Consider the following 72,089-nt stretch of genomic DNA (forward strand, 5'->3'; position numbering starts at 1 on the left):
GCGAGGAAGAAAATCTAATTAGATAAGGTGCCAGACAAGAGGTTATTACACAAAATTAGGGCTCATGGGATTGGGGGTAATATATTAGCATGGATTGAGGATTGGTTAATGGACAGAAAACAGAGATTAGAATAAACGGGACTTTTCGACTTGGCAGGCTGTAACTAGCGGGGTACCGCAAGGATCAGTGCTTGGGCCTCAGCTATTTACAATTTATATTAATGACTTAGATGAAGGGACTGAGTGTAACATATCCAACTTTGCTGATGATACAAAGTTAAGTGGGAAAGTAATCGGTGAGGAAGTCGCAAAGAGGCTGCAGAGAGATATGGACAGGTTGACCTTGTGGGCAAGAACATGACTAATAGAATACAATATGGGGAAGTATGAAGTTATCCATCTCCGACTCTTCCCTTCCCTTCCTCGACTTCTCTGTCTCCATCTCTGGGGATAGGCTATTGACAAACATTCACTACAAGCCCACTGACTCCCACAGCTACCTGGACTACACTTCCTCCCACCTCGCTTCCTGTAAGGACTCTATTCCATTCTCCCAGTTTCTCCATCTCCGCTGCATCTGCTCTGATGATGCCACCTTCCATACTAATGCTTCCGACATGTCTTCCTTATTCCTCAACCGAGGATTCCCCTCTACTGTGGTTGACATAGCCCGTGACTGTGTCCGTTCTATTTCCCGCACTTCTGCTCTCACCCCTTCCCCTCCCTCCTGGAACCACGATAGGGTTCCCCTTGTCCTCACCTTTCACCCCACCAGCCTTCACATTCAACAGATCATCCTCCACCATTTCCGCCACCTCCAGCGTGATCCCAACACCAAACACATCTTCCCCTCACCTCCTCTTTCAACATTCCAAAGGGACTGCTCCCTCCGTGACACCCTGGTCCACTCCTCTATCATCCCCAACACCACTTCCCCTTCACCCGGCACCTTCCCGTGCAAGCGCAGAAGATGCAACACATGCCCTTTTACCTCCACCCTTCCCACTGTCCAGGGCCCCAAACACTCCTTCCAGGTGCAACAGCAATTTACTTGTACTTCTTGCAATTTAGTATACTGTATTCGCTGCTCACGATGCGGTCTCCTCTACATTGGGGAGACCAAACGCAGATTGGGTGACCGCTTTGCAGTACACCTCCGTTCAGTCTGTAAGGGTGACCCCGAGCTTCCAGTCGCCTGTCACTTTAATTCTCCGCTCCACTCCCACTCAGACTTCACCGTCCTCGGCCTCTTGCACTGTTCCAATGAAGCTCAATGTAAGCTTGAGGAACAGCACCTCATCTTTCGATAAGGCACTTTACAGCCCTCTGGACTCAACATCGAGTTCAACAATTTCAGACCAGAACCTCGGCCCCATCCTTTTTTTCCATTTTTTTTCTCTCTCCCACATGGCAGCTGTCTTTCATTCTGCCAGTGCCATTTACACTTCATCTAGAGCCATCTTTTGTTTCTTAACTTGTCCCATTACCACCTTCTTTTGCCTTGCACCATCTCTTAACCTATCTTAATGTCTCTTAATCTCTCCTGCCTTCCAGCCTATCACAGACCTTCCCTTTTGTTCTTTCCTCCCCTCCCCCCTTTCCCTGCCACTACACTTGCTTAAAATCTGTTACATCTCCAGCTTTTCCAGTTCTGACAAAGGGTCATCGACCTGAAATGTTTCTCTCTGTTTCTCTCTCCACAGATGCTGCCTGACCTGCTGAGTATTTCCAGCATTTTCTGTTTTTATTTCAGATTTCCAGCATCCGCAGTATTTTGTTTTTGTGTGAAGTTATCCACTTTGGTAGGAAGAACAAAAAAGCAGAGTATTTTTTGAATGGTGAGGCTGGGAAATGTTTGCACTCAGAGGGACCTGGGTGTCCTTGTACATGAATCACAGAAAGTTAACAGGCAGGTACAGCAAGCAATTAAGAAAGCAAATAGTATGTTAGCTTTTGTTACAAAGGGATTAGAGAATAAGAGTAAATAAGTCTTACTACAATTATACCGGGCATTGGTGAGGCCACACCTGGAGTACTATGTACAGTTCTGGTCTCCTTACCTAAGGAAAGACATACTTGCCTTAGAGGGAGTGCAGCGAAGGTTCATTAGACTGGTTCCTGGGATAAGGAGATTGCCCTAGGAGGAGGCATTGAGTAGACTAGGCCTATATTCCCTAGAGTTTAGAAGAATGAGAGGTGATCTAATTAAAACATATAGGCCTAGAAATTCAGTATAGCCACTTTTGGGGCGGTAAAGTCGGGCGGCCGCTGAAGTTTGCGCCCGGCGCAAAGTCGAGGCCACTTCGCCGATATTCAGTAGCATCGCCCTAAGAGGTTGCTGCTGCGCTAAAACTGGCGATGCACGACTATCTTTAGGCGCTAAGCCGGCGGTGCTGAGTGATACCGCCGAGGCTGGGCGCAGCGCAGGTGCGGTGATTTTTTGATTGACGGCAGACACGCTGGCGCCGGCCAGCTCTTAAAGGGGGAAGGGTCGATTTGTTTGCCTGCAATGCCCTGGACACTGCAGCCCTCCAACTAGGCCTGAGCACTGCTGCTGCAACTCTTTACCGCCCAGAACGATGCAGAAGGCCCGGGAGAGAGCGCAGCGCTTTAGCGAAGGTGACCTGGGGCTGCTGGTTAGCTCAGTGGAGCGAAGACGCCATGTTTTGTTTCCTGACAGTGGCAAGAAGCCGCTGGCCAGCGTCTACCGCAAAGCCTGGAGGGAGGTCTCCAACAGGGTGACATCCAACAGCGTGGTTGCCAGGAATCCTGTACAATGCAGGAAGAAGTTCAACGACCTCACTCGGATTGTCAGGGTGAGTACCCTTTCCAGTGTCCTCCTCATCCTTGCATGTGCACCTCACATTATGGACAAAGGGACCTGAAAGCCCTAATGGCCAGCCCTCATCCAGCAGCTATGGGACTGGCATGAACATCAATTGCACATTCTGCACTTTACACACTGTCCAAGCTATTCAACCATGGGAGGCAGTGCAGACAAGATCAGGGCTACACAATGTCCAAGCTATTCGACCATGGGAGGCAGTGCAGACAAGATCAGGGCTACACACCGTACTTAGAGGCCGTCCTTTCTCTTGCAGGCCAAGCTGGCTAACAACAAGCGTAGCCAGATTGCGACCGGGGGAGGCCGACCTCAGCTCCAAGAGCTCACCGACCTCGACCAGCGCATGGAGCGCATTATGGGAGGCCGGCTGATTGGCCCCGTTGCCACTGGAGATGCCGACCCTGTTCTGGGCACCAATGGTAAGGACATCACCTTTTGGACCTCTCTCGTTCCACTTGCGCATCAGATCAACATCCTTTGCCACTGTCCGACCAATGCGATGAATGGCACCACTCATGCCTCCCTCTCTGATGCCCTGTCCTCACTCTAAAGCTACTCTTGTGCCTTCCTGCTTTCAGATGGTGACTCGCCAGGTGAGGAGGAGGTCCCTCAAGCTGCCAGTGTCAGCCCCTCAGAAGAGGAGGAGGAGGAAGAGGAAGCCGGCCCATCAGTGGCACCCTCAGCCGCGGCAGCCCATGGCGATGTAGGGGACACGGCTTCCCTGGAGGGGAGCCTGGGGGAAGGGTCGGAGGAGAGTCAAGTTCCGGGGCCCAGCGGCCTGCAGCAACGCGGGAGGGGTGGGGAAGCTCGGCGGCCTTCTCCCCAGAGGGTGAGTGCGGCCTCCAGTCCTGCGACGGTCAGCGCAGAGGAGGTGCGCCTCCTAGAGGAGATGGCCGTTGACTCTGAGCGCAGGCACACTGAGCTCATGGTGGTAGTGGCACGGATGCCTGACTCCATAGAGTCACTGGCTAAGGGTCTCCAGGAATTCGGGGCAGCACAGGCCAGGAGTCTGCAGGAATTCGGGGCAGCACAGGCAGCTAGTATCCAAATGCTCAGTCGTGCCGTCCAGCCACTGGCTGGTCTCATGCGGTCACAGACCAGGGCAACACGGTCACTAACTGCTGCCACACTCGCTGCGTCAGGCAGGCATCGCCAGGGCACCCACCGCGCTGCAGCAGCACAGCGGTCTGTCCTTCAGCAGATTGCTGCACATGCTGCAGTGCTGGCCCGGGCGAGTGCCACTGTATCAGGCGACCAGCGAGCGCCTGCGATCAGCCAGCTTGCCCCCATTCCTGCAGCCGCCACTGCCACTCCACCAGTGCAGCTGCCACGAGCTGCTGGACAGACTGATGCCGCCCAGCCACAGCTGCAGCAGTCACCAGCCGGCCCCTCGAGGGCCAGAGCTCGTGCAGGCCGACCCCCAAGGGCATCTGCCGTCACGCCATGTGCCCCTCAGGAGCCTTCCCCCAGCCTTGCTGCAGCCACTGGGCTCACATTGAGGAGGAGCAGCAGGGCGGCCAGGGGCCACACAAAGATGCGCAAGGCATCGCCCTCGCGGGGCAAAAAGTAGAATGTGTGGGCAGTTGTGTTTGTTTGTTATGAAGGCCGAGGATGTTGTGTTTGTTTTTTATGAAGGCTGAAAATGTTATGTTTGTTTTTTATGAAGGCCGAGGATCACGGTCATTTTTGTTTCACTGTTTTGATCATCCTCTCCAGGTAGTGGGAGCCAGTTATGTGTCTGACTGTTTTTTGGGGGGGTTTTCTGTTGTTGTTTGTCATGCGGGAAGGGCACAGAGTTTGTGAAATAAACAATTTTCTTTATTCAGATTGTCCATGTTTGAACTTTGAAGTCTTTGTTGCCTTAACTGGCTGAGGGTTTGCATTGGCACAAGCCATTCCCTGAGAGGGGGCCTAGAACTTACGTTCAATAAGCCGCCGACAGGCGGCCCTTGGACCTTGTGCCTCCCTCCTGTGCTGGTCCTCCTCCTCCTGCTCCTCCTGCTCCTCCTCCTGAGGTGGTGCTCCAATCTGTGGTGGCAGTGCCTGAGTCCTGCGGATAGCCAGGTTGTGCAGCATGCAGCAAACGACCACAAAATGGGAGACTCGCTCCGGAGAATACTGCAGGGCTCCGCCGGAACGATCCAGGCAGCGGAACCGTTGCTTCAGGACGCCGATTGTTTGTTCGATGATGTTCCTGGTCGCTTGATGGCTCTCGTTGTATGCCTCTTCAGTAGGGGTCCTGGGCGCGCGGAGCGGGGTCATGAGCCAGGTACACAAAGGATAGCCTTTGTCCCCGATAAGCCATCCTCGTGGCTGAGGCTGTGCCTGGAACATGTCAGCCACAGTAATCTGTCGCAGGATGAAGGCATCGTGGCTGCTGCCTGGAAAGCGGGCATTGACAGCTAGGATGAGCTGCCTGTGGTCACACACCAGCTGCACGTTCAGCGAATGGTAGCCCTTCCGGTTGCGGTAATCCTCGGCATTCTCCACAGGTGCCCGCAAAGCCACATGCGTGCAGTCAATGGCGCCCTGCACCATGGGGAAGCCCGCTATTCTTCCAAATCCCATTGCACGCTGTTGCTGCTTGTCCAGGGTCATGGGGAAGGAGATGAACTGACGTCTCCTTCTGAAAAGGGCATTGGTCACCTGGCGGATGCAGCAATGCACGGCGAACTGGGAGATGTTAGCAATGTCCCCAGCAGCGGATTGGAAGGAGCCGGTGGCATAGAAGTTGTGAGCCACCGTCACCTTCATTGCCACCGACAGAGACGTCCTGCACCTCAGCTGTGGCTGCAGATCTCTCTGAAGCAGCTGGCAGATCTCTGTGACCACCTCCCTTCGGAATCGCAGCCTCCTAACACACTGCTCGTCAGACATGTTGAGATAGGAGAACTGCTGGCGGTAGACCCTGGGTGGGTAAGGCCTCCCTTGGCGACGCCTGTTGCCCCCTCTCCATCTAGCCAGGGCTCGCACTCTCTCACGGCGTCTGTGAGCCCTTTGGATGTAATTGTGAAAGCCAGCGTTGACACCCATTGCAGCCCCCATAATATGCTGGCAAACAATGAGATATCAATGAGGCCAAAAACAATTGCAAAGCTGTGGCCTGAAGCCAGAAGTACCTGTCCTAGTGTTGGGCCAAAGCAGTAAGCTCTCTACCTTGGTCTCTCTCCAAAGATCCGTTTCACAAGAATGAGTGCTGCAAAATGGCAGCCTTTTATAGTGCAGGGGAAGTGCCCTTTAATTTGCGCTCCCCACGGCCCGCATCGGCTGAGCACCGTTCCACTCAACAGTCGCTAGGGCCGCCAGGCGCACAATGGGCCGGCGCGACTGAAGATCTGGTTGGGGGCGCACAAAGGGCGTTGCACGAGGAAATGACGTCATGATCTGCACGCGCAGCTGAGCGCGCGCAAAGACTTTGCGCCGGCGCTAAATGTCTACTGAATTTGGGGCGAGGCGCAGATCGCGCTGCGCCCGGGCGCTAAGCGCCTAGCGCTCGACATCTACTCCTCCTAAGGCGCTAACGGCTGGCGCAACCAACTGAATTTCTAGCCCATAAAATTCTTAAGGGGCTTGACAGGATTAATGCTGGGAAAATGTTTCCCCAGGCTGGTGAATCTAGAACACGTGGTCACAGTCTCAGAATAAGGAGTCGGCCATTTAGGACTGAGATGAGGAGAAATTTCTTCACTCAAAGGGTTGTGAATCTTTGGAATTCTCTACCCCAGCGAGCTGTGAATGCTCAGTCGTTGAGTATATTCAAGACAGAGGTCGATAAATTTTTGGGAACGAAGGGAATTAAGGGATATGGGGATTATGCGGGAAGTCATGATCTTGTTGAATGGCAGAGCAGGCTCGAAGGGCCAAATGGCCTACTCCTGCTCCTAATTCTTATATTCTTATATATAGTGCTTCAAAGGTTGAATGCCCACAATGTCAAATTGTAAAGGAGCAAATATGCTTTTGTGTAGCCCGAGGTTGTGTACCTTGGTCTAAAAGTAAATGCAAATGGCTTGCAACCAGTGAAGGAAAAGGTTGATGCTGTCATCAATGCTCCAAAGCCACAGAACGTATCTGAGTTAAGATCTTTCCTTGGAATGGTCCAGTACTATGCATGTTTCTTACTTGAATTACTGGCCATGTTAGCTCCATTGCACGAGCTCCTCAAGAAGGATGTCCAGTGGAAGTGGAAAAAAGCACAACAGGAAGCTTACGTCGGCTTATAAGAGAAGTTTCTCTAGCGATGTTCTACTTGTGCACTATGACACGGAGCGTGAGCTTAAGTTAGTGTGTGCTGCCTCGGAGGTTGAACTCCAAACCATCGCCAACACCTTCACCGAAGCGTACGAGAGCATGGGCCTTACACTAAACATCCGTAAGACAAAGGTCCTCTACCAAACTGCCCCCACCACACAGTACTGCCCCCCGATTATTAAAATCCACGACAAGGCCTTGGACAACATGGACCACTTTCCATACCTCGGGAGCCTACTGTCAACAAAGGCAGACGTCGATGACGAAGTCCAACACCGCCTTCAGTGTGCCAGTGCAGTTTTCGGTCGCCTGAGGAAGAGAGTGTTTGAAGACCAGGACCTCAAACCCGGCACTAAGCTCATGGTCTACAGAGCAGCAGTGATACCCGCCCTGCAGTATGCCTCAGACACATGGACCATGTACAGCAGGCACCTCAAAGCACTGGAGAGGTACCACCAACGCTGCCTCCGCAAGATCCTGCAAATTCATTGGCAGGATAGGCGCACCAACGTCAGTGTTCTCGCTCAGGCCAACATCCCCAGCATCGAACCTTTGACCATGCTCGATCAGCTCCGATGGACGGGTCACATCGTTCGCATGCCCGATACGAGACTCCCAAAACAAGCACTTTACTTGGAGCTCCGGCACGGCAAGAGAGCCCCAGGTGGGCAGAGGAAACGCTTCAAGGACACCCTCAAAGCCTCCTTGAAAAAATGCAACATCCCCACTGACACCTGGGAATCCCTGGCCCAAGGCCGCACAAAGTGGAGGAGAAGCATCCGAGAAAGCGCCGAACACCTCGAGTCTCTTCGCCGGGAGCAAGCGGAAGCCAAGCACAAGCAGCGCAAGGAGCGCACGTCAACCCAAGCACCCAACCCACCCGCCCCTTCAACCACCGTCTGCCCCACCTGTGACAGAGACTGTAGGTCCCGATGACGGCCAAGAGAAACCAATTGCATTCGCATCGCATACCTCACAGAGAGCGAAAGAAACTATGTGCAAATTGAAAATGAAGCACTTGCCATAGTTTTTGGAATCAAGAAATTCCAACAGTTCCTGATTGACAGAAAGTTTACCCTGATAACTGATCACAAACCGCTCCTAACAATATTGGTCCCCAAATCTGCCATCCCTGCAATGGCTGCATCAAGAATGCAATGTTGAGCAGTGTTGTTGTCACAATATGACATGATTGAATATCAGACTTCAAAGCAAAATGCAATTGCAGATGCCTTGTCCAGGTTGCCACATGAGGACTCATGTGTTGGGATTTTCACGTTAGGTGCAGCTGACAAAGACTTTCTGTGAATGCAACTGAGATTGCAGATGAGACTCAAAAGGACTCAGTACTGAAAAGAGTGTATGAAAACACCTTGAATGGATGGACTGGCCAGTGTATGGACACAGAATTGAAACCATTCCATAACCGTCATACTGAATTGTCTTGTGAGCAAGGTTGTATCAAGTGGGGAAACAGAGTGGTGGTACCTACTGTATTGATTTCTTTGTGGGTTCAATGACGAGACATTTATGAAAGAGAATGTCTTTTTAATCTAAAGCTTGTTCAACTCTTTATACAGCATTACAGGAGACACCATGCTAGTGATCCATCTAGAACGAAACTGAAACTAAACTCAACTGCTTGTCTCTCACATGACCTCTGCTGGTCAGGCATAAGTAATCAATACATGCAAACATGCTGGTAAGGCATCATAATCAAACAGGCCAATAACATCACTATTTGCTGATATCATTACATCTCCCTTTCTTAAAACAAAAGTATTTAACTTTTAATTAACAACATGTTTTCTTTGTATTACTCTGCATTTTAACTGTAACACTTAATGAACTTACATTATCATTATCATGATCAAGGTTTTTTAACCTTGCTTTGTGTGTTCACATGAAATATGTAAATACACTAGAACTTGAAGAACGAATAAGATAACATTACTTCCTTCTATAACAATAGTCCTTAAATTTGCTCAATGAGTCTCTCAGGAGGCTTCACGCGTCTTGAGGATTTTCTGATTGATTGTCCTTGAATCTGAGTTGTTGCCTCAGATGATGTGTTCTCAGCTGTGTGATCAGGTTGTTCAACAGTATCAGTCTTTTGACCTGCTGTGTGATCAGGTTGTTCAACAGTATCAGTCTTTTGACTTGCTGTGGCTGGTCCCATGAGAAGATCTCGACGATTTCTTCTCAGAACAGCACCCTCATCTGTCTGAATGGTGTATGATCTTGGTTGAACTTCACTCAGGACAGTTCCCTTCTGAGTCCATATGTTTGTTTTGTCTTTGAACCTTACTTGGTCACCAGTGTGGAGTTCAGGCAGGTTTTGTGTTCCTCTGTCATAGTAGTACTTTTGCTTTTCTTTCTGTTGTTCTTTGAACTTCCTCACTTTCTCTCCCTCTTTTGTTTTCAGGAGGTTCTCCGGGATGGGTAGGTTTGACCTTAGCATACGTCCCATAAGGAGTTGGGCTGGTGACATACCACACTCGAGCGGCGTTGTGCGGTATACAAGCATGCTCTGGTAGAAGTCAGTTCCACTGTCTTTTGCCTTGTACATCAGTCTTTTCACTGTCTGGACCGATTTTTCCACTAGACCATTGGACTGTGGAAAGTGAGGACTTGACGTTGTGTGGACAAAGTCCCACTCTTTGGCAAAGTGTCGGAAACTTGCATTGTAAAACTAGGGTCCGTTGTCTGTGAAGACCTCGCTTGCCACGCCATGTCTGGAGAATATGGCTTTCATACATCTTATCACAGCATCTGCAGTGGTGGTGTACAGTCTACAAACCTCTGGATACAGGGAGTAATAGTCTGTTACTACAAGATAGTCCTTCCCTTGACATACGAATAGGTCAGCGCCTACCTTCTGGTAAGGTCTGTCTGGTGCTGGGTGTGGCTTTAGTGGTTCTACCGGATTGCTTGCTCGATATTTCAGGCATATTGTGCAGTTTGACACCTCATTTGTCACATCTTGGTTGATTCGTGGCCAGTACATCACCTCTCGTGCTCTTTTCTTACACTTTTCGATACCCAGATGTCCTCCATGGATCCTTTTTAGCATCTCTTTTCTCAGACTCTTTGGGATAACTATTTTACTTCCTTTGTAGATGATGTCTTCGACCACTGATAGTTCCGCCCTGCAGTTCCAGTACTCTGCCATGTCAGGTTAGCAGTCTTGCTTCATGTTGGGCCATCCATCCAAGATGCTTTTTCTCAGTCGTCTCATTGTTTCATCTTTGTTCGTCTCAGTCTTTATGAGCTCCATTTTTGCATCTGCTATGGGCAGTGCACTTGTGACCATGTCCATGTAGGCGTTCACTTTTTCATCCATTTTGGTGACTTGGGTCAACAGCTCTGGACAACGTGTCTGCTGTATACATCAGCTTACCCGGTGTGTACGCAACATTCAGTGTATAGCGTTGCAGCCTGATCATCATTCTTTGTATACTAAGCGGACAGCTATTTAGTGGCTTTTGGAACAATGCAATCAAGGGCTTATGGTCAGTCTCTACACTGATTGCTTGTCCTGCCACAAACTGGTGAAATCTTTCACAGGCGTATGTGATGCTGAGCAGCTCCTTTTCTATTTGAGCATATCGCGTCTCCGCGTCTGTCATTGAGCGCGATGCATATGCAATAGGTTGCCAGTAGTCATATTTTTGCAGAAGAACGGCACCGAGCCCACTCTGTGATGCATCTGATGATATCTTGATGGGTCTCGCTGGGTCATAAAACCTCAGAACTGGTTCCTCTGTGAGCAGTTTCTTTAGATCGCTCCATGACTTCTCATGCTCATGATTCCATTCCCATTCTATGTTCTTTTCAGTTAGTCTTCTCAGTGGCGCCATCTTTCCTGAGAGGTTGGATATGAATTTACCCATATAGTTGATCATTCCATTAAACCTCTGCACGTCCTTTTTGCATTGTGGCTTTGGCATATTCTCAATGGCGGACACCTTTCTGGGATCTGGTCTGATGCCCTCACTGCTAAGGATATCTCCCACGAATGTCAGTTCTGTCACCCCGAGCTGCCATTTCTTTCTATTCAGCTTCAGGTTTGTTTTCCTTGTTGCTTCCAGCACTTTTTTCAGTCTCTCGTCATGCTCAGTTCTCGTGGTTCCCCATACTATGATGTCATCCATTGATGTATCAACTCCCTCCAGGTGCTCATAGATCATATGGATAGTTTTGTGATACACTTCAGGAGCTGAGGCAATGCCAAATGGTAACCTTAGGAATCTGTATCTGCCAAATGGACTGTTGAACGTGCACAGTCTTGAATTTGCCTCGTCCAATTTCATCTGCCAAAATCCTGATGATGCATCTAACTTGCTGAAATACTTTGCATTTGCAAACTGTGCCATGATTTCCTCATGTGTAGGAAGCTTGAAGTGCTCTCTCTTTATTGCTCTGTTTAGATCTCTTGGATCCAGGCAAATTCTGAGCTTTCTATTCTTTTTGTCCACAACGACGAGGGAACTCACCCACTCAGTTGGCTCATCTATCTTCTGAATCACGTTCAGGCTTTCCATCCTGTCCAACTCTGCCTTCAGTTGCTTTTGAAGAGCAAATGGAACTTTTCTGCATGGATGTATGACCGTTGGCATACTTTTATCTACTCTGATCGTGTGTTCTCCTGGCAGCCAGCCTAGATCCTTAAATAGGTCGTTGTACTCTTTCATGAGTTCATCATAGACTGTCTCTCCTTCGCTTTCCACAACGAGGACTCTCTTTACCAGGTTCAGTCTCTCACAGGCTTTTAAACCTAGTATGGCTTGCACATCCTTTGGCACCACGATTAATGCTAGCGTGTGCTCTCTGTCCTTGTGTGTTACTTTGACAATGCATCTTCCTTTCACTGGTATATCAGTACCTGAGTATCCTGTCACTTTTACTTTTATTCCATGTATCTTTGGTCTGGGTCTAATTTTCTTAAAATCAGTCTCTGATATCACATTAACTTGTGCTCCAGTATCCAATTTAAATGGAATGTGTATGTCATTCACTTTTAGTGTCAACATCCAGTCTCTTTTTTCTTCTTTGTTTTCAGACACAACATCTACATTGAACTCCTCTATCTCGCTTTCATCTACTGCATGGACCTTGCTTTGTTGCTCTTGGTTCATACAGCAACGGGCATAATGGTTGTTTTTGTTGCAATTATTGCATGTTTTACCATATGCTGGACACTTTCTTGGTGGATGCTGTGTACCGCATCGACTACATGACTTTCGATTGTCCCTTTCATTTTCGTTCGCTGGCCACGCCTCTTTGTTCACATTGGCGCTCTTTTTGTTAAACGGTTTGTATCCGTTCTTTCTCACTGCATCCACGTTGCAGCTATTGTCACTGAACAGCTCCTTTGCTTGCAACTTCACAGTCTCTGTAGCCCTACACAGTGCTATGGCTTTTCCCAGGTCTTGATCTTGCTCTCTTAGCAGTCTTTCCCTTAGACCATTATCCGGAATACCACACACCAGTCTGTCTTTTATCAGCGAGTCTGTCAGTCCCCCAAATTCACACGATTTGCTTCTAATCACTTCTGACACCATGTATTGATTTCTTTGTGGGTTCAATGATGAGACATTTATGAAAGAGAATGTCTTTTTAATCTAAAGCTTGTTCAACTCTTTATACAGCATTACAGGAGACACCATGCTAGTGATCCATCTAGAATGAAACTGAAACTAAACTCAACTGCTTGTTTCTCACATGACCTCTGCTGGTCAGGCATAAGTAATCAATACATGCAAACATGCTGGTAAGGCATCATAATCAAACAGGCAAATAACATCACTATTTGCTGATATCATTACACCTACTTGCTTGAGAGATAGAATTCTGGCCGAACCTCATACTGAACACCCAGAGATCGTCAGTATGAAATCAATTGCAAGAAGGTGTGTTTACTGGACTGGATTGGACAGTGATCTTGAATCACTTGATCATGAACACATACATGAGTTTGACTCAGTTCAGACTTCAGTAACTGAAGTACCAGGTTCAAACAAATCTGAGATAGAAACCGGATCATCTTTGAGTTCGGAACCAAAACAAAACAGCCCGAAAATTGGTTCAACACCAAAGCCTTATGTAAGGAGATCAGGAAGGCTCTGCAAACCTGTTATTAAACTGTATTTGTAGTTCATTTAAAAGAAAAAAAGCCAGGAGCTTTTGTTATGTGGTACTTGTAATGCTGGGAAAGATGGGACCATAGTTTTGTTGTTTTTGAGAGGGCATACATACATTTTTTTTTAAGGTGGAAAGCAGTGTAATGTATTATCACATGGTTTGTCGCATGGTTTTGTATGAGCATTCTCAGTTCACTCTGGCCTATTAAAGCAAGCACATGGACTAGCAACTCATCGCGTCTCTGCCCTTCATATGTTTAACCCAAGTAGATTACAGTCATCAAGCAAAAGATCTAACAAAAGTGCTCCCTTTTCAGAGGGGCACAACTAGTAAACACCAAATAAATTACACAAAGAGGAAAAAGGAAACATCAAATTAAATAAGAATATTATCATCTGTGGCTCTATGTAATTCTATGTAACTCAGGTGTCAGCTGTGGCTCAGTGGGTTGTGGGTTCGAAGAAGAGCAGGTGAGTTCTCCCCGGCATCCTGGCCAACATTTATCCCTCAAACAACATCACTAAAACAGATTATCTGGTCATCACATTGCTGTTTGTGGGAGCCTGCTGAGCACAAATTGGCTGCCATGTTTCCTACATTACAACAGTTCAATAGTCCTTCATTGGCTGTAAAGTGCTATGGGACGTCCTAAGGTTGTGAAAGGTGCTATAGAAATGCAAGTCTTTCTTTCTTTTAGTGTCTCCTTATGGGTTATATCAGAAAACATTTTTTCCTGTTAAATTTCCTTCCAATTTGATTGACACCAAACTAAGAGGCGGGATCAGGCCAGCAACAGCGCAACCAATCATAGTTCGTTGCAGTGAGCGGTCTCAACCAATCGGTTAATGGAGAGTCCTTAAAGGGGCGGGGAGACGGGTTATCGGAGGTTTTTTTTTCTGGTTTGTAAAGCAAGATGTCGGAGCCGGGCCGGTGTGAAGCGGCCGAGTGAATGATGATGGCGGAGGCAGGCGGCGGGAGGCCGAACCCGAACCCGCCTGTCACACCCGAGGATCCGAGTAAGGCAAGCGCCGGCCGTGGGCTGACTCCTCGGGCCAGGGGCAACCGGCTGAGCCGAGACCCGAAGCCTGCAGCTAGGCCCAGGGAAGCTGAAGGTGAAAAGACGCTACCTATCTTCGTCAACTAGTTTCCTCCCTCATTTCAACTAACCAAAGGGAACGATTGCAATAATAATTATTGTATGTCTGTAAGCACACACATTGTAAAAAGAAAGACACAGCCAATGAAGTACCTTTTGAAGTGTAGTCAGTGTTGTAATGTGGCAGCCAATTGAGCACCGCAATCTCCCACAAACAGCAATGTGATAATGACCAGATAAGCTGTTTTAGTGATGTTGATTGAGGGATAAATATTGGCCAGGATGCCAGGGATAACGCCCCTGCTCCTCCTCAAAATAGTGCCATGGAATCTTTTACACCCACTTGAGAGAGCAGACGGGGCCTCGGTTTAACGTGTTGACTTGAAAGACGGCACCTCCGATGATGCAGTACTCCCTCAGTACTGCACTGGAGTAACAACAGAAAATGCTGGAAACACCAGGTCAGGCAGCATCTGTGCAAAGAGAATCAGAGTTAACGTTTCAGGCCTGTGACCCTTCGTCAGAACTGGAAAAAGTTAGAGGACTGTCAGCCTAGATTTTTGTGCTCAAGTCTCTGGAGTGGGATTTGGAACTCACAACCTTCTGACTTGGAGGCTAGGTGTTACCGTTGAACCACGGCTGACACGTAAGATGTGCATGAAGATGTTTTCCGCCTTCCATTGACTTGAGCTCGTCCAAAAATCTGCAAGCCGTATCCTAACTCACACCAAGTCCTGTTCACCCATCACCCCTGTGATCGCTGACTGACATTGGCTCACGATCTGGCAACACCTCGATTTTAAAATTCTCATCCTTGTTTTCAAATCCCTCCATAGCCTTGACCCTCCCTATCTCTGTAACCTCCTCCAGCTCTACAACCCGCCATGATCTCTGAGCTCCTCTAATTCTGGCCTTTGAGCATCCCTGATTTTCATCGCTCCACCATTAGTGGCTGTGCCTTCAGCTGCCTGGGCCCTAAGCGCTGAATTCCCTCCCTAAACCTCTCTGCCTCTTTACCGCTCTTTAAAGATGGCCCTTAAAACCTATCTTTCCCTGTCCTAATAATTAATGCCTTATGTGGCTTGATGCCAAATTTTGTTTGATAACACTGCTGTGGAGCATCTTGGGATGGTTTACTATGTGAAGGTGCTATATGAATGCAAGTTGTGATTATTTTCAAAGCTCTTGGGTCAAAATAGTGCATGACAGAGGAAGGGTTGGTAGTGGGACTAATTGTTTACCTCTTTCAAAGTGCCAGCCCAGGCATGAGGGGCCAAATGACCTTCTGTGTTGTATCATTCTACGACAAACAGGAGGGGGAATGAGCAGAGAGTTAAGGAGAGAGCCAGACCATTCAGGAATGAAGTTAGGAAACACTTCTTTATGCAAAGGGTGATAGAAGTGTGGAACTCCCTCCTACAAAAATTAATGGATGCTTGCTCAATTAATAATTTTAAAAACTTGAGATCGATAGATTTTTACTAGGCAAGTTTATTAAGGGCTATCCAGGCACAACAGGTGTATCACCCATGAGCGCATTGAATGGCGGAACAGGCTCGAGGAGCTGAATGGCCTCCTCCTGTTCCTGTGAGGTACCCAAGGCACCGTAAAAGGGAAGGATTTTGAGGTTATTTAAAAAAAAAAAAAGTGGCAGGAAGGTAGAGAGAACTTTGGCATGGAGTGGGCAGAAGCATAGCGACCGAATGAGCAACTGCCAGTGTTGGAGGGGCGGGGGTTGGGGGGGGGCCGGGGTTGATGGTGCAAGGAGAAATTTTGTATTTATAGGGGCAAAAAGGTACGTGCGAGGGCATAAGACTGGAGGCGATCTCTAAAGTAGGATGGGATGAGCCCACTGGGGAATTTGAAGTCAATCTGCTAGGGATGGTGATGGGGGGTGTGGGATGTTGTACAGATGAAGATGAGGGCAGTGGCATTTTGAATGAGTTGAAGCTTTTGGAGGATTGAGGTGGGGAGGCTGGTTGTCAGAGTGGCAGAAGATGAGTCTTGAATTGGTGAAGGCACAGACTTGGTTTCAGTGGAGGGGGCAGGTTGCAGAGATGGAGTGGAGGCAAGTGATGTTGTGCAGGTGGAAGTATCAGGTGTGGATGAGATTTTCCACATCTTGACTCAGACTATATGTTAAAAGTTATATACTTCAGCCTGGCCATTGTATTCAATTGGAAAATGGTCACTTGGTAAAGAAAGCTTTACACCTCGCAATTCCTTCCTAATGCCGGCCAGTAGTTTTACCATGTTAGCATCTAATAAGTGAGAGAGGATCTGAATGATAAATATGCCTAAGCAGATAATCACATTAGAAGACAAAGTAAGGTCATATCTACAGCTTCACTGTGCCAGTACCTGCTGCATGAAACCTCAGACTTGTCCTCATTTAATCGTTACCTGAATTGCCCTCTATGTGCGGGAGGGAAGACTGTGGGTTCCGGAACAGTAGTAATTGGCGTATAAGCATATCTTGCATTCTTTAAACTTTACCCATATGCCATGGATGTGCCAATCTGCCCTTATTGCAATTTGTCAGGGGTTCTGTTTGTCTCAGTTGGTAGCACTTTTGCCTCTGAGCCCGACTCCAAAATGTAAGCACATAATCTAGGACAGACAGTACTAAGGGAGTGCTGTGTTGTTGGTGATGCATTAAATCAAGGCCCTGTCTTCCATTTGAAGTAGACATAAGAATTCGCCCAATGTCCTCGCTCAACCATTGCCAGCGAAATCAGATTAACTCGTCGTTTGCTGTGCGCAAATTGGCTGTTGCATTTGCCAACACTGACTATACTTAAAATGTAATTTATTGGATGTGCTGAGCTTTCGAGTTGCCTGAACACATGATAAGGCACTCTATAAATGCAAGTTCTTTGTTGCTGTTTATAGCAGCTTGGGAAAACAATGGTGGGGGTGGGGGAAGAACAGGTATTTGTATTGGGTGCCTCTACCCAATTGAAACAAAAGAGAGATGATTGTGTTCTATATCAATGAAAACTATAGCAGTGGCTTACAGAGTATTTATTTACCTGATGAAATCTGTGCCAAAGCCAAATTTCCCTAGGATATAGAACAGGTGTAGGTTGGTTACCAAGGATCACTCAGAGAGTAAAGTCTAAGGGAAGAAGTCTCTGCAAGGAAGTTGTCAGGGGACTTGAGCGGGTCAGTACATGATGAGGACTTTAAATTAAAAAGGGATAGTAGAGGATGCAGTGTTCAGAAGAGAAGCAGGTGCCCCTGGAGTAGAGGGAGCCTGAGGTAAGACGAGAGCTATGCTGATGTGCTTTGGGCAGGGCACGTGGTGGAATATAGTGCCAGGTCAGCCCATAAATCAGGTCTCTGTCAGTGACAGGAAGTTAGTAGATTCATCCGCAATGAGATCATGGATGGTGGGGCCCTTGTTTTTGCAGGACTATTGGTAACAGTCTGGTGATTGATATCCCTCTGGTGGGGTTAGAGAAAGAGACAATGGAAAGTGCAAGCGGAATAAGGAGGAGGTTGGAGAGGTTCGCCTGGAATATCCACGGGTGCTTTGGCAAAAGACAGGCCTATCTCATGGAGAAACAGAAGAATAGGTATTTCTAAAAGGGCTCAGTTAGTCTCCCACTGAAGTTATGGTAGGGGAAAAAGAAGAAGGAACTAGTATTTATACAGCGTGTTTCATGACCTTGTCTTCCTAAAGTGCTTTACAGCCAATGAGTTCATTTTGAAGCATCACTGTCATATAACGTAGGAAACGCGGCAACCAAGCTCCCACAAACAGCAATGTGATAACAAGCAGATAATTTGTTTTAGTGAGTTGTTTGAGTGACAAATATTGGGCAGGAAACCGGGGAGAACTCCCTTGCTCTTTGAGATTGTGTCATGTGATCTTTTGCATCCACCTGAGAGCAGATGGGGCCTCAGTTTAACATCTCATCCGAAAGACGTCACCTCCGACAGTGCAGCACTCCCTCAGTACTGTACTAAAGTGTCAGTCTAGATTTTATGCCCAAGCCTCTGGAGAGGTGAGCATGCTACCCATTGAGCCACAGCTGACACACGAGAGCCCCGCGTAAATTCAGGGCCATTATGTTTAGCCCTTATTTGTTCTCTGAGCGCATGGGAAGTTTTGTATTGCATCTCCTACTGGTGGGTCTGGACCCATAGCATGAGCAGTTTATTTTTTACATTCTTTTCAGCTGAAGTGTATCTTACAATGTTCATTGCATTACTGCCTTGGGGAGGCTTACCATAGGAATGCTTTGGAAGCCACAATGCCTTATATGCCCCCAGGTGTTGTGTGAATTACTGTCTCCAGCTTGTTTTGAAAAAATAAGATTGAACAATAGATTATTGTTCGTTCATCACTGGGAAAATTTTGTTTTCAGAAAATGGACAGAATGTGAAGGAGATGAATGAGTGGTTTAAGATCACTGATTACTGTCTTCACTGCATGGTGTGCTTACTGCCCTGTGACATTCAAAAACGAGTACTTCAGGAATGTAGGACATGAATTGGAGGATAATACATCAAATCCCACAGGGATAGGTTGGTATAAGCTCAATGAATCTACCAAACTCCAAAAGATCATCCCAGACACTTATAAAGTCCCTAAGCATCCTATGAAACTTTTCCAAAATCTGATCTACAACATTAAAATTTCCATTTACAATCCATGAAAATTTTGGTGGTTCTATGACCTTGATGGAAATCGTCCTGAGGAATATTGCCTAGCCAATATTAAGAGGCTTCTTTGTTAATTGAAATGACTCTGCCCATAGCAAACAAATCTTTCAATACAACATTTTCTCTCCATCATTTGTTCTCGTGAATTAAAAGGAAGCCATGTATCAGTGCAATCCATGGTTCTTAAGTTTTAATAACTCATGAAGTCAACTTGCCAATGTTCTGGCTTGGCTCAGTTGGTAGCACTCTTGCCCCAGTCAGGATGAGGATTTGAGTTAAATCTTGGGTGACACTGTGGTGAGATTTATTATAATAACTTAAATTGGGAATTACAGATTGCTGTAACTTTAAAAAAAAATCTGAAGTCCTTTCTCTACAAACATCAACATCACTAAAACAGATGACCTGGTCATTATCATATTGTTGTTTGTGGGAGCCTGCTGTGTGCAAATTGGCTCGTGCGTTTCCTACATTGCAGTAGTGTTGCACTTTAAAAAAACGTACTTCATTGGCTGTAAAGTGCTTTGGGATGTCTGGTGGTCGTGAAAGGCGCTGTATAAATGCAAGTCTTTTTCTTGTTCTGTTTGTCTTTCTTTCATTGCCCGTGATTCAACCTCAGTGGTTATAATCATCCCCGACAGCTCTCTGCCATCGTTCCCGAACAAAGCAGGTGTCTACCAAAAATAAAGTGCAATCAAATGGCTGTTATGGTGGGTTACTTGTTCCCTCCCTCTTGTCATCCACATTTTTAAGCTAGACCTTCTTGTCTGAAGCATTATACCTCTCAATGAACTAGCCCCTTTCGAAATACAGGAAACTTTCGATTTACCGGCACCTAAATAACCGGAAATTTCGGTTAACCAGCAAAATTCAGGAGTAGGTTCAGGTAAGTTTTACTTCATATTGTACTTGCCTTCCTCGATCTGTTGCTGTGCAAGGGTGTGGCTGCAGCTGGTGCTAAGCTACAGAGACGCTTGGAACTTGTGGCCATTGTTCTGCACCTGTTGCTAAGCAACAGGGTTTGTTGCTTTATACGGAGCTCTCAGCTCTCCGTATCTTTTACTATAGCTCTCGGTTATCCGAAATTTTTGATGAACCGGCACCATGTCGGTCTCGTCGGTGCCGGATAAAAAAAGTTTCCTGTAGTAAGCTTTGCCTCTCTATACAGAGCAAACATTTTCTCAAACTTATTAAGCTGTCCTAACTGTAGAATTCTAATACTTCCAATTCAGTGCTGTTGTTTAAAATAAACCTTGATTCAAGCAGTAAGCATTCAAACGAAAACCTGTGTGTAAAATGTCCTTGCATTTTTAAATGGTTAGCACCCTGAAAATATTTCATCCATTGCAAAATTTGTTCCCTTATTTAAGATGTTTTTTCTGTATTTTTGTTTGATAGAGGTTAGCAAATAGTTTTAATTTTATCTGTAATTTATAGAAATCTTACAATGAAATACAAAATAGTTATGTTCAGAATTTATGTTGCCTTAGCACACAATGGCAACAACTTTCAACTTTGGGGGTGGAAAACTGGTAGCACTGAATCTGATTTTCAAAGGCAAAGAAATCGGACAGGGTATATATCGGCCGGTCGCTCTGATACCCCCAGTTTTCTGCCCTGCCAAAGTTTAAAGCTACTTTCAGCAATGATTCTTCTCAGTAGTGTAGCTTAGCCTAGAATTCCCGATGTCCCAATGTCAAATCAAAGACTATAATCTACTCCTGATAATTGGAAGTAATTTTTGCGCTTAAAAAAAAACTTGAATTGTCTGGTAATTCAAATTAAACAACATATGGAAAGGTAGCAACTTAATGCTGAAAATAATTGAATTCAGATCATTTGAATGAAATTACTTTGAATTAGGATTGCATATGGAAAGTAGAATTCAGCAATTCTGTGTGAACATGGATGTGTTTATTTAAAAAAAAAAAAAAAAAAACATTTCTCCACCAATTTTTCTCCTCACTGAGGGCTTGGGTGCCTTCCTTTACCATACCCTGCGGACATTATTCACGTGCACGTGATTGTTGGCAGGCTATTTGAGTGAGGGTGAGGATTGGGCAGTACAGCTGAGCCTGGTCCTGACCTCTGCTGGCATCCACGTGTGCACTTCAAGCAGCAGTCTATTGGATGGTAATTAGGACTGGGATCACTAGCTACCTTTTTCTCCTCACTCGGTGTTTTAGCGCCTCTACTCCTGTCATGGCTGAGATCAACTAATGCAGCACACACAAGGGAGATTGAATCTGGGACCCTTTGGATCTTGCGGAGCCCTCAGGGGGAGCCCATGAAGATAGTTTTTAATAGTTAATGACTGAGAGAATAATTTCCCTGAGTTTGTGAGGTTTATTTGAATGTTCCTTATTAGCAAAACATTGGAAGCTAATAGGTTATCTTGTGAGCGGATAGCAGTTTCGTTATAATGATGTAAGTAAATTGGAGCACTGGATTATTCTGTCCAAGTGGGGCCTCTCTCTACTGAAGTGCTAGAATTTCTATTTGTGTTTCCTCTGTTAGGGATTAACAATGCGTACCAAATCCACTATATTAAGAGTTGCAAAAAGCAATGTGTTAGTAATGGAGACTTATTTATTTCAGATGCTATTTTGTTATACTGTACTGTGGTTGCAGCTCATTCCATAAAGGTGTTCATATATTTGTATATGTATCGATGCTGTGTTATCTGAATTGGGCTGACGGCCTGCTCTAAAAGTGCTTATTTGTAGTTGTACTCCAATCTCTGCACCATATCTAAACTGTATTTTTTATCTTCCAGAAATATTGTCATATAAAACTCCTAAGAGGATATTAAGAAAGCAACAGCTCATTGCTAATCATGATTCCCCTGTCAATGATTCCGAGTTACAGCAGGATATTTATTGGGACCAGCACTCTCCAACCACATTTAAATTAGGTAATGTAGCACATGAGCTAGGACTGTTCAAAAATTCTGTGTACACTACTCTGCTTTTTAAAAAAATCATGTCTTGCACTTTTTTCTCTGCTTTGACATTTTTCTCATTGCTTTACCTCTCCTCTCCTTTTACCTGGCTCAGCATGTATGCGTCTTGAATCAGTCAATGCACACACATAAGTATATATTGCCTGTTGTGTCTTAATAGCTGTTTTGCTATACAACTACTGTAAATGTTAAGCATTGCTCTTTTATTTTAACCACTAATATTGAATTAATGTTATCTCTGTAATCTCCTCCAGCCCCACATGCTCCGAGATATCTGCGCTCCTCTAATTCTAGCCTTTTGAGCATCCCCGATTTTAATCGCTCCACCACTAGAGGCCGTGCCTTCAGCTGCCAAGACCCCAAGCTCTCGCTAAACCTCTCTGCCTCTCTACCTCTCTTTCCTCCTTTCAAACACTCCTTAGAACCTACCTCTTTGACCAAGCTTTTGGTCATCTGCCCTAATATCTCCTTATGTGGCTTGGTGTCAGATTTTGTTTTATAATGCTCCTATGAAGTGCCTTGGGACCTTTTACTACATTAAAGGCACTATATAAATACAAGTTGTTGTTGAATTGATCAGCTCTATAACTCATTGCATACATTTTAAAGGCACTGCATATGTTGTGTGAAGCTATTGCATATTATACAGATTAACAGGCTCTATTGGCAAAAAAAATTATGCTTATGTTGTGGTGTATGTGCCTTTAAGAGCCCCAGGTGTGCGTAATGCCGGTAATTGCCACTTGGGCTATATAAGCCTGTGTATTGTGTATATCCTTTAGAACCCCCCCCCCCCCCCCCCCCCCCCCAGACTTGCTTAGTAAATACCTAGGAACCAACTCCTGTCTTCAGTGTCTTTATCTACACACGGACACTACAGTGGCGACGAAGTGGAAACGGATTTACCTGCAATTCGGCAGCACCTCAACATCGATTCCTCCAGCGTCCAGAAGACTCAAGGAAGTAATAGAAACTGTGGTTTCACCAGCTGGCCAAGCTGGTGGCAGGTACTGCGCTAATCCTTCCTGGGCTTCAGGCTGGGGCTCCAGCGGCGGGCTCTACAGCTGAGACAGGCAGCGAAATCGGAGGCAAGCAATAACGGACTGGGAGGGTGCACTCGGGAGACGGCCGGCGCGGCAAGCAGGTCAGCGTTTAGACCTCCGTCGGGAACGAGTCTCCAACAGTGAATAAACGGGAACCACAGTAAAACAGCCTTGTTATCGGTAGCAGCGGCGGGAAAGCGCGGGAAGCGCCATATCGTTGCTACAGAGAAAAAAAAAAAGCGCGGGAAGCGCCATATCTTTTTTGAAATGCCTAAGTCTGGCAATATTGATGCTTTTGATAATGAAACAGAGCCTAACTTTGGCAATATTGATGTTTTTGATAACAAGATAGAGGATTGGACCACATATGTAGAAAGAGTGGAGGTGTTTTGCACCGCAATTGGAATAGAAGATGAAAAAAAAGCTTCAGTGCTTCTGGATCTAATGGGCGCAGAAACATACAAGCTGTTACGCAACTTAATCACTCCAGCCGAACCGATGGACAAGAATTTTGAGGAGATTGTTGATACCCTACACTGCCAATTCGAGGCAGGACTGGCAGATTCTCTGCAAGACAAATTCATCTGCGATCCCCTAAGTGTAGAAACGCAGAAAAAGATATCTTCTGGAAAAGATTTAACACTGGACAAGGCTTTCAGTGCAATAGGAGCGGCAAAGATACAGCAAAGGCAACAGGACTTCGGCACCCATGAAATGACACGGGGTTTCGAGAGATGTTATCGCTGCGGCAGATCCAACCATGACCAGAGGGATTGCTGGTTCAAAGAAAAAGCATGCAGGCGATGCGGAAAGATGGGACACATTCCACGTGTATGCCGATCTGAAAATAAAAAATTCACTAACGGGAAAAGAATCAATAAGGAAAAGCACAGAAAGGTACAAATGATGACGGACAGTAGCTCCAAAGACCAGAAGAGCGATAGCAACTCCGGGAACAAGAGACTAAGCTCTCTCAAATTACATAATGTAATTGCCAATGAAGATTACCAGACCATTTGGGTTACCCTCATAATAGCAGGGTCCCCAGTTAAAATGGAGCTAGATACAGGATCAGCTCTAACCGTAATAAATCGACGAGATTACGAGAGGCTATTTTCGCATATACCTCTAAAAGACACATCCATTATCTTAAAAACATATACGGGGCAGAAAGTATACCCCAAAGGAAAAATAAAGGTGCCTGTGGTATACAACGGCAAAGAAATACAAAAGTTGTATTTATACATTCTACAAGATGGTGGTCCACTGTTGTTGGGACGTGAATGGATAAGGAAGATACGTTTAGACTGGCACTCCATTCAGGCACTGACGGTGACCAGTAAGGAAAAAAACAATGATGACATCATACCTGAACGATTAAAAGACATCTTGGCCAACGCCAAAGAAGTGTTTCAAGAGAAACTAGGAACCTTGAAAGGCATCACCGCCTCAATAAAAGTGGAAGATGCAGCAATTCCAAAATTTTTTAAGGCAAGACCAGTGCCATACGCAATACGTCCGGCAGTCGAGGCAGAGCTGGAGAATTTGGAAAAGGCAGGCGTATTATCCAAAATAGATTGGAGCGAATGGGCAACACCCATCGTTCCAGTCATGAAAAAAGCATTGAAAAATAACTGAGGAACAGAGAAAAATTCGCATCTGTGGGGACTTTAAGGTGACTGTAAACCCGGTCCTTCACACGGTACAGTATCCTCTTCCAAGGATAGAAGATATTTTCGCCTCACTATCCGGAGGAAAACGTTTCACAAAAATTGACTTGGCACAGGCATATCTACAGATGGAGGTTGAGGAGACCTCTAAAAAGTATCTCACAATAAACACACACAAAGGCCTGTACCAGTACAATCGACTGGTTTTTGGAGTAGCATCAGCTCCAGCTATCTGGCAAAGAGCTATGGAACAAGTCCTGCAAGGGATTCCGGGGACTCAGTGCTACCTAGACGACATCCTTATAACAGGAGAAAACGACAACGAGCACCTTGCCAATTTGGAGCAGGTGCTCACTAGGCTGAAAGAACGGGGCCTACGAGCAAATTGCCCCAAGTGCGAATTTTTCCAAAATCAGGTATCTCATTGTGGCCACATAATTAATAAGGAAGGGTTGCATAAGTCACCTGAAAAAATTGAAGCAGTTATAAAAGCCCCAGCACCTGAAAATGTTTCACAATTGAGGTCATTCCTGGGATTAATAAATTACTATCATAAATTTTTACGGAACTTATCAACTATTCTACACCCTCTTAATGATCTTCTACACACAGGAGTGATTTGGAAATGGAACGAAGACTGTAAACGTGCCTTCCATAAATGTAAAGACTTAATCACATCCGAGAAAGTTTTGGCTCATTACAACCCATCACTACCAATCAGACTGGCGTGCGATGCATCCCCTTACGGCATAGGAGCGGTATTGTCCCATAGATTCCCTGATGGCTCAGAACGGCCGATAGCTTTTGCGTCACGCTCATTGAACTCAGCTGAGCGTAACTATTCCCAGATAGACAGGGAAGCACTCAGCCTGGTATGGGGAGTGAAGAAATTCAACCATTACCTACACGGCCAAAAATGTACCTTGCTGACTGACCATCAACCCCTCATCTCCATATTCAACCCTAAGAAAGGTGTCCCCATTATGACGGCACAAAGACTACAGAGGTGGTCCCTTTTTCTAGGGGCACACCAATACAACATTGAATACAAAGGGTCAAAACAGCATGGGAATGCTGACGGTTTATCGCGCCTGCCGTTGCCAACGATAGAAGAGGCACCTACAGTAGACCCAGTAGAGATATTCCACTCTACCATAGTGGAATGTCTACCGGTGACAAATTCTGCCATTGAAAGGGAGACAAGAAATGACCCTACTCTCTCACGGGTCTACGATTTAACAATGAAGGGATGGCCAGCACATGGCGAACCACTGTTGCCAGCATTCTTGCAAAGAAGAGAACAGCTGTCAGTGTGCCGAGGAACCTTGATGTGTGGATCCAGAGTGGTGATTCCACCCAAACTCCAGGATAAAGTGCTAAAGGAGCTTCACGAGGGGCATCTGGGTGGAGTGAAAATGAAGAACCTAGCTAGGGTGTTTGTATGGTGGCCAGGTATCGATGGAGACATCGAAGACATGACCAAGAGCTGCCTAGGATGCCAGAAGGTCCAAAATGCTCCGCCACAGGCCCCTCTACATCCATGGGAGTGGCCCTCATCTCCCTGGCAAAGGGTGCACATCGACTTTGCTGGTCCATTTATGGACTCAATGTTCTTAATCGCAGTTGATGCACACTCCAAGTGGCCGGAGGTAATAAAGATGTCCACCACCACGGAAAAAACCATCACAGTATTAAGGACCATATTTGCCAGAAATGGGCTGCCGGAACAGATATGTTCTGATAATGGACCGCAATTTGTGTCCGAAGAATTCAGAAAGTTCTTAAAGAACAATGGGGTAAAGCACTACACGTCCGCCCCATACCATCCCGCCACCAATGGATTGGCTGAAAGGTTTGTCCAGACCTTTAAGAAGGCCATGGGTAATGAAGACATAAAACTTCAGCACAAGGTGGATAACTTCTTATTTGCATATAGGAATGCAACACATATGGTTACAAACCAAACTCCTGCCATGATGTTCTACAATAGAAACCTAAGATGCCGGCTGGATTTGGTCAAGCCCAACATCCGAAGGGACGTGGAGAACCGGCAGTTTCAGGGCATGAATGAAAGGCCAACTAGGGCCTTCCAGATAGGCCAACCGGTTTTGGCCCGGGACTACCGTACCGAGAAATGGCAGCCTGGAACTATCTGCACACGACTAGGACCACTGATGTATACCGTGGACATCGGAGAAAGCATAATAAGGCGCCATGCTGACCAAATCATCAAGTCATCCGAAAAGGGACAACCTACACCACCACGCTATACATCTAACGATGAGGTAGAGATATCCATATCTACCTCCGATCCGGTGATACTGGAACCCGATGAACCCGACACTGGCCTTCAAGCCGAATCAGCCTTGCCAGAAGAACCTACTACACCACCAGAAACTACTACACCCCCAAGGCGTTATCCGGACCGAGTCAGGAAGCCTCCTGAGAGACTAACTTATAATTAATTAATACAGCAATGTATATTATTTTGCATATAACATGTAATTAATAATTACTTAAAATATGATGTACTAGTTAGCTAGAAGGGGAGGAATTGTGGTGTATGTGCCTTTAAGAGCCCCAGGTGTGCGTAATGCCGGTAATTGCCACTTGGGCTATATAAGCCTGTGTATTGTGTATATCCTTTAGAACCCCCCCCCCCCCCCCCCCCAAAGACTTGCTTAGTAAATACCTATGAACCAACTCCTGTCTTCAGTGTCTTTATCTACACACGGACACTACATATGTGGGATTCTGTTTCCAGTTGGAAGGCCAAGTGAAGTTGTTGTAATGTTCACTGTAGAACCACAGCCCTAATTTATTTTAAACTAATGCCTCTGCTAAAATACTTGAGCAATTTCGGGCAAAGGGGTTGAGTATTTGTCGGCTAGTATCCCACAGCATTATCTCAAGACCATCAAGTTTAAAATTAGGTGTAGAATTGCTTTATTATTTCTAGTATATTGCAAAGCAGAAAAAAACCCATCAGTTTGTTTGCGAAAAGTAACTGAGAGGTTTTTGGCTTTATTGAAAATAAGTAATGGAATTTGAAGGAAATGAAAGTTAATTTAGCCTCTCTCCTTTTCTTATGCAGACAATGGAAAGAAGTCTATAGCTTGTCAACATGCAGTGGAAATAGCCGACATTGTAAAGCGTATTGCTCCTCAGGTAACAAACTATTTTGTAAACCTATTATATTAGATCGGAGAATGTGGAGCAGTTATTGAGGTATGTTGGAATGAGCTCTAAATTAACTCAAAGTTTACGCGTGTGTAAAAAAAAAAAAAAAATGCCAGTTTTGCATTGAATTTACAGCACAGAAACAGGCCATTCAGCCCAACTGGTCTAGGCCGGTGTTTATGCTCCACACGAGCCTCCTCCCACCCTACTTCATCTAACCCCATCAACATATCCTTCTATACCTTTCTTCCTTGTGTGTTTATCTAGATTCCCCTTTAAAGGCATCTATGCTATTTACCTCAACCACTCCCTGTGCTGGCGAGTTCCACATTCTAACCACTCTCTGGGTAAAGTAGTTCCTCCTGAATTCCCGATTGGATTTATTGGTGACATGTATTTGGCCCCCTAGTTTTGGACTTGCCCACAAGTGGAAACATCTTCTCTATATCTACCCTATCAAACCCTTTCATAATAAAGAAGTCTGGTAAGATGTTGATTGGTTCATGTCCAAGAGTTGCTGATAGTGTTTAATGACACCGTGTCTGACTAAAGTGATGAATTGAGAATGAACTAGAGGGAATGTTGTTGATTTGCTGTTGTTATTAACAAGCTTGTTCATTAAGTTGCTATATCATTGACAAAGTTTGCGATATTCTAAAGCGTAAATTTAATTGATTTTTTTAATGGTATAATTTCACTCATGAATATGCAGTCTACCATTAATGACTAAATTAGCTAATTTGGTAATTGAACAAGAAGTGGGTGCTGCAGCGAAAAGGGACTTCAGATTGCTTTTTAAAATCTTTTGTCATAGAGTGTGCGTGATTGAGGGATAATATTGACCAGGACACCGGGGCTATCTCCCCTGCCCTCCTTCGAAATAGTGCCTTGGGATCTTTTGTCCACCCGAGAGAACAGACGGGGCCTTGGTTTAACATCTCATCTGACAGGCGGCACCTCTGACAGTGCAGTATTCTCTCAGCACTGCACTGGCGTCTCAGCCTAGATTTTTGTGCTCAAGTCTCTGGAGTGGGACTTGATTGAGAGGGGATCTCATCGAAACCTATAAAATTCTGTCAGGCCTGGACAGACTAGATGCAGGAAGGATGTTTATAATGGCCGGGGAGTCCAGAACCAGGGGTCATAGTCTAAGGATAAGGGGTAAGCCATTTAGGACTGAAATGAGGAGGAATTTCTTCACCCAGAGAGTGGTGAACCTGTGGAATTCTCTGCCACAGAGGACGGTGGAGGCCAGTTCATTAAATATATTCAAAAAGGAGTTGGATATATTTCTTAAGGATAAAGGGATCAAGGGATATGGGGAGAAGGCAGGGACAGGGTACTGAATTTGGATGATCAGCCATGATCTCATTGAATGGCGGAGCAGGCTCGAAGGGCCGAATGGCCTACTCCTGCTCCTATCTTCTATGTTTCTATGAACCCACAGCTTTCCTACTGAGGTGAGAGTGATACCCACTGAGCCACGGCTGACACTACAAGAACAAGAATGTCACAATGATAATTCCAAATTCTTCTGTAAGTTATGTATGTATTTAAACCACTAATAGCAACCAGGAGCGCACAGCCTTGCCTAATGTTTGTTGACCCACTCCCAAAGCCAATTCCACCTGAGCCCTGGCTACCCCGTAGGCTAATATTAACAGTTGCTTTAGATATGGGTGTCGTCCTATGTTTTCACTAAAGTGTTCTCAAGGCAAGCCTTAAAAGCATATAAATCAACTTGTTTATGTCAGTGCTGTGTCATGATCCTAGTGTGTGTATGGAAGATAAATAAATGAGAAGAAAGTTTGATTACCTATTTCAATTATGCTTTTTCACTTGGAATGTATGTAGTTACAATTTTCCTTTGGCAGTAGAGATTCCTCTTAAGTGGAATTCTTCTGTAATCTAGTTTCAGTACTTTATTTTCTTAAACATATTTAAACAAGAAAGAAATATCTACAGAGTGTCACTGTTGGTAATTAATCGTTCAATTTGTTTTTGGGATAAGCAGCGATCTACCGAAGTATCTCTGAACATGTGGCTAGGTGAGGATGCAATCCAGTGTAGCCCGACTGTTTCTTTTCGAGAAAGGGTCAAAGCAAATAATTCAAGGTATGTGCCACTAACAGACTGTTTTATAGCATTCAGCGAGGTTAACTTAAGACTGCCCGATGAATTTACTTGTAAAGCAAGTTGTGCTGTGCTGTTATTATGGAAAATTGGCATATGCATCAGTTAAAGAAATATATAAAGCTCTGCATCAATAGGTTTATACACAAGTTGATTTATTAAGGAAACAGTAAATTTTGTGATGTTACAATGCTTGGCTAAAGTTTAACTTTTCTGCATTTTATTGAATGGATTCTACCATGTTCCACAGGTGAAATTGCTATAAAAAGATGATTTACGTTGAAAATACCACTTTCTCATGTCACGGCAGCTCAAAATGACAAAGCCGTTTAATGTATTCAAAACAAAAAGTGTTGATTTTGTTTAGAGTCCTTGTGATATAAACAGAATTTGTTACTAAAAAACGTGACATACGCTGTTAAAATAACTTCCACGGCTCATTTGTACTTGAGAACTGTTGATTGAAAATCTGTTGAGTTTATTTGGAGCAATTTGTTGGCTTGGTTTTCCCACACCTGAGTGTGTGTGGTGCTCAAAATTGATAACTGTTCTAAATTAACGGCAACCATTGCAGAGTCCTTAAGTAATATCCTGAAATTTTCCAATTCACAAAGCTGAAGTAAAAATGCTTCAATGTCATATAAATCAGATTTTTTTTTGCTGGGGCAGACTGACCTTTGTTTACTTAAGTTTCCTGGGGACACTCTGTTAGTAATATAATGATATCATTGGGTCGCTGATCAAGTTTAATGGAACCTGAGAGATATTTCAAGTTTGAAAACAAAGCTCTTAACTTGTTTACTTACAAGTTACTGTTTTATGAGCAGTAACATTTCAGAGTATTATCAAATTTAACTCTGCTTCAGTTAATATTGGCCCTGAATTTGCGGTCGGAGGCTTCCTGCGGGGAAATGCCTCCGATCCACAAATAAAATGCCTGCTTACCTGGTGGTCCGGGAGGTACGGAGACTCTAGGTCCTGGGCCTCTCCAGGTACCCGTGGGTAGAGGCCCATGTATCCCAGGGACCGGTACCCGTGGGTAGAGGCCCATGTATCCCAGGGACCGGTACCCGTGGGTAGAGGCCCATGTATCCCAGGGGCCGGTACCCGTGGGTAGAGGCCCATGTATCCCAGGGGCCGGTACCCATGGGTAGAGGCCCATGTATCCCAGGGACCGGTACCCGTGGGTAGAGGCCCATGTATCCCAGGGGCCGGTACCCGTGGGTAGAGGCCCATGTATCTCAGGGGCCGGTACCCGTGGGTAGAGGCCCATGTATCCCAGGGGCCGGTACCCGTGGGTGGAGGCCCATGTATCCCAGGGGCTGGTACCCGTGGGTAGAGGCCCATGTATCCCAGGGGCCGGTACCCGTGGGTGGAGGCCCATGTATCCCAGGGACCGGTACCCGTGGGTAGAGGCCCATGTATCCCAGGGGCTGGTACCCGTGGGTAGAGGCCCATGTATCCCAGGGGCCGGTACCCGTGGGTAGAGGCCCATGTATCCCAGGGACCGGTACCCGTGGGTAGAGGCCCATGTATCCCAGGGGCCGGTACCCGTGGATAGAGGCCCATATATCCCAGGGGCCGGTACCCGTGGATAGAGGCCCATGTATCCCAGGGACCGGTACCCGTGGGTAGAGGCCCATGTATCCCAGGGGCCGGTACCCGTGGGTAGAGGCCCATGTATCCCAGGGGCCGGTACCCGTGGGTAGAGGCCCATGTATCCCAGGGGCCGGTACCCGTGGGTAGAGGCCCATGTATCTCAGGGGCCGGTACCCGTGGGTAGAGGCCCATGTATCCCAGGGGCCGGTAACTGTGGGTAGAGGCCCATGTATCCCAGGGGCCGGTACCCGTGGGTAGAGGCCCATGTATCCCAGGGGCCGGTACCCGTGGGTAGAGGCCCATGTATCCCAGGGGCCGGTAACTGTGGGTAGAGGCCCATGTATCCCAGGGGCCGGTACCTGTGGGTAGAGGCCCATGTATCCCAGGGGCCGGTACCCGTGGGTAGAGGCCCATGTATCCCAGGGGCCGGTAACTGTGGGTAGAGGCCCATGTATCCCAGGGGCCGGTACCCGTGGGTAGAGGCCCATGTCTCCCAGGGGCCGGTACCCGTGGGTAGAGGCCCATGTATCCCAGGGGCCGGTAACTGTGGGTAGAGGCCCATGTATCCCAGGGGCTGGTACCCGTGGGTAGAGGCCCATATATCCCAGGGGCCGGTAACTGTGGGTAGAGGCCCATGTATCCCAGGGGCTGGTACCCGTGGGTAGAGGCCCATGTATCCCAGGGGCTGGTACCCGTGGGTAGAGGCCCATGTATCCCAGGGGCCGGTAACTGTGGGTAGAGGCCCATGTATCCCAGGGGCTGGTACCCGTGGGTAGAGGCCCATGTATCCCAGGGGCTGGTACCCGTGGGTAGAGGCCCATGTATCCCAGGGGCCGGTACCCGTGGGTAGAGGCCCATGTATCCCAGGGGCCGGTAACTGTGGGTAGAGGCCCATGTATCCCAGGGGCGCAGGCGGTTCACAAGCACGTGGGCCAGCCCAACCAATGAAAGAAAGGAATCCCCATTCATGCTTAATGGGGATTCCGTACATACGGAATCCCCAATAAGCATGAATGGGAATACTCCAAAAAAAAAAATACATGTACACATCAAATAATTTTTTTTTAAAAACCATTACATATTTAAAATTAATTAAAATGCCATTTAATTAAATATTTAAAACAAATTTAATTTTTTTGAAAACTAAATGTAAATGTTTTAAAGGGGATAAAAATAAACTTGCCTTATTGTACAGGTTTTTAAATGTTTAAATGATTGGGGGAAAAAAGTATTTTAATTTTTTTTAAACGCTTGCACTGGTAAAAGCAGGTGTAAGAATTTCACGGGCATTCGCTGGTCAGAAGTTGGGCCCAACACTCTGCCTGCGGATGCCCTTTTCCCGGGGATGCGTTGGATCTGTCAAGATTGCAAGTTCCAGGTTTTCGCACATGCGCTTCACGTGCGAAAACCCAAAATCCGAGCCATTGTCTAAAATTCATGGCCATTTTGGGAGGTGAGTTATGTTGCAGCATTATGCTATAGGTCAGTTTTTATATGGCATGCCATTGAAGAAAGGTAAAATCAGATATAATTTGGAAATAGTCCAATTTTGATGCTTTTTCTTAAAAAAAAAAAAAATGCTAAAGCTTCAGACCTGCCGATATATATTTGCATTGACTTGAAAAGAGGTCATTTTCCCCAATGAAATGGGTAGTTTACACTTTGCTGCTACTTCTGCCCTGTGTGCATCTTGCTGCTCTCTGTACATGTGTTTTACGTAAGCTTCCTCACTTCCTGGTTCCATTCATTTTTACTAACTGTACGCAACTCTGATGCCTGTAAATTTCATTTGTATGCATCAAATCCCCTCGAGAATGAAGACTATTAATACAACAAAATTAAAATTTGTCTCTTTCATTACTTTCAATTCAATTCAGTGTGTTTTTCTGAGGTTGAAGCGAAGGCCCATTAATTGCCCTGCCCCCATTTATTGATTCCTTGAAAGTGCTACTTTGGGCCATTAACATTTGGCTGTTTGGCAGAAAGCTACAAACATTTTAACTCTCACTAAAGACACTATTAAATGGAGAGTGTGGAGCTTGTTTACATATATGGAAGCGTTTCTTTTGACGAGTCAAGCTTTCATACAAGCGATTTGATTTCTTTAAAATTAGTCTGTTAGGATTGCTGTACACAACCTTAGCTTTCCATTTGTCGCTCAACACTAATTTGGTATGTGTGCTGGCCTATGAAGGCATGGAAAAAGTTTGAAAATGCTGTATTTATAAATCTGCATATACACGAGTGATTCCTGTCCAGTTTTATTGTAATTAATTTCTTCAGGACAATTTGACTTAGTAACTTAATAGGGAATGTACATTAAAAATGTCAGTATTCGAACAAGACTTAACAAAATCATGCTGTTCAACATATTAGCATATCTATTGTCAATCTAGACTTCATTGCATGTTTGCTCACAAATGCAGTGTGATGTATTGATTTTTGCTAATTACAGATGAAGTTCTGAGACTCTGGGTTAAAATGACCTTAAAATAGGAAACAAAATGAATGTCTACAAAAAATTCATTTAAAGTAAAGTTTCTTTTTTTTTTAAAGTAGTACTGTATGTGAGAATTTGTCAAGTTCTTATTCATTATAGATTTCAAAGGAATACAGAGGAAGAACTAATGAAGTTAGCAAAAGAATTTGACCGAAACATGGTAGAACAAGATGTCAGTTATGGTCAAGAAGCCTGTGAAGTTAACCGGACTCTAGGTTATGAAGATTCGGAACAAACACTACATACAGAGCGTCCAAACTATGCCATTTCAGCATTGGAACAGGTACCTGAGTCAGTTAAACATAGTGCAGGCAGTGCCCTTCCTATAATCGAACTACACAGTCAGAATAGTAGTCAGAAGACACTGGATCTAGAAGCCGAAGCTGCCGTCAGTGCCTTGTTTGATGGACCCACCCAACTTGCTGGCCGACCTCTGAGTCAGGGCTTCTCGGGCGATGACACTTCAAGTCCAAAATTAGATGGGTATCATACTGCCAAAGCAGTCACAACATCTGCCCAAGACAAAATTGATCATGGCAAAGGCACTAATATGACGAGGGAAGAAGAACTAATGATTTCCTCTTTGATTTCTAAACAAAATAGCAACCCTCAAGCCTCAACATCATTTGAATTAGATCCAGGTAAGGGTCCTCTCTTTAGCAATGCAGCAAGCTCTGAGCATGGCAAAGGGTTTGTTTGTGAAGGCATCGCTACTGATTGTGAATTGGAACAGCAAAAGGAAACTAATGTTCAATCCAAAAGCAGAATAACAGCACCTTGTACATTTGAAACAGTTGCAGAGGATGATGGGTTTGATGACTGGGCGAATGATGACTGGATGGAGGAGGACTCTTTTGTCATGCAAATTACACAAAACCCAGAACTTATTGCCACTCCCAAGGAATCTACACACTTCCCAGAACAGTCAAGTCATACCTTGGATGCTGCTAACCAAAAATGTGCAAAGAAATTTAGTGATATGAGCAAGCCAAAGGCTACTTCTGGCATAGTACCATCTGTATCATTTATGCAGCATGTGCAAAGTCCTGTTGTCAAACCCAAAGACACAAAAATGGTAGGCAAAACCTTACAATTCGGAAAAGGATCTGAAAGAGCAAAGCCAAGGGCTACTTTTACGCTACAAAGCAAAGCTAGCAGTAAGGTGACCGAGCAGGAATCTCTCAAAAAAAGTCAACAAGCTAAAGACTTTAAAAGTGTGGTTAACGCATTAATAAAAAAAGAACAGAGGAATTCTGAAGAAGTTCCAAAACCTCAACGCAGTTCCCATCTGTTTAACGTACCTCCAAGGGAATCGACTTCCTTGTCATGTACAAAACCTTTTAACCAACAGTGGTTGTATAGTGGCCGTGTACAGAAGAATACAAAGGATTCCCTTGTTTCACAAAAGCTTGTTTCCATTGACTGTTCAGTGCTTGCAGAATTGAACTCTATTGATCAGCTGGGATCTGAAAAACCCTCCGGTGCTGGTTCACAGAGAAGGGTTGATGTACAGATGCAAAGTGGTTTACCTCCATTTGCGGTCGATGACTGGAATGATGCAGAGTTCTATGATGAAATTCAAAATATGTTTTGTGAATCAGACAGCCTGTGGGAAACTGGCGATGACGACGATGATTTGAACAGGATGTGCGATGACGTAGAAAAGCTGATTCAAAGTCAGAGCTCTGAGGTGACTATAACCAATGAAACTATAGGACTTAAACTAGCAAATAGTAACCAGAGTTTAACGAACAATGCAGTTTTGACTTCAAACATGCAAAAAAATCAGTTTACTGAAAAGCTGGATGGGCAGCAAAAGCATTTAAATCAAAATCAATCTTCTGTTGTGCCAGAAAGTAAAATCTGCTCTAGAGTACGGTTAGCAGCAAAACAAAATACTGTATCTTCCACGAGGCCTCCACTGAAGCCTACAGGTTTGGCATGCACGGTGTGTACTACAGCTACACTCCCCACACAAAGCCGCCATTTGAATTCTGTAAGCAATTTCCAGGTTAAAGCTTTGTCAAATACCACCAGCATGTGTGCAATGAATTTTAACAGATCTAATTCTATGCCTGGATCTGGAAATGATGTTGGCATTTCAAATGTGCATCAGGCTTCAATCACTGCAAACTTTGGCCGTGGCCACAAACTGTGTGCATCCACTGTAACCGTGAGTCACACAGCCCCAAAATCACAGGGTACTGCTGGCATTACCAGAACTCCATGGTTCACCTTCACTAAAATTACAGATTCTTCTGTGATTGGTATTCAAGGGAACACCAGTAGTCATGTAACACACAGTGTGAAGACTTTTGGCAACAGAGATCATGTAAAAAGCCCTATGGAAAGAAATGTTCAGTCAAACGCATTTCCTACAGCTACACGGTACTCGGCACTACCTCTAAAGAGACATTTTTCTGACTCTACTTTACAGACCACAGGTGAGGAGGCCTAGTTTAGTTTTCAACATTTAATGTTGAATTTCAGTAAATCGCGATTAATACCCTATCATTAGAAATTTTTGTGATAACTAATATCTTGTTTTTCAGGTGACACTACACTCAAATGTTGTTTCAATAGGGATAATTTTCTGACTTTGCACTGCCAATAGGGAGCTTTGATAACGGGTTACGATCAGCGATTCGGGTGCACACCTGAATTTCGGACACAAGCTCCCAGCCAATGAGGCTCCCTGTTAGCAGCATGAAGTGAGGAAAATTATCCCATGTCATTTAATGAGTCAGCATTAAAAATTCCCTCATCAATTAATTCCCAGTATAAGAATTGATCGCTTAAGTTTCACAGATGCAGTGTTGTTATTGTGACTACGTCAGTAGGAGTTGGTTCTCCTCCAGCCTCTTCCCAGGCCCCCCCCAAAAAAAGGTATAAAATGATGCTTTTCACATACTGCCGTTTATAATGTAAACTGGAAAAGCAATGTATATATCATGCTTGATTTAGAAAGGGAGCATAATAACAAAGGCGGTTTGTTTTGAGGGTAGTTACGGTAAAAGGCCAAGTGTGTCAGGACTAAAGGGTGTGGTGGAGGGGAATGCAAGGCTGGCGGAGATTTCAGAAGATAGGTTAAAGCGAGAGCGTGGAGGGATTTGAAGGTAAGGCTTTAAATTAAATTTGATACACTGGAGGACAGGGAACCAATGCAATCATAGGTACAGAAGTAGGCCATTGAGCCTGTTCCACCATCCACCACACATGGCTGATCTGTGGCCTAACTCCATACATGCCTTTGCCCCATATCTCTTAATACCCTTGGTTAACAAAAATCTATCAATCTCAGATTTAAAATTCACAATTGACCGAAGTCAACAGGGAAGTGGGTGTTGGGCGAGTTGGGTTCAACGTGGCACGGTTACTGGTGGCTGTTGGAGTTTGTGGAGATGGTAGACTGGTTGAGGATATTGGAGTAATCAAGTACAGAGGTGATGAAAGCAAGGCTCAGCGCTTTAGAATGCAGGAACGCAATATTACACAGGTGGAAATAATTTTTAGTAAATTCTATACAATGAATATCCACTTCGACAATTGAGCAATTTAATTGATTGTTTTCAGATGATTTTTATGGTAAAATAATCGTACCTGGGGAACTGTCAGCTGACCATTTTTCAAAGTTCCGATTAGCTGTATTGAAACTGTATGAAGTGTTGTATGAAATCAATTTAAATTGTACATCTAAGCTATTAATTGTCTTAAAAGATATTGCTTTATATGCTTTTCATTTGTTCAGTTGTTGAGACAGTGGAGAAACCAGTGGCAAAATGTTCCCTGCAAGAGATTGAAGAGAAGAAGCGAGCAGCATTAGCTCGGAGGAGGATGAAAATGCAAGCTGGCTACACTCATCTGTCATCGACATGATTTCACAGATCCAAAGGTTGACTGTTTATTATAAGAATGTAATAAAGGAAATAGCACTCGGCTGAAGAAGTGTACATTTTCTTCCCAGATAATCTGGGTCTGCGTCTTGTTTTCTCTCTGCAGTGTAGCTGGACAAATAAATGGAGACTTGTGTTGGCTAGTAGGAGAATGAAAGCATATTTACATTATGATGAAGTTATTAAAAAGTACATTGCAGTATTTATCCCACTGGTGTGTTTCTAATATCATGACTTAAAAGTCTTTGTTTTTTTCCTCTCATTTCCACCCTCCTTTGCCTCCTCTTGAAGGCACTGACTCCTTGCTGCGTGACTATTTGACTGTGGGAAGCATTGCATCTGAGGCCAATCTTGTCCAAAGCTCACATGTACAATTCAAGCAGCAGGAGTGAGGGGTCACCAGTGAGCAGGAGAAGGAACCCTGTGTTATTTCCCCTTCTAACTCTGGCAAGGTGGTTAATTGAGGTTTCCCTTTTGCCACCTATTTGCGATAAACTCGCTTAGCAAAGACTGGGGATTGAAGCTGGGACAATCCTGGTCTGTATGGCTGAGCCTTAATCAGATGAGTCATCAAAGAATCCTACTTGAAAGCTTTCTAGAAACATTTTAGCCATTTGGCTTAGCAGTGTTGATGAAAACCTAAGCTGAATTCCTTTAGAGTTATAACCAGTCACTGGCATCCTCTTGTCAATCTTCTCTGATTTAACTGCACAATTATGAGCTGCCCCAGACATTGTTTAAATAGTTTATCTGTGATTAATTTGTGTATTTTTTTTGCAAATAAGAGACCTTCATGAGGATTCATTGTTCCTGTGCAAGGGTTTTTAATTGTAAAGAAAGTTTGCTAATGCTTGTATGTTGATTTTAGTTTCTTATTACTGTTTAGTTTGTCTTGCAATTTTTTTTGTCAGTGTTTTAAAATGTCTTGGGTTCAAGTTCCTCTGGCGGTGCTCTGCTCAAGCTATTCACCTAAACTTTCTTTGTACATGATTTGAACTTTGTCATTAACCCATTAACTATTGCCCCAAAAATGTACGTGGAGGAATCATAGAATGATACTGTGATTTTATGTCACTTTCTGCCATGGAATTTAATGTTAATGTGTTGACCACTGTACTACTGCTAAACTCCCTTTTTTTTTCCAATTATCAACTGAGCATAGTGAAAGCTCAGCTCTAAAATGCTGTCTCTGACAAATGTTTCAATTGGATTCAGGCTACCATGTGAATGAAGCTCTTGTGACATTTTTATTCTGTGTCCCTTGTTAGACAACTGTGCGACAGTGTACTGTGACTTTCGCGAGTAAAAATTTTACCGCACAGGACGTTTTCTATTTTTTTTATAACCTACCTCAAAACACGGACATTTAATGAAAATATTCTTGATCCTGGCCCGCTCGATGCTTTACTGTACAGTCGCTAATTTAATAACTCTTCTGGTGACATACTAGGAATACTTTGTCAGTTATTAAATATCTGCACCTTTTTAGTAAAATTCTACTCTAGTTTTAATATTTTTGTAGTTTTATTTGCACTACATTGCTAATGTTAGAAGCCTAGATCTTAAAGTGCTGCCAGAGAGCAATTGCACTGGTCTGAATCTGTACCCTTATTATTTGCAGTATGTTTCTGCTGCGCTATGTACATAATACTTTGGCAACTGTACATATGTAAGTGTTTTATGTATACCTGGTGCTTTTTAACCAGTGTCTAGACATCTAATAAAAAAAATTGAAGGCGCATTTGGTATTATAAAATGGCAAACTAATGTACCTTGAATTTCACTCGTGCCGTTCCATTTACTATTCCTAAGGGAATAATGTAGTTAAGTTTCTATATTTGGTTGAGTGCATGATAAAATTGGAGCAATGTACCATATTGCAAAACAGCGGTGAAGATTTTATTATGCTAAGGGTGCAGTACACTTTCACCCACTGTTGCTGTCCAGAAGCAGACGCTTTTTTTAAGAAAATGAAAGTTCTGTAGAATTGGTTTTAAATTGGCTCCATTGTGAAATCTGGGAAATACTGTGTAATGTGTGAATTCAGGGGCGAGCAGGTCGTGGCTGTGTCTAATCGCATCTGAGTCCCACCTCCTGCTCTTCTTGACCCTATTCCTACTAAACTGCCACCACCCAACTTCCCTTTCTGCCCCCCATGCTAGCTAATATTGTAAATGGTTCATGTTCCTCCGGGACTGCCCCCCTCCCTTTCTGCCATCCACACCCCCTGCTCAAAAAGCCCACCCTTGACCCCCCCCACCCCCATTGCAAACTATCGCCCCATCTCCAACCTCCCTTTCCTCTCAAGTCCTTGGAACGAATTATTGCCTCCCAAATCTCTGCCCATTTTTTCTACAACTCCATGTTTGAACCTCTCCAATCAGGTTTCCGCTCTTGCCACAGCACTAAAATGGCCCTAATCAAAGTCTCAAATTACATCTCTGTGACAGTGATCTATCCCACCTCATCCTTCTCAACAGGGAGTGCTGCACTGTTGGAGGTGCCACCTTTTGGGTGAGACATCAAACAGAGGTTTTTACATCCACCTGCCCTTTCAGGTGGATGTAAAAGATCCCATGGCACTATTCGAAGAAGAGCAGGGGAGTTATCCCCGGTGTCCTGGCCATTATTTATCCCTCAATGTTACTAAAACAGATTATTTGATCATTATCACATTGTTGTTTGTGGTTGTGAAAGGCGCTATATAAATGTAAGTCTTTTTCTTTCACTTTAAAAGTTAACATTGTCATGTTCAAATCCCTCCATAGTCTCACTCCTCCATATCTCTGTAACCTCCTCCAGCCCTACAACCCTCTGTGAACTCTGCGTTCCTACAACTCTGGCCTCTTGTGCATTCGCTACTCCCTACATCTCTTGCCGGCTGTGCTTTCAGCCGTCTAGGCCCTAAGCTCTGGAATTTCTTCCCTAAATATCTCTGTCTCTGCACCTCTCTCCTTAAAACCTACCTCTTTGACCAAGCTTTTGGTCACCTGCCCGAATGTCTCCTTTGACTCTGTCAAATTTTGGTTGATAATCACTCCTGTGAAGGGCCTTGGGACGTTTTACCATGTTAAAGGTGCTATATAAATGCAAGTTTATTACCCAAAATGAAGATCAATTTAACGATAATTATCTGAAGATGACACATTTTGATCCAAATGGACTCATGCCACTACTTTCTCTTCAAAGCACCTCTCTCTTGTATTGAAACAAGATAATAGCTATTTGCTTGAAAATTAACCAGTGTTTTGTCTGTGATTCTACATTCAATTCCTGTTGCTGTGCTTAAGAAAAATATAAATATATTACTTTCCTCTTGCACGCCAAAACAGCATTAAAGGGATCCAAGATTTAGTCAAGCTCTGAAATAAAAAAGCCTTGGGCTCAGGTTTAAGACTTTATGATTAATTACTGTGTTTCATCAAATGAAGACATCTTCTTGGCTTAATTTTCCTCGTTCGAAACTGGGTTTTCCCTGTTGGCTGGCTACCAAGTGGAAAATATTTAAATCCTGTTAGCTTGGTTTCAATGTACAAGCCTATCTGTGCCAGTTAATGACCAGTCATGTTTCTGAGCTGTGGGTTTCCTGGAATCTAAAGGTCCTGTTTTCTATACTTGTAAAGTCCTGCAGTGTTCATTACAATCACTTTAGTAGTGCATATTGATGCTTTTGCAAAGCGCAATGTTCTTCATTACTCAGATTTGTGAGTTTGCAAACCTCTCAAGATTTCCTCTTAAATTCTGTGAAACTGTTCTTGTTCAATTTCTGTTCTGTTAATTTTTTTAAAAATATTTAAAAAAAATTTGTTTTACCCTTCGTAAACTTGAGGTCATTCAAAACTCTGCTGGCCGTGTCCTAATTTGCACCAAGTCCCATTCACCCATCACCCCTGTGCTCACTGACATACATTGGCTCCCAGTTAAGCAAAACCTTGATTTTTTTTTAAATTCTCATCCTTGTTTTCAAATTCCTCCATGGCCTCACTCCTCCCTATTTCTGTAATCTCCTCCAGTCCTTCAACCATCCAAGATATCTGCGTTCCCCTGATTTTAATCGCTCCACCATTAGTGGCCGTACCTTCAGCTCTAGAATTTCCCACCTAAACCTCTCCGCCTCTCTACTTAAGACACTCCTTAAAACCTATCTCTTTAATGAAGTCTGCCCTAATATCTCCTTATATGGCTGTCAAATTTTGTTTGATAAAGCTTCTGTGAAGTGCCTTGGGAAGTTTTACTACGTTGATGCTAGTTTAACATCAGTGGTGGGTAAAGTTTTAGAAACAATAATCAGGGAAAAAATTGGAGAGGCTTAAGCTGTTGAGAGCCAACACTGATTTGTAAAAGGCAGATCGTGTTTGACTAATCTAATTGAATTTTTTGATGAAGTAACGGAGGGTTGATGAAGGGAATGCAATGGATGTTGTGTACATGGATTTTTGGAAGATGTTTGACAAAGTATCACAGAAGACTGGTTAACAAAATTGAGGCTCATGGAATAGGTGGGTCAATGGCAGTTTGGATAAGGAATTGGCTTAAGGACAGAAAACAGCGAGTTGTGGTAAATGGCTGTTTGTCAGACTGGAGAATGGTAGACAGTGGTGTTCCCCAAGGGTCAGTGCTGGGGCCACTGCTTTTTTTGATGCATATAAATGACCTGGATATTGGAATACAAAATAGAATTTCTAAATTTGACGATGATACCAAACTTGGGGATGTGGCAAACAGTGAGGATGATTTCAATCGACTGCAACAGGACATAGAAAGGCTAGCAGAATGGGCAGACAAGTGGCAGATGGAATTTAATAGAGAAGTGTGAGGTGATGCATTTTGGCAGAAGAAACCGGGAGAGGCAATATACACTTAATGGCACAGTTTTAAAGAGTGTGCAGGGACAGAGGGACCTGGGAGTTAATGTGTATAGGTCCCTGAAAGTGGCAGGACATATTGAGAGAGTGGTTAGCAAAGCATATGGGATCTTAGGCTTCATAAATAGAGGTATTGAGTACAAAAGTAGAGGGCCTAGAAATTCAGTTGGGCGCGCCAGCCGTTAGCGCCTTAGGGGGAGTAGATCTCGAGCGCTAGGCGCTTATCGCCCGGGCGCAGCGCGATCTGCGCCTCTCCCCAACTTCAGGACACATTTAGCGCCGGCGCAAAGTCTTAGCGCGCGCCCTGCTGCGCGCGCAGATCATGACGTCATATAATAGTGCAACGCCCTTTGTGCGCCCCAAACCGGAACTTCACTCGCGCCGGCCCATTGTGCGCCGGGCGTCCCGAGCGACTGTGAAGTGGAACGGTACACGGGCCGGGGGGAGCGCTAATTAAAGGGCACTTACCCAGCAGTATAAAGGCCAGCCATTTTGCAGCATTCACTCTTGTGCAACGGTTTTTTGGACAGAGACCAAGGAGGAGAGTTTACTGCTTTGGACCAACACTTGGACAGGTATTTTTAGCTCAGGCCAGAGCTTACCAATTATCTTAGCCTTCATTCAGAGCTCAGTGTTTGCCAGCATATAATGGGGGCTGCATTGGGTGGCAACGCTGAATTTCAGCCTTATGCCAGAAGGGCTTACAGACGCCGTGAGAGAGTGGCAGCCCTGGCTAGATGCGGAGGGGGCAACAGGCGTCGCCAACTGAGGCCTTACCCACGTAGGGTATACCGCCAGCAGACCTCCTATCTGACCATGTCTGCCGCGATGTGTGTTAGGAGGCTGCGATTCCGAAGGGAGGTGGTTGCAGACATCTGCCGGCTGCTTCAGAGAGATCTGCAGCCACAGCTGATGCGCAGGACGTCTCTGTCGGTGCCAGTGAAGGTGACGGTGGCTCTCAACTTCTATGCCTCCGGCTCCTTCCAATCCGCTACTGAGGACATCGCTAACATCTCCCAGTTCGCCGTGCATTGCTGCATCCGCCAGGTGACCGAAGCCCTTTTCAGAAGGAGATATCAATTCATCTCCTTCCCCATGACCCTGGACAAGCAGCAGCAGCGTGCAGTGGGGTTTGCAAGAATAGCGGGCTTCCCCATGGTGCAGGGCGCCATTGACTGCACGCATGTGGCTTTGCGGGCACCTCTTGAGCATGCCGAGGATTACCGCAACCGGAAGGGCTACCATTCCCTCAATGTACAGCTGGTGTGTGACCACAGGCAGCGCATCCTAGCTGTCAATGCCCGCTTTCCAGACAGCAGCCACGATGCCTTTATCCTGCGACAGACAACTGTGGCTGACATGTTCCAGGCACAGCCTCCCCCAAGAGGATGGCTTATCGGGGACAAAGGCTATCCTTTGTGTACCTGGCTCATGACCCCGCTCCGCGCGCCCACGACCCCTGCTGAAGAGGCATACAATGAGAGCCATCAAGCGATGAGGAACCTCGTAGAACAAACAATCGGCGTGCTCAAGCAACGGTTCCGCTGTCTCGATCGCTCCGGGGGAGCCCTCCAGTATTCGCAGGATCGAGTCTCCCAATTCGTCGTCGTTTGCTGCATGCTGCACAACCTGGCTATCCGCAGGACTCAGGCACTGCCACCTCACGTTGGACCACCACCTCAGGAGGAGGAGCATGAGGACGACGAGGACGAGGAGTACCAGCCCAGGAGGGACGCACAAGGTCCAAGGGCCGCCCGTCGTCGGCTTATTGAACGTCACTTCTAGGCCTCCTGTCAGGGAATGGCTTGTGCCAATGATAGAACATGATTGCAGCCGCTCCGCAAGCCGTCAGCCGGTTAAGGCAAAAAACACTTCAAAGATCAAACATGGGCAATGTGAATAAATAAAATGCTTTATTGTACAAACTCTGGGCCCTTCCCACATGAAAACCAAAAACAGAGGAAACCCACAAAAAACACTCAAACACATTACTCGCTCCCACAACCTGGGGAGGATTAACAAAATAGGGCAACTAAAATGGCCGTCATTGTCGGCCTTCGTCCAAAACAAACCTCACATCATCGGCCTTCAAAAAACTAACATCCAATTCTCGGCCTCAAGAAACAAACACAAATGGCCACACATTCGAATATTTGGCCCGCTAGGGCGATGCCTTGGCCATCTTTGGGTGGCCCCTGCCCGCCCTGCTGCTCCGCCTCAAAGTAAGGCCATTGGCTGCTGCAAGGCTGGGGGCAGGCTCCTGAGGGGCACATGTCGTGACAGCAGATGCCTTTGGGGGTCGGCCTAGTCGAGGTCTGGGCGTCGAGCGGCCGGCTGTTGATTGCTGCAGCTGTGGCTGGCCAGCATCAGTCGCTGCAGCAGCTCCTGGCAGCTCCACTGGGGGAGTGGCGGCAAGCTGGCGGATGGCAGGCGCTCGCTGGTCGCCTGAGACACTGGCACTCGCCCGGGCCAACACTGCAGCATGCGCACCAATCTGCCGAGGGACAGACCGATGTGCTGCTGCAGCGCGCCGGGTGCCCTGGCGATGCCTGGCTGACACAGCGAGTGTGGCAGCAGTGAGTGCCCGTGTTGACCTGTTCACTGCCCGCAGCAGAGCAGCCAGTGACTGGACGGCACCACTAATCACCTGGCCAGTCGTTGCAAGATCTGCCCGGTATTCCGCCCGACTGGTGGCCTCTAAGGGCCCGAACTCGGCTACACTCCGAAAGAGGGAATCGATGGACTCAGGCAACCGTGACACTGCCGCCATGAGCTCCGTGTGCCGGCGCTCCGAGTCCGCGGACAAGTCTTCGAGGCCTTCCATCTCCTCGGCGAAGAGCATCTCCTGACTGGAGGCCGGACTCTCCCTCTGGGGAGAAGGCCGCCGAGCTGGCCGACCCTTCCTGCGTTGCTGGAGGCCGCTGGGCCCAGCAATTGAACTCCACTCCGACGCATCCCCCCTCTGGGGAGAAGGCCGCCGAGCTTCCACCCCCCTCCCGCCTTTCTGCAGCACGCAGGTCCCAGGAGCTCCCCTCCCCTTCGACACTTCCGCCACGCTGCCCTCCAGGGAAGACGTGTCCCCTACATTGGCCTGGGTGGCCGCGGCTGAGGGTTCCCCTGATGGGCCGCCTTCCTCTTGCTCCTCCTCCTGCTCCTCCTTGGAGGGTCTGTCACTGGCAAGTTGAGGGACCTCCTCTTGACCATCTGAAAGCAGGAAGGCACAAGAGTAGCTTTAGAGTGAGGAGAGGGCGTCAGTGCGGGATGCATGAGTGGTGGCATTCAGCGCATTGGTCGGACAGTGGCAAAGGATGTAGATCTGATGCGCAAGTGGGACGAGAGAGGTGCAAAAGGTGATGTCCTTACCATTGCTTCCCAGAACAGGGTCGGCATCTCCACATGCCACGGGCCCAATCACCTGGTGACCCATGAGGCGCTCCACGCGATGTTGCAGGTCGGTGAGTGGCTGGAAATGGTGTCGTCCTCCCCCGGTCACAGTCCGGCTCCTGCGATTATTCGCCAGCTTGGCCTGCAAGAGAAAGGACGGCCTCTAAGTACAGTGTGTCGCCGTGATCTTGTGTGCACTGCCTCCCATGGTGGAATAGCCTGGCCAGTGTGTCGCCATGATCTGGTGTGCACTGCCTCCCATGGTGGAATAGCCTGGCCAGTGTGTCGCCATGATCTGGTGTGCACTGCCTCCCATGGTGGAATAGCCTGGCCAGTGTGTCGCCATGATCTGGTGTGCACTGCCTCCCATGGTGGAATAGCCTGGCCAGTGTGTCGCCATGATCTGGTGTGCACTGCCTCCCATGGTGGAATAGCCTGGCCAGTGTGTCGCCATGATCTGCTGTGCACTGCCTCCCATGGTGGAATAGCTTGGCCAGTGTGTTGCCATGATCTGGTGTGCACTGCCTCCCATGGTGGAATAGCTTGGCCAGTGTGTTCAGTGCAGAATGTGCAATTGATGCTCATGCCTGTGCCATAGCTGCTGGATGAAGGCTGGCTATTAGAGCTTTCAGGTCCCTTTGCCCATAATGTGAGGTGCACATGCAAGGATGAGGAGGTCATTGGAAGGGGTACTCAGCCTCACAATGCGTGTGAGGTCATTTATCTTTTTGCGGCATTGGGCACCGGTCCTGGGGACGTCGCTGTTGGCTGACAGCTTGGTGGCGACATGCCTCCAGGCTCTCCTGTAGACGCGGACCGTCGCCTTCTTGCCATTGTCCGGGTACAAAACATGGCGCCTCTTCTCCACAGCAGCAAGCAGCACACTCAGATCACGCTCTGAGAAGCGCTGCGCACGTTCACGGGCCTTCTCCATGTCTTCAGGCGCTATTTGGGTCCAGCAGCAGTGTTCAGGCCTAGCTGGAGGGCTCCACTATCCAGGGCGTGGCAGCAGACACAGTCGACCCTTCCCCCTTAAGAGCTGGCCGGCGCCAGGGTGTCTGCTGTCAGTCACGAGATGGCCGCACCTGCGCTGCGCCCGGCCTAGGCGCTATCGATCACCACCTCTGGCTTAGCGCCCAAAGAGAGGCGTCCAACAGCAGTTTTAGCGCTCGCCCGAACTAGTAGGGCGAAGCTAATGAATATCGGAGAAGTGGCCTAGATTTGGAGGCGCACGCTAACTTTAGCGGACGCCCCACTTTAGCGCCCCAAAAGTGGCGTCAATGAATTTCTAGGCCGAGAAGTTATGCTGAACCTTTATAAAGTGCTGGTTAGGCCGCAACTGGAGTATTGCGTCCAGTTCTGGTCACCACAGTTTAGGAAGGATGTGAAGGCACTTGAGAGGGTGCAGAGGAGATTTACCAGAATGGTTCTGGGGATGGGGGATGTTTGCTACAAGGACAGGTTGAAGAAGCTGGATTTGTTTTCATTAGAGCAATGGAGGTTGAGGTGTGATTTGATAGGTGTTCAAGATAATGATGGGTTTGGATAGGCTAGACGGGGAAAATCTGTTCCCACTAGTTAATGGTACAAGGACTAGGGGACACAGATTTAAGGGTTTGGGCAAGTGACATGGGGGATGTGAAGAAAACTTTTTTACGCAGCGAGTGGTGATGACCTGGAACTCGCTGCCGACGGAAGTGGTGGAAGCGGAGACACTATGTTTTCAAGGGGAGACTGGATAGGCACTTGAGGGAAATAAACTTGCAGGGCTACGGGGATAGAGCAGGGGAATGGGACTGAATGGATTGCTCTATGGAGAGCCAGCACGGACTCGATGGGCCGAATGGTCTCCTTCTGTGCTGTTATGACTCTAACTTCTGACTCTATAATGGTGCTATATAAATACAAGTTGTTTAACTTCAACTCATCAATTTATAATATTTCTTTGCCCCTGTATGATTAAAGAAACAAATACAACACAAAAAGAGAGGCAGTATTTTCAACTGGAATACCTTGAGTTGCGTTTTTGTAAATATTTCTTGGACCAGCGCAATTACAATGATGTATTTGGCCTTTAATTGCAGTAAATGCATATCTTTTTAGCACAGTTCTGTGCTGTTGCTTCTCTTTCCAGTTTGTGTGCTTCTATTTTGCATGGCGGCTGTTTTATGGTGCAGGTAGAATGAACAACAATATGAAACAAAGTCTCTCAAAGTTAACCCTGATGGTTACTGACGTCCCTTTATACCCCCCTCAAGCTCTGTAAATGCATGTGGCAAGCCCCTGAAGTTTTTGAAACTGGAGCTCTGAGTTGTACGGTGGATAATGCAGTCAGTTAATGTGCTACAACATGCAGCAATTCAACCGTTTACATTGAGACTAAAGACACAACAAATAATGGGTCAGCTGGAATCCAGATCATCAGATATGTGCAAAAGGGAAACATTCTGTACTTTAAAAAAAAAACTTTGTAGTAGACTTGCCTTGGGTGCAATTGTTTTCAGGTGGTTGTAGCTTAAAACTATTCAAACAAGTTTTGAGCAAAGAGCTATGATGTTGCAGATGCTCCAGGCCAGATATTTCTGTAAATGAAGCACCTGCAGACGATTTTGTTTCCAGATGGTCAAAATTCTTGAAGCATCAAACTGTAAAATTTGTTTAAGAAACGTTTATGTGCTGACCCAGTGACTTGGAGGCTTTGCTCAGCTGGAGTTTGAAAGATGAACTAAGGTTTGCAAGTGTGTTTTGAGTGACAACCAGGAGTAGAATGAAAGTGATCCAATGCAGAAATATGATCAACTCATTGAAAGGGAATTTTACTAACTTCTTTCTGCTGGAGAAGTGCAGGGCAGGCCAGCTTCTGTTCGACATGCTGTGGTAATGTTAAGAAGGCTGTGTCTGTTTAGAATTAGGGGGTAGAGTTTCCGCTTTGGGCGCAATCGGTGATTCCGGCACAAATTGCGCCCGTTTTGAAAAAAAACTTCCTCAAGAGTTTCCGCTGAAACTCATTTGCATATTGCTGAACACACAATCTGCTGTATACCAGGGCAGCAGTTTAAAACCGATTTTTTTTTTTTTTTTTAATTTTGCTTTAAAAAATATTCCTTGATATATTTAAGAGTGGTAACTTGCTAAAGTTTGAGTAATACAACTGAAAATTGGTTTATCACAAAAAATAAGCATTTTATATCACGTTGCCAATCCACCACCTTTGAGTAACCCGATTTCAAATTACTGAAAATTACACAAAATATAAAATTATTTTCCAGTTCTATTGGGTCAGTTCCGTAGTTAAAAAAAAAAAAAAATTTAAACCGTCAAAACGTTCCTATTAGTGTCCTTGCGCCCAGAAATTCCAACTTAATTTTTAGAGCCTCCTCGAAGGCCCGCAAATAAGCGCAATTAGTGGAAACTCGCCGTGGTGATTAATTCGATCTGGGGGGCGTGGAGAGTTTTGTGGGCAGGGCTGGCTTCCAGCGCAACGTTCTTAAAACCAGTGCAAAAGACAGCGGAAACTCGTTGTGCTGAACGCAACTTGCGCTTAAAATTCTGCGGTCTTTTGCGCGGGTTACACCGATATCGGGGGAATTGCACCTAAAAAAACTAACTCAATCAAGCGGAAGCTCCACGCTAGGTTTTTAGATACCCGAGCATTAACGCAACCTACTTTCAGACATACATTTAGGTTGGAGTTGGGGTATCAACTTTGAAATTAAGTTGATAATTGACCTAATCTTAAGGCATTCTATTCAGCCGGATTAAAAAACACGTTTTACTCCTTGGTCCCAAATCATGGCAAAATTATGATTTACATTTGAATTTGGATTTAGTAATTACAGCTTGTAGTCATGTCTTGCTTTCAATAATCAATCTGTCCTTGCCAGATCTGTAATAGTCAAATGTACTTGTTTGCTTGTGTTGGTATATAATGATTAATGGGGTTCTGTTGTATTAGTTAGATTACTGGTATTCTTAATTAATTGTTTCATCATAAGAATTTTGTTTTACAGCTCATTCACCAGTAATTTTTACGGGATAGCCCATCAAATGATAATTGGTTACTAATTGACCCTTAACTTCCTATTCAAACCCTGCTTTTAGTCCAGCTTTTCTCCTTTTCACCTGCTTCCCACGGAGTTCAATATGCCATATGAGACTTCACTCTTTTTATAAATAAATAAATAAATAAAAAAACTTGCATTTACATAGTATCTTTCACGACCTCAGGGACGTCCCAAAGTGCTTTATAGCCATTGAAGTACTTCTGACGTGTAATCGCTGTTGTAATGTAGGAAACACGGCAGCCAATTTGCGCACAGAAATGTAATCGTGACCCGATAATGTTTTTTACTGATGTTGATTGAGGGATAAATATTGGCCAGGACACTGGGGAGAACTCCCCTGCTCTACTTTGTAAAAGTGCCATGAGATCTTTTACGTCCACCTGAGAGGGCAGATAGGGTATCGATTTAACGTCTCATCCAAAAGACGACACCTCCGACAGTGCAGCACTCCCTCAGATTAGCTGTGGTTTTGTATTTTTTTCATTGCTGATTTGATAATTTAAAAAACAAAAATGCACTTGGAATTTGATCTGTTATACAACTACAAAGGAAGGTGCAGATTCTACAAGAGACTATGAAAATGCCAAAAATGAACTGAGATCCACCATCCATGTTTATTCTGCTAAGCAATAGGATAAAATCAGGACTGGTTGCAAATGGAAGTGTGGTGGGGAAGGAACCTATTGAAAACATCAGTTGGTATGTGATTTATTACTTGCAGTGTTAATCTGTAAAATTCACCAAACAACAATTTGCAGACATTTTTGCAAATGCAAATCAGAAATATGAGCGATTCTGGGAACTAATAAACTAGGAAATATTGTTGAAAATGTTTACGCCACTTGTAATGTTTTATAATTTGCAGTGTAATTATTATTTAACACTAATTCTGCTGAGTTCAAGAGAGTATAACAGAACACAGTGAATACATACCGATACAGTAATTATTTGGTTGTACTGATTAAATTTGGACATGCTGAAATTGATTAGAACAGAATTCCACTATATACCATGCACCATCGATGGAAACCTTAACCTGTTTCATAATGCATAGAGTTCCATCCTCAGATCTATCATTTTTAACAACATTGTAGCATATTGCAGGGATTTGATCATTTAATCTATTAATTTAATTGTGATCATTTTCTTCAAGTGATTTCCTACTAAATCACATTTATTGGTACCAGACCTATGATTGTGGAAATAGTTTCCATATTGTCACTCATTATAATCATATAATTGCCTAGCTCAGCTGATGACCTATTTTGCTATTACTTCTTTAGACTGCAACTAAAGTCTCCACTCCCACTGCTGCGATAGATGGTTGACCACCTCAACTTCCAAAGCAACTCATTTCATTAATGGTTTTACCTCATCATTTTTGCACACTATTGTTTCCGTCAAAAGACATGGGGCCAAAATTTGCTGTAACAGGGCAGCTAATGGTGTCTGCCATTAGTTAGACTTACCCTTGCAATGTGAGGCTTTTAAATTTTTTGCACAACAAGTTGCTGAAAGTGCGAGCTGATAATGTCGCGGCGAGGGGAACCGAGCATCTGGGACCTGAGTGAACAGAGCAAGCAACTGTGTATCTTCTTAACCAGTCAGATTGAAGGATTGAGAAATTAACACTGCAAGGACTGAGAAGAAAGTCTAAATTAGAGCGGGTGAATTCAATGTTAAATCATGCTAAATCATGCGCTGAAAGAGAAATGAAGAGAGGGAAAGAAAGATTGGATTGAGAGAAAAAAGACAAAGGAAAAGTAATTTTTATTTTTTTATTTTACTTTTTAAAAGACTCCCACAACAATTAATACCTGAAGGAATGAGACTCCACACTTGTAATAGTTAATTTTCAGTGTCAGAGAGGTTTATTGGCAGTAATTAACAGTTACCACATAGTTAAAATGACAAAACTTTCTGTGGCGACCTGTCCCTCGCCCAAAATCGCTGTAGCATTTACGCATAAATAACGGTGAGCGCCATTAGCCTCACCATTATTTTGACAACAAAACCTGGGCCATGTTGCATAACAAATTTTTGGGCCCATTGACAATGGTCAGCGGTAGTACAGAAAACCTGTCCACAGTCACAGAACACACAGCTCCAATGATGAAGGGAGATGGGAAAATCAGAAAGCTATATATGTTGAATGTAAAAAGATGGTTGGGAGTATGTCTGAGCTTGTAACAGGTTGGCCAGATATGCCTTTACTCTTGTGGTGCATCACATCTTGTGGGTGTTACATTAGGCAGTAGATGGCAAGCAGTAAAACACAAGGCAGTGGGCCAATCAATTTTTTTCCTTTTTTGTCATAAATCCTAAGTGCATATTTTATGAATATCAACAGAACCCTGAGATTAATCTGCCTCAAACGTGTCAGTTATTTATTGTATTTTAAAATTGTATCCATTTCTATTTTATGATGTGCTTAGTGTGAAGCAGAAATGGTATAGCTGAAAGAGTAATGCATGTTATAATGGCACATCATACTGCTTTCTTTTTTGGCAGTGTTTTACTGGTTACTTCATGCCTACACTGTAATCTTACAACAAATACAAGCCACCTGCTGCTCTCTGTAAGTCGCTGCTACATATCTATTATTCCCTATTGGGTGCATTTTCCTCTTTTATTGAAAATAGTGAACTAATGTATTGAATTTAGGTCTGCCACAGGTGCATACTTGGGTTCAGTGGTGTCGGCCCCTGCCTTAACAGTCTGGTCACTTGTTTCTTTTCTTACAGAAGTTGGCTCCTGCTCTCCTGTATCTGCTAGTGCAGCAGCAAGACTTGGGAGTCTAACAATGAAACTCCCTTGTGATCTGGACCAGATCTCTGTATGTCTTAAGCACGTGTAGTCCTTTACAATCTCTGAAGGTGGACAGCAGACCGAGTTAACACCAGGCAAGGTGCCATTTGGTTTGGTTTGAAAGCTACTTCATTCCATGGTGGACAAAACAGACAGAACACAGAGTAGGGTGAAATTCACTTGGTACAATCAGTACAATTTCTGGTTGTGTACTGTGAGAAACAAGGTAAAGGAAACGCATAAACGCGACTACTTGGTCAGCTGTGGCTCAGTAGGTAGCGCGATCAGCTCTAAGTCAGGAGGTTGTAGGTTTACATCTCACTCCAGAGACTTGAGCACAAAAATCTAGGCTGACACTCCAGTGCAGTGCTGAGGGAGTGCTGCCCTGTTGGAGGTGCCATCTTTTGGATGAGACGTTAAAGCGAGGCCCTGTCTGCTCTCTCAGGTGGATGTAAAAGATCCCATGGCACTATTTTGTAGAATAACAGGGGAGTTACCTCCGGTGTCCTGGCCAATATTTATCCCGCAATCATAACAAAAACAGATTATCTGGTCATTATCACATTGCTGTTTGTGGGAGCTTGCTGTGCGCAATTTGGCTGCCATGTTTCCTACATTACAACAATGACTACACTTCAAAAGTACTTCCTTGGCTGTAAACCGCTTTGGGATGCCCAGAGGTCATAAAAGGTGCTATATAAATGCAAGTCTTTCTTTCTCCATTACAGCTCTTCAATCCTGGTGTCTGTTGATTCTTAATAAGCCTCTTTTCAAAGATATTAGCAGAGATTTGATTGAGTTCTTTGATGAGGTAACAGAGAGGGTTGATGAGGGTAATGCAGTTGACGTCGTGTACATGGATTTCCAAAAGGCGTTCGACAAAGTGCCACATAATAGGCTTGCCAGCAAACTTGAAGCCCATGGAATAAAAGGGACAGTGGCAGCATAGATATGGAATTGGCTAAGTGATAAGAAACAGAGAGTAGTGGTGAACAGTTGTTTTTCAGACTGGAGGAAGGTGTTCCCCAAGGGTCAGTTCTCGGACTACTGCTTGATGTATATTAATGACTTGGACATGGGTGTACAGGGCACAATTTCAAAATTTGCAGATGACACAAAACTTCGAAGTATAGTGAACAGTGAGGAGGAGAGTGATATACTTCAGGAAGACATAGACAGGCTGGTGAAATGGGCGGACACGTGGCAGATGAAATTTAACGCAGCAAAGTGTGAAGTGATATATTGTGGTAGAAAGAATGAGGGAGGACATATAAACTAAATGGTACAATTCCGAAGGGGGTGCACGAACAGAGAGACCTGGGGGTATTTGTGCACAAATCATTGAAGGTGGCAGGGCAGGTTGAGAAAGCAGTTAAAAAGGCTTACGGGGTCCTGGGCTTCATAAATAGAGGTACAGAGTACAAAAGTTTGGAAATTATGATGAACTTGTATAAAACACTGGTTCGGCCCCAACTGGAGTACTGTGTCCAATTCTGGGTACCACACTTTAGGAAGGATGTGAAGATCTTAGAGAGGGTGCAGAAAAGATTTATGAGAATGATTCCAGGAATGAGGGACTTCAGTTATGTTGATAGACTGGAGAAGCTGAGGTTGTTCTCCTTGGAGCAGAGAAGATTGAGAGGAGATTTGAGAGAGGTGTTCAAAATCATAGAAACATAGAAGATAGGAGCAGGAGTAGGCCATTCGGCCCCTCGAGCCTGCTCCACCATTCAATGCGATCATGGCTGATCATCCAAATTCAGTACCCGGTCCCTGCTTTCTCCCCATACCCCTTGATCCCTTTAGCCTTAAGAAATATATCCAACTCCTTGAATATATTTAATGTATTGGCCTCTACTGCCTTCTGTGGCAGAGAATTCCACAGGTTCACCACTCTCTGGGTGAAGAAATTCCTCCTCACCTCCGTCCTAAATGGCTTACCCCTTATCCTTAGACTGTGACCCCTGGTTCTGGACTCCCCGACCATCGGGAACATCCTTCCAGCATCTAGTCTGTCCAGTCCTGTCAGAATTTTATAAGTTTCAATGAGATCCCCTCTCATTCTTCTAAACTCCAGTGAGTACAAGCCCAATCCACCCAATCCTCATACGTCATTCCTGCCATCCCAGGTATCAGCCTGGTGAATCTTCGCTGAACTCCTTCCATGGCAAGAACATCCTTCCTCAGATAAGGCGACCAAAACTGCACACAATACTCAAGATGTGGTCTCACCAAGGCCCTGTATAACTGCAGTAAGACATCCTTGTTCCTGTACTCGAACCCTCTCGCTACGAAGGCCAACATGCCATTTGCCTTCTTAACTGCCTGGGCACCTGCATGCTTACCTTCAGCGACTGGTGCACAAGGACACCCAGGTCTCGTTGCACTTCCCCTTCTCTCAATCTATTGCCATTCAGATAATAATCTGCCTTCCTGTTTTTGCCACCAAAGTGGATAACCTCACATTTATCCACGTTATATTGTAATAAAACTGTTGTAATGTGTGAAATAATGTAGGAAATTTCAGTGTATCCGCAGCATAACAAAGACTGCCTACTTCCACCTCTGTAACATCGCCTGTCTCCGCCCCTGCCTCAGCTCATCCGCTGCTGAAACCCTCATCCATGCCTTTGTCACCTCTAGACTTGACTATTCCAACGCACTCCTGGCTGGCCTCCCACATTCTACCCTACGTAAATTTGAGGTCATCCAAAACTCGGCTGCCCGTGTCCTAACTCGCACCAAGTCCTGTTCACCCATCACCCCTGTGCTCGCTGACCTACATTGGCTCCTGGCTAAGCAGCGCCCCGATTTCAAAATTCTCATCCTTGTTTTCAAATCCCTCCATGGCCTTGCCCCTCACTATCTCTGTAATCTCCTCCAGCCCCACAACCCCCCGAGATATCTGCGCTCCTCTAATTCTGCCCTCTTGAGCACCCCTGATTATAATCGCTCCACCATTGGTGGCCGTGCCTTCTGTTACCAAGGCCCTAAGCTCCGGAATTCCCTGTCTAAACCTGTCTGCCTCGCTACCTCTCTTTCCTCCTTTAAGACGCTCCTTAAAACCTACCCCTTTGACCAAGCTTTTGGTCACCTGCCCTAATTTCTCCTTATGTGGCTCGGTGTCACATTTTCTGTGTTATAATACTCCTGTGCAGCGCCTTGGCACATTATACTACGTTAAAGGCACTATATAAATACAAGTTGTTGTAAGCATTCAATTTATTTTCTTCATACCTTTAGAAAAGCTAGCACTCATTACTTCATCTGCTATATGTGGCCATAACTTCATTAGAGCATGGGGTGGAGACTCCCAGCAGAAGTACAGTTGGGTGAGGGTTGCCAATGAAGGTTAGTTCTGGTTGGTGCTACCAGCAAGAGTTTGATCAGATTGGAGCGTCACTGGAGATCAGGTTAAGAAAGGCAATATGGTTGCACTGCGCCCGTGTACCTCTGATACACAAACTTGAGCTCATTTCATATGAACCCCTGTTCTGAGTGGGAGTTCAGAATTCAATTATCATTTCTATTTCCCCCATGCAAAGTTGCACAATTTTATCACGATTGGCCTTGAACCAGGCCTCCACAGACCTCTGGAAGTATTGGTTATTGTTAATTGCACTTCAGCCCTTTTAAGCAGAAAGATGACACCAGGGCAAAATCAGCGAGGCTGTGCTCCCGGGGCAGAGCATCACTAGATAGGAGCATAGGTTGGAGAATTAGACCTGTAGTCCTAAAACCTTATTTCCAACACGTGCTCCCATCTAGCAAGGTTTGGCTTTGGGGAGTGCAGCCCAATTCTTTCTATAAAGTGATGCCTTAAAAGCGACCTTCTAGTCCATTGCCCTTACCCCCTGTTTTGTTCACTTGTTTACATATCCACCCTGGCCCTTTGTAAGGTCCTGCTGCAGACCCTTCAAAATCAGCCGCCCCACCAGATACCCCCCTTTCCAAATTGGTGCACTGCCTGTAAGGAATATGTTTTGCGATGGCAGCTTGCTGAATTAACATAAATGAGCCTGACCATGAAAGTGGCTCATGGCCTATTCTAACTGCATCCGTCCTGTGCACCGCCTGCCTGGTTTGCACTGGAATGAAAAATTGCTTCTCATTGTATCAATTTGTGGGAGTGCAGCTTTTAAAAAAAATGCTTTACGTACTGTAAAATGAATTAAAGTAACTAATACCAAACTAAAACAAGACAAAATGCTTGATTTTCATCGCAGTAGGTTTCTGTGCCACCATGGCGGAGGCACGCAAGGGAAGCTTAACGTCTCCATAGTGAGGCAGGAAGAAAGAAATGCTGGATGACTCACCTTGGCGCACCCCCTTGCACTTTTTGAGCATCACCCAGCACTCAGCTCAAGAGCAGCAGTGGCAGGGGAGCAAGTCACCATCACACTCCAAAGTTGTTGGGTATAGCAGGGGGGAATCCAAAGTGCTTTTTATTTTTAAAACTGTAAAAAGGCAGATGCGCCAGGAATCTCCTCAGTAGTTCTGATTGGTGGAAACCCCAGATACTTCGTAAACAGGATTTCCGCCAATCTTCCGCCGCAGTTACGGCAGCCAATCGGGGAGGGGTGGGGGGGTGGAGGAGGGATCCAAGGAAATTCCCAGGATAAACCCATAAGGTTATGTCACGTTGCTGGCACACTAACATACCTACAGCATATATTCTTACTATTATTAACATGAGTTCTCCTTTGAGTCTGGCTTCATACAGGATATCAGTACTAATGAAGTTGATGTCAAGTCCTTCCCTTTGTGCCCTCTTACTTTGAAAATGGGACAGTGAGCTCGAAGCAGTGAATATAAATAAATGGCCTAATATCCTGCTTTTTCTCTATAATGAAACCTTTCTCAAAGTCGGCTCAAGATAAGAGACAAAAGATTATGTGAAATGTACCAATAAACTGCAAATTAATTTTTAGGTGAATGTGCAGGAGCAAAGTCACGAAATGCGTAATATTCTCCTGTCACACAATGCACCATGATTCTTTAACAATAAAACCTAAAACAGTAAGAAAAAGCTTTGAAACTTTCATTCCAGTGCAGTGCTGTCCAATATGTTAGCCACCAGCGACATGTGGAGCTAATTGAGAATCCAGGGCCGGAGTTTTCTTTACCTGGGCGGGTCCGGTGCGGCCGGGGGCGGGTCCGGTGCGACGGTGGCGGGCCGCCATCCCGCTGTTGAAAATGAGCTTACCTTAATAAGGCCCATTAAGCCCACCCTGCGCGTTACCTGGCTCAATTAAATGGTGCGGGTCTGGTGACGTCATTCATGACGTCTTTTCAGCCAGGATCCTTAAAGGGACCATGGCCACATTACATTTGATGTTTAATCTAACAGTGCTTTCGGTGCGCTACAGCATTGAAGTGCTGCAAACACTGACAATGACTGCACAGATACAGAGGGCTGCACCCAGGTTCTCCAATGACTCCCTCCATATGCTTAGATTGCAGAGGAGGTCACCAGCAGGGATGTGTTCAGGAGGACCTGGGTGCAGCGCCGCAAACGTTTCAATGATCTCATTAGATCAGGAAACGTTAGTACAAAGCCACATTCATCTTCATCCTGCTGTGCCTCTCATCACATCCCCATCACTCTGCCTTCCCTACCCTACTCCTGCACATCCTTACACCAACATACCTTGCACCTCCACCTATCTCTCTCTATCTACATTATCACTTCCCCATCTCACTATCCACCCCTCACACTCCCCCTTATCCTAGTGCAATCATACTAACTAACAACACACAAGGGTAGGCATTTGGGTGTTTTATCCACTGTTTATATAAAGTTTCCGTTAATGTGCTGTCAAACATTGAAATCTTTATTTTCAACACTTTCCGGTCTTGGACAGATTTGTGTGCATCTTTGGAAGTAGCTTAGTGAGTTGCAGTGAATGGTGAGATATAACGGTACCCCCTGCAATGGTGATGAGTGTGAAAGGAATGGCTTGGTCATTGTAGGGATGCTTTATGGAGTTGGTGTGGGGTGGTGCCAACCTGGTGCATCATGTGGCAGCCATATGGGTGTACAGCATAAAGTTAAGTAAATCTGGCCATGATGAGGCCATCCGTGGCTTCCCGGGCAGCAATGTGCTCGGGTGCTGATGCCCTCTGTCCTGTGCAGCATCAGGTGATTGCGGAGAAGGTTGGTGTTGTTGGTGCTGCTGGTGCTGCTGGTGTTGGGGCACATCGTGGTCCGATTCTGAGGACCAAGGTGAGACAGTATAAACGGCACCCACGTTGATGGAATAGATGGCAGGTGAAGTACAGATGACAGAAGCGATCTGTCAATGGTGAGAGAGTTCTTCCAATGAGGTGACACTGGATGGAGACTTGCTGGAAGCACTTGCAGCCTGCAGAATCTGTGGTGGAAATGGAATGAGCAACAGCTTCTGCCTGAGGAAAGTGATCATCTGTCAGGTGGGAGCTTTTACTGTACATTTGATGCTGTCAAGTAATCAGTTGGAGCAATGGCCACTGAACTCCCGCCTCAGGATTACAGATGTAGTTCCCAAGCTGCGTGAATCCCGCAGCCATGAAGGAAAATTTAAAAAGTAAGTGAAAAAAGGCTTTTAAATACCTGTTAACTACCTGATAATGATTTCAATTGGGTCCCCCGCCGCTGCCGGTCGGGTCGGCTCCGCAATGACAGACGCGCCTGGGGGAAAGGCGCGTGGGGACGGGAAGACAGTGGGTTCCTGATCTGCTGTCAAAAATGACAACTTTCCCACCCAGCCCGCCACCGATCGTGCCCACTACCACCCCGGAAAATTCTGGCCCCGGTGTGGCAATAGACATGATCATTGGGCCTGTGATCTCAATAATCATATTCGCACGGTGTATGGATGTGAACTTCTTGTGTGTTTGTTGGTAAAATGATGAGGAGAAAAGCAGAGTGTACAAGTGTCTTTTTTTATCGTAAGTGCTTTACTTCCCTGGTTAATGAATGGTGATAGATGTTTGCTAAGTAAATATACACCTGAAGTGCATTTACCTGTATTGTGTGAGTATATGTAAGGCACTGTCTACTAAAATTAATACAAAATCAGTGTCACTATAGCTACATATGTGGCTAGTCAGCAATTTCTATTGGACAACACTGTACCAATAAAACAAAAACAAAATACTGCGGATGCTGGAAATCTGAAATAAAAACAGAAATGCTGGAAACACTCAGCGGGTCAGGCAGTGTCTGTGGAGAGAGAAACAGAGTTAACGTTTCAGGTCGGTGACCTTTCATCACTTGTACCAATGTCAGTTAAAATTCCCTATAGATTATATAATTTGCCTATGTAACAACAGTCACTGTACTCAAGTGCTTTGAAATGTTTTTGGAGTGATAAGGTTCTATGGCGTCCATTTTCCAATTTAGCATTCCCAGTACTGAGCTTTGTGTGAGCAGAGTGCTATCGGAATTTGGATATGGAAGTCAGTGCCTCTGATAAGCAGCCTTTGCAGGATATTTCATCCATTCATTTCAATGCAGAGTAAAGAACGTAGAACATTAATTGGGAATGCTGAAAATCATGGAGGTCGTAAGTTGGCCGTACTGACTTTTGCGTCCGAATCCCATCACGCAAAGTTTTGCGCTGGAAGAGCTGAATCAAAAAATTTGCCCTTCCATTAATTAATGTATTTTGATTTTGTATATATTATGTAAACTAAAACATCAGAAGAGGTGGGCTGGCAGTAGGGTTCCCAACCCTCCAAGATTGGCCTGGAGTCTCCAGGAATTAAAGATTAATCTCTAGCAGCAGCCCAGGAGAAAAAATCATAGGGACATTACAAAAAATGGTATGGTATATTTTCCATTTTCTTTGAGCGCTTTCATTTATTAGTCAAGAATGATCCAATCGCATAACAAAGAGTCTGTTCGCTTTATACTTGGTGTGAGAAGGTGGTGCATTGTGCGGATGGCCATGTTAGGCGATCGATGGCGGGAGTGTGTGGGGCGGGGCAGTTGGAAGCGAGAGATCATGTGATGAATCCTCCAGGAATATGTCCAACCCTAGTTGGTAACCCTAGTTAGAAGCTGTAATCCATCTTGGGCATCAGGTGATGTGCATAAACCATTTTTGATATCATGTGAACCTCCCCAGATTGCCATATTTTTAACTCAATCACAGATTTCTTATCATTCCACATTGCTGAAACGATGAATAAGATTCCTTTCCCTTGCAACTGCTAAAAACTGAACATCGTCACGCGATTGGCTAAAAATGCTCCCAGGCATCAAGTTTATCCCAAGGGCATGGTGACATAGCTATAATGAATTTGTGCACAGGGTAAATGTAATACATGGAGGGCTTTCCAGTTTTATGTGTGCTTTGGGTTTCTGATTGTAATACCATACATTTTATCCTATCAACATTATTTTATTGTGCAGTCTGATTACTTGTAAATTATTTGTGTAATTGTGAATCGTGTGGCTTGGGTGGTTTTATTAGCAGGTGAATCTACCAGCAGCCCAAAAATACAGCTGCTACCAGCCCTGAATGGGCAATGTCCTCCCATTTCTACCCCTCACCTGTCATTGCAAGCATGCTGCAGGCAGGTATGTTCAATGGTTTATCACAGAGGTTTTTGTTATTACATTTTAATGTTTTCTGCTGAAAAAACATGTGTCATGCTGGATAAGCACTGTACTAATAGTGATCAATTAAAAAAAAGACTTTCACAACCTCAGGACGTTTCAAAGTGCTTTACAGCCAATGAAGTGTAGTCACTGATGTAATGCGGAAAACGCGGCAGCCAATTTGCGCACAGCAAGCTCCCACAAACAGCAATGTGATCAGACCAGATAATCTGTTTTAGTGATGGTGGTTGAGTTCTAAATATTGGCCAGGACACCAGGGATAACTCTGCTGCTCTTCGAAATAGTGCCATGGGAGCTTTTACATCCACCTGAGTGGACAGACAGTGCTTCAGTTTAACGTCTCATCCAAATGACAGCACCTCTGACAGTGCAACACTCCCGTAGTACTGCACTGGGAGAGTCATCCTAGATTTTGCACCCAAGCCTTTGGGGTGGGACTTGAACCCACAACCCTTCTGGCTCAGAGGCAAGAGTGCTACCCATTTATTTTTTATTAATATACGTTATTGAACCTTAAGAACATTTACAACATCGTGATCATTTCATTGTATGATACAAATCAGTTCCGCCGCTCTGCACAGCCATTCCGCCACCACATTTTAACATCAAAACCTGAAGTTTAATTTGTCTCCTGTAACATATATTAATCGAATGTACTTTAAAAATTGGTTGTAATATACTATCCTTAAATTCCTTTCTGAATAAAACATCCACAGAGCCTTATAATGATCTTTTAGCTTATATTTAAAATACTCTTTTAGATTGATTCTCCTCCCCTTAAAAAACAGAGCATTCCTTCTTTGCACAATCACGAATCTAGCCAAACTGAACATTAAATTAATTGCCGCTCCGCTAGACTCGGGCAGACTCTCCTGCAATCCCCATCTCAAAATTGAGTCCCACGGGATTCCCATTCTTGCTCTTCAGTCCCCACCCAGCAAAAAAGCTTCACACAACTGTCGAACATAGTACTGAAAGTAATTTAACTGCGGACTTAACACCAGTAAATGGGACAGAGTCTCATCCCGTGTCCCACACACTGGGCAAGTTGCCGCCTCCACTCGTCCAATCTTGCACAAGACCGTCATGGTAAAAATCCGGTTATGAGCCAATTTGAAATCCAATTCAATCCATTCTGGACATTTAAAATTCACCCACACTCCCTTCCAGATCCTGTTGAAGTCCAGCTGTGGGTATATACTCTGCCAAAACTCCTGACCAGCAGGTGTCTTGAATCTCCATTCTCTAAATACCTCATAGAAATCTCAAGTATTACAGTTGTCAAATTGGACCAACTCTCCCCCTTTCTCCAGTACAAAGCTTGGAAAAGCAGGACGCATTTTACTTCCTTTGGAGATTTCCGCATTTATTTCTTCCATTCAATCCTGTGGCATTGCCCTCACAATCTTCTCATACATGATTCCTATTGCTTTTTCCTCTACCTCCTGATCCTCCTCCCACACCATATCCCTCACTATCGCTTCCGGCAACCAACCTGGAATTACCTCGTATAATACAACTTTCACAGATATAATCCCAGCTTTTATAAAAGCTTGGTTAAATAAAACCTCTCCTTCGATGTTGACCCACCTGTTCAAAAACAAGGGCTGTTCTAAAAATTCCTCAGCCCCCTTGGGCATAAACTGCACACTTTTTAAAAATTGGGCCCAAGTCTCTACAACACCCTTATAAAACCTAGGGAGAAGTTTAATCGATTTCAAAAACATATTATTGTATTCCATATACACTATCCCCTGCCCTCCTATCCCACTTCGTTTTAAAAAGTGCTCAAAACAACTCTTCCAAAAACTTGTATTTGACCTCTGAAGAAATCTCTTCACCCATTTGATTCTAAAGGATTTTTTCTTCAAATCAATATCTGGGAAATTGAGTCCTCCCTGATTTCTCCATCCAATGATGGTATTGTAAGCCACCCAGGCTGGTTTCCCTTCCCATAAAAACCTCACACAAGCCTCTCGGATGGATTTTTCCACCCACTCAGGAATATCCTCCACCGTCAATAAGTACCATCGCTTAGATAGCAGGAGAACAGACACCACTGTCGCTCTTCCTTGCACTTTCAACCACCTTCTTTCCCATCTTCCCAAAATCTTTTTAATTTTCATAACCTTCGGTTCCCAATTTAATCGATCCACTTCATCCCTGTCTTTCTTGCACCCCATATGCACCCCCAGAACTTCCAAAACCTCCACCACCTTAAAGGGACATTCCCCCAACCATTCCCCCCTACCCCTCCCTGCAACCAGGCATTGGGACTTACTATAATTCACTCTGGCTCCTGAAGCTCTACATTATTCCTCCACTACATCCATAGCTTTCCTCACTGACTCCCCATTTCTCAATGTTAAGTTTGTGTCATCTGCATATTGGTTTATCGCCGACACCAGCCCAGAACTGGGGACCACAATCCCAACTACACCTTGTTTCTTCCGCATCATGTAACCTAATGGTACTGCTACCAATGTGTACAACAATGGGGACAGGGGACAACCCTGTCTCACTGATCTCTGTAAGAAGTCACACAACACCAGGTTATAGTCCAACAGCTTTATTTGAAATCACAAGCTTTCGGAGCACTGCTCCTTCGTCAGGTGAAGTGGAGAAATGCATAAAGACACAGCTTATATAGTCAGAGGATCATGTCAGATGTTTACAGGTAATGTTTCCAACTGCCATTTATCACACCTCGGCAGAGAGATAATCACAGCAATCAAAGGTGTGAATGGTGTCCAAACAGGTCAGTCAGGAAAACATTACATCAAAGAACAATGAGGTGGGGTCACAAGGGGTCAAATATTGCAGATGCTGGGGTCTGTATGAAAAACAAAAAAACAGACAAAAAACATTTTTTTTGCTGGATCACTGATCTCTGTATCGGAAAATATTTGGATAAAAAACCATTACATTTAACACAGCTAAATATGTTTGAATAAAAAATCCTTATCCACTGAATGAAATTTTCCTTGAAACCAAATGCTTCCAAAACCTTCAATAAAAACTCATGAGAGACCCTATCAAAGGCTTTCTCTTGATCTATCTTTAATACATAAGCCTTCCTCCCACTCTCTTTCGCATCTCGGATTGAGACCACAGAGTCTGCGATGACCCGGCCTATGACTCCATAGGACTGAGAGGGCAAAACTATTTGCGGTAACACCTCCTTCAAACGATTTGCCATAACCCTCGCCAAGATCTTATAATCCACATTTAACAATGTGATGGGCCTCCAATTCTTCAGATCCCGTCTATCCCCTTTATTTTTATAAGCTAAGCTTATGATACCTCTCCTCATAGATGGGGCCAGGCTTCCCTCAATTTTAATTTCCTTAAAAACTTCTAAGAGCAATGGACTTAAAATCTCGAAAAATTCTTTATCACATTCTGCACTTAGTCCATCGGACCCTGGGCTTCCCCCCCACCCCTTCATTCCACTTACTGCTATTTTTATTTCCGCTAATCCTACTTCTTTGTCACACATGCTTCTCTCATCCTCCTTTAAACCCTCTTCAATAAAAGCAGTAACCTTCTCCATTGCCAAATTGGAAATGTCTTCTTTTGTATATAACTCTTGATAAAAGCTGCTAGCCGCCTCTAAAATCTCCCCACTTTCATGAATGATCTTCTCTTCAACCTTCAACTCTTCAATTAACGATAATCTCTGTCGCAGCTTCTCTTGCTCTAGAAAATACCTAGTGCATCTTTCGCCCTCCAATGCATCTCTAGCCTTTGTACAGAGAATGGCCCCCTTGCATTTTTCAGCTTGCAATAATTCCAACTCTTCCTTTAGCACCCGGAACTTAGTCTCCACTCCCTTATCCCCTCCGTCAACTGCTTTACAGACATCCGTAAACCTTTTGTTTATATTCTCTTCTCGACGCCGGTTAGCTGCCGCCCTCTTTTTCGCATAACGTACCGAAAAAACTTTTACCTCATATTTGAAATTGTCCCACCAAACTCTTCTTTCTTTCAAGAACAAAGGTTCCTTCTGAGCAATCTTTATTATATTTATAATAATCCCTTCTTTATAAGCAATTTCTTTCAGGTATTGATTGTTTAAAATCCACACCCCTGAACCGATCTTAACTCTGCTGTTCCTGATTCTAAGAACCAAAGCCGAGTGATCACTAAAAAATACTTTTTTATAATAAATCTCCATCACCTCAGAACTTAACCCTTCCCGCATTAACACAAAATCTATTCGGCTCTGTTTTAAAACATCACCCACCCAACCTGATCTGGAGAACTCCCTTTTTATGGGGTTCCGGTCCCTGTATAAGTCTCTCAAATTTAAATTTGCCATCATTTTTACAATCATCCCTCTGGAGTTATCATCCTTAATGGTCATCTGGGCTGAAATGTCCATCCGAGATAAAAAATACATTAAAATCCTCCACAATACAAGGATTTTCCACCTCTGCCGCTTCAGTGAATAACCCCCGAAAAAACTCGCGACGCTTGCAATGGTCGTTCGGTGCATAGATATTAAAGAGATCACAATTAAATCCCTCCATTTTTACCCTTAGCCGTAAAAATCTCCCCTCAGTGTCCTTGTCCACCAAGACAACGTTTTCTTTTATGGACGGACTCACCAAGACAGCCACCCCTCTACGGTTATTGTTTGCACAACTTGCAAACACCTCACCCTTCCAAACGTTCTGAACTCTTTCTAGGATATCCTCATCCCAAAAGGTTTCTTGCAGACACAACAAGTCCGTACCTTTAAAACCCTGCAACAACTGCTGCAATTTCTTCTCACCCCTCAGTTCGTTCACATTAATCGAGACCAATGTAATCATGGCTCCAAAGAAGGGAAGTATGCCTGATAATCTCCCCATCATTTAATCTCTGGCCCTTCCCTCCTCACATGCTCCTTCCCAACTTTTCGGCCAGCTGTTGCTTTTTCCTGCAGCCTCTGACACTTTTTCACCTCCTGTTTGAACCTTCCCTGCTGTTTCAGCCTCTTCCTTGCATTAAGTTTGGGCCCAGGAGCTGCCTTTCTCCCTCCTTCTGCCCCTCACTGCCCCTTTCCACATGATGCCACCCCACCCCCGACTTCCATGTCTCTGTCCTCCTCTAATTCCTCACTCTCAAGCTCTTCTGCAACCCTCTGTGCCTGCTCCCCGTCAGATACATCATCTCCCATAGAGAGTCTTCCTGCTATCGCGGTTTCTCCAACAGTGCCGCTCCCTTCGACCTCATCTCCACCTCTGACCCTTGCTCCCTGATCCTTCTCTCTATGGGACAATGGCGCACCTATATACTTCCCTTCTGGCGTCTTTGTCTTGCCGATCCCGTCCTGCTGCCCCTTTAAGGCTCCTGCCTCTTGCACCCTCTCCTTGTCTTGCCCCCTCCTGCTCACTGAGATGTCCGACTCCCCATCTTTCTTTGGAGTACTTACAGTTACCACGCACCCCGCTTCCGCCTCCTCTCCCCCCGCGGACACCAGATTCTTTAGGGAGAACTGAACCGTATTAAGGCTCGAGTCTGCACTCGACCCTTGCTGCCCGCTGCTGTCTTTGTTCTTTTCCACTGTACTTGGTGTGTTTTCCACCATCTCCATCCTGTTCTCTGCTCCACAATTTTCTGCCTCTTCCTGTGCTCTTTTCTCCTTCAATTTACCAGCTGTGTCCTCTGACTGCTCTGCTCCTCCGGCCGTTCCACTCACATCTCCTGCTCCTTCTCCCATCTCCTCATCACTCATAGAGCTTCCTTCTGCCTCACACTCACAGCGGGTGGGGCCTTTGTGACACACCCCACAGCTCGCCGCCTTGCAGCTCCGAGCGATGTGTCCAGACTCGCCGCAATTATAACAATACAAGTCTGGACAGTTTCTTACAAGATGGTCGTGTCCAAGACAATAATAGCAAACCTTCACTTGGTTATATTGCAACACTCGAAAGTACTGCACTCCTTCCAGTGTCTCGAATTTCATGCTGTACGGTAATGACCTCACCCCCTCTGGGAACCGCACCTTTACGTAACGGGTTCCATCTGCTACCCGTGTTCCTGGATAGTACCTCTTTATTGCTGAGCAAATTTTAATGCCCCACGACTCCAACTTTTTGATTAGCACTTCATCCTCAATATAAACTGGCAAGTTTAAGAATGAGACCACCACCTCTTCCGAATATAGCAGAGATACCTCCAAGAACTTATCGCCAACTTTCAGACTGAGTAAAAGTCTTTCCACCTCCTCTTGGCCACTGACCGTCACCTCAAACCCAACATTCGGCTTTGGTCGGCATGCAAAGCAGCTTCCCTCATCACAGTCCTCATGTACCGCTTGGATAATATCCCAAGCTCGTATCTCCTTATCCTCGCACTGAACCACCACCGTGTTTTCTTTTCCAAACCTCCTGGGGTCCCGGCCTAAATCTTTGGGCCTTTTTCTTTCCCTTCCAACCACAGTTTCTTCCCTAATTAAATTCCTTTTGGGAACGCTGTCCTCTGAGGGGCCCCGCACTCCGGACCCCTCACCAGCCATCTGGCTGTTTTTGTGGGTCAAAAAGACCCTAAAACCTGAAAACCAAAAACCCAAAACCCACCACCAACTTTTTACAAACTCCCTCCAACTCCCTGCTGCAATCAGGCAACCACTAACACCTGGTTCACTCCTAGCCCCTCCCACCTAGAGAGTGCTACCCACTGTGGTAAACCACTGTTTGTATTCCACTGTGTACATGTCTGTACATGCCTCGGCTGACTCCTCCCACGAGTCCAGGTATAAAGGTGACTGCTCCACAGTCCCTCTGTATTCTGGACTGGTCGACCACTCGAGGAACACCTTCATTCTCTTGTTAATAAAAGCCTGTTAGTTACTCGCTTAACCTCAGTCTTTTGAGTGATTGATAGCGCATTTTATTAACAAGATTTTTTTATAATGGAGAAGATCCTCACACCAGCATGCCTAGACTTAGACCATCGGGAGGCGGACGCATCCACCAAGTTTGCTCACTGGCTTAGGTGCTTTGAAAAATTCCTGATCGCCTCCGCTGCAACGGTCAAATCGGATGAGGACAAACTGGATGTCCTGACCTCCAAAGTGAACCACCGAGCGTACTCGGTCATCCAGGACGCGACCTCGTACACGGCTGCTATCAAGCTCCTCAAGGACCAGTACACACGCCCAGTTAACGAGGTGTACGCCAGGCACCTCCTGGGGAGTCGTAAACAACAACCTGGGGAATCGACCGAGGAATACCTTCAGGCACTGTCTGTGCTCGGCCGGGCCTGTGGTTGTAAGGATGTAAAGGCCGCCGTGTACACAGAGGAACTTATCCGGGACGCTTTTGTAGCGGGCCACAGGTCCAATTACACTCGACAGCGACTGTTGGAGCAGAGTGACCTCGACCTCAACAAGGCCTCTGAACTCGCACTATCATTGGACGCAGCCTACCGGGGCATGGATGCCTACTCCTCTGCACCGTGGACGTCGCGGGGAACGACAGCCTGGGACACGGTAGGACCGTCTCATAGCGCCGTGCCACCCCAGCCACATCCCAGCAACGGCCCAACTACTGCAGCAGTGTCCCAAGGCCAGAAATGCTACTTCTGTGGCCAGGCCAAACACCCCAGCGCGCGCTGCCCGGCGAAAAATGCGATCTGCTCGGGCTGCGGGAAGAAGGGACACTACGCCAGCGTCTGCAGGGCCAAAGCCACCCCGAACCCCAGCAGCGCCGCGTGTGGGCCGCGCGGGCCACCATCTTGGGCCTCCCCAGCCATGTGCGAACCACCGGAACAGCAGCCATTTTGGACGCCTCCAGCCACATGGGGATCATGGACGCCGCCATCTTGGACGCCAGCCGGGACGCAGCAGGCCCCCAACACCGCCTCATCTGATACCCGCAATGACACACCGACCCCTACGCTGGCCTCCGTTACGCTGGACCAAGCGAGACCGCACCAACTGGCCCGGTCCACAATGGACATTAAGGTAAATGGTCACGAAACAATCTGCCTTTTTGACTCTGGGAGCACGGAGAGCTTTATCCACCCCGACACGGTGCGGCGTTGCTCTCTCCCAGTCCTGCCTGTACACCAGCGGATTTCTATGGCCTCCGAGTCCCAGTCGGCGGACATTGGCGGCTACTGCATGGTGACACTCTTAGTAGACGGGACTGTGTACGATAATTTTAAACTTCTGGTCCTGCCCCACCTCTGCGCTGCCGTTCTACTGGGGTTAGATTTTCAGTGCCACCTTAAAAGTGTTACGATGGCGTACGGTGGACCCCTTCCCCCACTCACAGTACGCAGCCAGCAGCTTCAAAATTGCCCGCCGCGCACCAGGTGCAACCTCTCCACACTCAGAGTCACCCCCCCCCCCCCACTGTTTGCTAACCTCACCCCCGACTGTAAGCCCATCGCCACAAAGAGCAGGTGATACAGTGCCGGGGACAGGGTTTTCATTAAAACCAAAGTGGAGCGGCTCCTGAAGGAGGGGATTATTGAGGGCAGCACCAGCCCCTGGCGAGCCCAGGTTGTGGTCGTTAAGACCGGCGAGAAGCAGCACCTGGTCATCGACTACAGCCAGACAATAAATCGCTACACCCTGCTGGACGCTTACCCACTCCCCCGCATAGCTGATATGGTCAACCAGATCACGCAGTACCGCGTCTTCTCGACCATTGACCTGAAATCAGCGTACCACCAGCTCCCTATCCGCCCTGAGGACCGCCAGTATACTGCCTTTGAGGCAAACGGCCGCCTCTATCACTTCCTTAGGGTTCCCCTTGGCGTCACCAACGGGGTCTCCGTCTTCCAAAGGGAGATGGACCGGATGGTCGATCAAAATGCGTCGCAGGCCACTTTCCCATATCTGGACAATGTGACCATCTGCGGCCATGACTTGCAGGACCATGACGCAAACCTCGAAAAATTCCTCTGCACCGCCCAACTCCTGAGCCTGACGTATAACAAGGAGAAGTGCATATTCCGCACAACCCGCCTCGCCATCCTTGGCTGTGTTGTGGAACACAGAGTCATCGGTCCCGACCCCGACCGGATGCGTCCCCTTATGGAACTCCCACTGCCCCACTGCCTCAAGGCCCTGAAGAGGTGCCTAGGGTTTTTCTCCTATTACGCCCAGTGGGTCCCCTACTATGCGGACAAGGCCCGTCCGCTAATCAAGTCCACCTCTTTTCCCTTGACGGCAGAGGCCCGCTTAGCCTTCCACCGTATCAAGGAAGACATTGCCAAAGCCACCATGCACGCAGTGGACGAATCCATTCCCTTCCAGGTGGAAAGCGACACGTCCGACTTTGCCCTGGCCGCTACCCTTAATCAGGCGGGGAAACCCGTGGCCTTCTTTTCACGAACCCTCCAGGGCCCGGAGACCAGACACTCCACTGTTGAGAAGGAGGCCCAGGCTATTGTGGAGGCTGTGCATCATTGGAGGCACTACCTGGCCGGAAAACGATTTACCCTGCTCACTGACCAGCGTTCAGTTGCTTTTATGTTTAACAACAAGCAGAGGGGCAAAATCAAAAACGACAAGATCTTGAGGTGGAGAATCGAACTTTCCACCTACAATTACGAGATCTTGTACCGGCCCGGGAAGCTCAATGAACCCCCGGATGCTCTATCGCGTGGCACCTGCGCCAGCACGCAGATCGATAGACTGCGGGCCCTCCACAATGACCTCTGCCACCCGGGGGTCACCAGGTTCTTCCACTTCATCAAGGCCCGCAACCTGCCTTACTCCATTGAGGAGGTCAGGACCATGACCAGGAACTGCCAAGTCTGCGCTGAGTGCAAACCGCACTTTTATAGACCAGACAGGGCCCACCTGATAAAAGCCACTCGCCCCTTCGAGCGCCTGAGTGTTGATTTTAAAGGGCCTCTCCCCTCCTCCGACCGCAATGTGTACTTCCTCAACATTATTGATGAGTACTCCCATTTCCCGTTCGCCATCCCCTGCCCGGACATGACCAGTGCCACGGTCATTAAATGTCTGAACGACCTCTTCACCCTGTTCGGTTTCCCCAGCTATATCCATAGCGACCGGGGCTCATCGTTTATGAGTGACGAACTCCGCCAGTACCTGCTCGCTAGGGGTATTGCCACAAGCAGGACCACCAGTTACAACCCCCGGGGGAACGGACAGGTGGAAAGAGAAAATGCGACAGTTTGGAAGGCCGCCCTGCTAGCCTTAAAGTCTAGGGGCCTTCCAACCTCCCACTGGCAGGATGTGCTCCCCGATGCGCTCCACTCTATTCGGTCACTGCTCTGCACTGCCACTAACGCCACCCCTCATGAGAAAATGTTTGTCTTCCCAAGGAAGTCCACATCGGGGACATCACTACCGCCATGGCTGACGTCCCCAGGGCCGGTCCTACTGAGAAGACACGTGAGGA

The 72,089-nt window shown here is 45.7% G+C and overlaps 1 protein-coding gene across 1 annotated transcript; it reads left to right on the forward strand.

Moving 5' to 3' along the window:
• The first annotated feature begins 14,123 nt into the window (after positions 1-14,123).
• Positions 14,124-39,726, forward strand: etaa1a (ETAA1 activator of ATR kinase a). The gene is made up of 6 exons (XM_085981620.1): positions 14,124-14,352; positions 21,784-21,921; positions 27,777-27,850; positions 29,877-29,977; positions 34,194-36,538; positions 37,843-39,726. The coding sequence occupies exons 1-6, from the start codon at positions 14,190-14,192 to the stop codon at positions 37,968-37,970; spliced, it is 2,949 nt and encodes a 982-aa protein (XP_085837746.1). The 5' UTR covers positions 14,124-14,189; the 3' UTR covers positions 37,971-39,726.
• Positions 39,727-72,089: the final 32,363 nt, after the last annotated feature.

This window comes from Somniosus microcephalus, chromosome 3, assembly GCF_052327205.1.
Source record: "Somniosus microcephalus isolate GS21.2 chromosome 3, FLI_Smic_1.0, whole genome shotgun sequence".
Taxonomy (NCBI): Eukaryota; Metazoa; Chordata; class Chondrichthyes; order Squaliformes; family Somniosidae; genus Somniosus; species Somniosus microcephalus.

Excerpts from the sequence above, each read along its gene's own strand:
- etaa1a (XM_085981620.1), top strand. The coding sequence starts at position 14,190 with ATGATGATGGCGGAGGCAGGCGGCGGGAGGCCGAACCCGAACCCGCCT. Across the intron at positions 14,353-21,783 it reads TAGGCCCAGGGAAGCTGAAG|AAATATTGTCATATAAAACT; the intron begins GTGAAAAGACGC and ends TTTATCTTCCAG. Across the intron at positions 21,922-27,776 it reads TCCAACCACATTTAAATTAG|ACAATGGAAAGAAGTCTATA; the intron begins GTAATGTAGCAC and ends TTTCTTATGCAG.